The sequence below is a fragment of the Rhodamnia argentea genome, chromosome 7 (assembly GCF_020921035.1).
Source record: "Rhodamnia argentea isolate NSW1041297 chromosome 7, ASM2092103v1, whole genome shotgun sequence".
NCBI classification, from domain to species: Eukaryota; Viridiplantae; Streptophyta; class Magnoliopsida; order Myrtales; family Myrtaceae; genus Rhodamnia; species Rhodamnia argentea.
Window position 1 is genome coordinate 27,963,847 of NC_063156.1, and position 69,940 is coordinate 28,033,786.

Genomic DNA, 69,940 nt, shown 5'->3' on the forward strand with positions numbered 1-69,940 from the left:
CATTTTCTTATATTTCAATGACTTAATTGAATATGTTTTAAAAGTTCGGAGATTATATTAAACAAATTGAAAGTTCATGGACTACATTACACATTGGGCTAAAGTTCATGGACCATATTAATTAAATTAAAAATTTAGGGACCACATTGTATACTCGATAAAATTTTAGGAATCATTTGTGTACACGTTTCCTCGTATTATATCTGCCATTAGTTGTTCTTTTTTCTCTCTTTTAGCCATTTGACTGAAAGCCCATATGATGAAGGGTTTTAGATCCCTTTCAAAGTCACACTAGCAAAAGGGTGGTTGCCCAAAAAAAAAAAAATTTGCACTTCGATCTATGATAGATTTATACTAGCGTTTAACATATTAGAGAGCAACTTTATCAAGAAAGATCAAAAAGTAAAAGAAGAAAGTACTTGAGCACAAGTAAAGAATAAATCTCGTCTTCACAGTAGAGGTCGAATTTGGCAATCCCGCCGAATCGTCGAGTCATCGAAGATCGCACAACCCCGCAAATACTAGAGATGTTCAAGCAAGTCTACTCAAGGCTCCACATATCTAGGCCAAATCCGACCGCGCCACCCGAGTCATGTCTGCTGCTTGGGGGTGACTTGGGTGGCGCTAGGTAGCGCGAGCGTTTATTGTTTTATATCTTGTCCAAGTTAAGAGACCTTATTGACAAAGATTTTTTAGGAGGATGGTGATTCGATCATTGCCACAACTCCTTGAAAAATGGGCGGATTATCCGTATCTAGGCTCACCCATGGGCGGATTATCCGTATCTAGGCTCACCCAGGGTCACGGGACCGACATGGGGTCGCATGGCCCCGGCGAAGCAGGATGCTTGGGATGTTCAACTCGACCTCCGCCGGGGCAGGAGGCGTTGATGATCACCTCACCTCCACCACTTCTCTGGATGCACCCATAGAATGAAGGTGGGGTACAACAACAAGAAGGGCGTACCCTCTTCGGAAAATTCAAATCTTTCGCCATGGTTTGGGCCGTACGCCTCCAACCATGGCAACCCTTTCGCAAATCCGCAGATGGGTGGTAACTTTACAGGATGACAATGGGCATATTCTCTCTCTCTCAATTTTTAGTTGACCTTTCAAATTGAACTGGACATCACTCCTCCAAGCTCCAAGCTTCGAGCCCACGTCTCCGTCTTCGTCTTCCTCATTCTCTTCATCGGGATCCCACCCTCGAACCCCGAACCGATCATCAAGCAAGAGCCTTGTCACAATGTCCTTCGAGGTCGATGACGACGACGAAGCTCTCGAGCACACCCTCCTCGTCGTCCGCGAAGTCTCCGTCTTCAAGATTCCTCCCCGCCCCACCTCCGGCGGCTACAAGTGTGGCGAGTGGCTCCAGTCCGACAAGATCTGGTCCGGCCGCCTCCGCGTCGTCTCCTGCAAGGACCGCTGCGAGATCCGCCTCGAGGATCCGGGCTCCGGCGAGCTCTTCGCCGCCTGCTTCGTCCACCCGGGCCAGCGGGAGAGCGCCGTCGAGACCGTCCTCGACTCCTCCCGCTACTTCGTGCTCCGGATCGAGGACGGCCAGGGGAAGCACGCCTTCATCGGGCTGGGGTTCGCCGAGCGGAACGAGGCCTTCGATTTCAACGTCGCGCTGTCCGATCATGATAAGTACGTGAAGCGGAGGGAGAGCGACAAGGAGGAGGGTTCGAGCGAGGGGGCGACTGATGGCGATGGCCACATTGACATTCACCCTGCTGTCAATCACCGGTTGAAGGTAAATTCCGGACGATTTTCACCTTTCTTTCCGTTAGCTTTAGCAGATGTGAATCGTCGAACTGTGCTCGAATCGATGTATTATAGGCTTAGCGTTTGAGTACTTGTGTTTCTGGATCTGGTAAGATGGGATCTTTGCCTCTGATCTTATCAGGACTTTGTACTCGTGCATCTAATCATGAGGATGAGCTGATCAAGTGATTATTTTGTTCAGAAGGTAATGCCCATACGATCAGAGTTTGTGTGCTAGTCCTTCGCTTAAGGTGTGAGGACTTTTTTGTTGGTCTCTTCAGGGTATCAAGTAGCTTACTGCTTGATCACCCACTACTGGGTGTTTGTTAGGGGACTCGACATAACATATGTTCTGCTCTACTAACAAGCAACCTAATTTGAAGTATGAGTAAATACTTATTGAAGGTTGATATTCTGGATAAAGATCAGGATAGATGGTCTGCCAGGACTTTCAGATTCCTTTTAACTGTGGTTTCTTTTCAACCAAAGCTAAGATCATGTTGTATAGTCCATAAGGGAGAACAGAGGTAGCAATGCACCAATATGTGGCTTAAAAATCCTCTCTTTTATGAAATGGTGGGTGCCGCCACCTTGCATGGTTACTCTAAGAGTACTCCTTTTGAGGGCTTGGTCCTGTCGAACAGGCCCCCTTTATTTTAACCAAATTGGATGTTGACTTATAAATCACTCACCAAGGTTTCTCTCAACTGATGCGGGACTTAAGATGCCAGAAACTTCCTCACTGAAAGTACAAACATCCTCATCTATGTTGGCCTGTATCGCCCGGCGATACTTTCTGCATCTGTTGTGTAGTCCAGTATAATCCCATCCCCTTCGTCATCCGAGAAGCATGCGAGGGGCTGCACCTTGTCCAAGCTCTCTGGCTTGGGCGATCACCCCCTACTCTCATTGAATCAGGTACTAGCCTAGTCCTTCCATGAATCACAAATCTGTTGGAGGTTGTCCTACGCTGATACCATCTGTGACGACCTAGCCCGGCCCATGTGGGCCAAGCTCCCAAAAGGGAGTACCATACAATTGAAGATCATTTGGGGGTGGGAGTTGCCTTATAAATCACTCCATATGGCCCCTCCTATCTGACATGGAACTTGAGATGTCACAGTTAGTTTCAAAAGAGGAGAAATGAATAGACTGAAGTGGGGAAAAGATGGTTAGAGAAGGAATGAAGAGTATGTTTGATTGTTTTTTATTCCATAGATATTATCCAAACAATAGGGTTGGTTGTCGACTATCTAATGGGCTTGGGACAGGCATGAATGAAAAATCTTCATTGAGGATAGTTTTATTTACGAACTTTAGAAATTTCTACACTGCAAAAACCTCAATGAGAAAGGTTTTGTGGTAACTAAAATCAAAATTTTACAATAAATGGGCCTCATATCATCAATTTGGCTTTCTAGATCCATTGAGCTGTACTCAGCTGAAAGAAGTTTGTAGTGATATGATTCTTTATAGTGGACATGTTGGTACTTGTAATGTCTTGCCTAATGCGCGTATTTCTTCAAAATTCTCAGTATAGAAGATACTAGTTTTACATCATTTGGCAAGTTTGACTGTCACTTTGGATGCGGTGGTTTTCTCGTGCTATGGTATTAATTTCAATAAGTAGTGCTAACCTGCAGTATTTATTCAAGTTGCTGCAAATTGACTCTGAAGGAACTGACTACAAATTTATTGGATCTTAGGAAGGTGAAACTATTCGGATAAATGTGAAGCCCAAGCCTTCTAGTGGGACTGGTATGCTTTCAGCTGCTGGACTGTCAGGAGGGCCTTCTGGGAGTGGAAAACCAAAAGCTCTAGGCCTTGCCCCACCACCTAGCGGAGCAGGAAAAATCCGGTCTCCTCTCCCTCCCCCTCCAAACGATCCTGCTGCTGCCAGGATGACCTCTGCATCTCATGGTCTCAGCAGCAAGACCAAGGAAAATACTAGACGAGGCACTGATGCTTTGTCAGATCTGTCTCAACTAGAGGTATGAACACAGACTTGATCCATTGTCATATCTGCCTTGGCCATTTTGTTGACTTGCTAATTTAGGATGTGTATGGAATGATGTTACTACAGTTTCTTGCTGGAGCTTCTGTTTTTGGTGGTTGAGATGCGATTCTTTTTTGTCATTTTAATGTTTAACATTTCGGATCAGGAAAAAGTATACATCTAAATAAAAGTCATTTGAAGTCATCTTAAATATTGTCACATAAGTTGTTTTTGTTTCGGTGTGAAAGTTATGGAGCACTTTTTGGATCTTTTTATTCAAAGAAACATCTGTGTTATCGAGCTAACTTGTAGAAGAAAGAAGTTTTGGCATTTTTCCCTGTGTTAGTTCTTCAAATTTTCCGGTTCTTCAGCTTTGTGTCATGAATTATTCTACTTAAATTCATTTCTTCTAGAAAGTTAAACTCAAGGCACTTATTTTTCTAATCAGTGTGATCCCTTATCCCTGGCGCACACCCAAGGATGTCCTTTCCTTTGCAGAGTCGTTTTGATCAGCTGTCTCACAAATTTTTTTTTTTTTTTTTTGGGGTAAAACCAGAACTTCATTAAGCAACAAACAAGATGCCTACATGTTATACGACTAAGAAGGGAGGCTTACCTCTTTCAAGAGTCTAAAGTGCTCGCATCAGCAGAAATATTAGCATTAGTGACATTATCCTTAGCTAACAAGTTCAAAAGGCCAGTAGGGATATCATAAAAAACAACCTAATGTCTCAAATCATTCCCTAACCCAGCAAGTGAATAAGCCCAGCAGTTAGCTTCTCTAAACAAGTCGTTCAACCTCACCTACTGGAACGTCTCCATTAATATTCTGCATTCATTCAAAAGAGGTTTCTCATGAATGTATATGATTGTTTTTTCTAGTCCCTGGTTAGGACTGTTTGCTGGTGGGAGGAATCTCTTGCCTAATTAAAATGCACTGCCTCAACAAGCAATGTGCTAGCTGATGATTGACCTTCCCGGCAGCCACGTTTTTTGGTGCTGTTAAAATTCTTTCCGTAATAGCTGTGCAACATTACTCTACAGCAGCTATGGCTTCTGTAGCGGCTTTGGCTGGCCTCTTCTCCTGTTACTGAATGCTAAAGACTGTGTGAATTGAGGAGAGAAAATCCGAGTTTTGGGCTGAGCAAATCTGGTTTGTCGCATGAGAGGAAGGTGTAGATTAGGCAAGTTGATAGTTTTCAATGAGCTTCCTCAGTGATTGTGTTGCAAATAGGCATTGCCTTTATCGATGGAGATGCTCAGGCCTTTCGAAATAGAGGGAAAGGATGGAGAAGCTGAGGGCATCAGATTTTTCAGGCTAGGTTGTAGGAAAGGATGGCTGTAATTGCCACATTTTTCATTATTTGAGTAAGTTGCGGAAAAGAAATAGGATTGTCCATTCTGCTTGGGCAAGGGATATATTTACACTTACAAGTCATTACATGACAATCAAAGAGAGTACTTTGTACACTGTGATTAACTAAAGTGGAAGTAAAAGATAGTTTGGCATATTAAGGAAGTATTTTGTCATCAGAGAAAGTACTTTTACATAATAAAGATGATTGATCTATTGATTTTCTTAAGGAGACATTACAATTAACATAGTTATTGGAAAAGACCAAATAATTTGGATTATAATGATCGATTATACAAGAAATTAGTTAAAACACAATATCCTCTCTTTCACACTATATACTTGAATTTCTTTTTTTTTCTTTAAAAAAATTTACATCTGTGATGCATGCGACCCATTGCAGCATCCCACCTCAGCGACAACTGCATCGTCAACCTTTATCTGACCTTGTGACCATGATCTAATCCCTTGTACCAATTGCTATTCACGTAAAACTAGTCCAATAGATGATTTTTCCACCTCAAATTGATATCTTCTCTGCTGACATTGACAGTTCGTCCACTCAAAATACTTAGTTCTTCTTTGTTTACTAATTTCATGGAATAGTTTTCTCTACTTAAACGGATATTCTCTTTTGGTCATGAATGTGTGTATCACCATTTGTAATAATGCGCTATGCTTGTCAAGCTTCATCCAGTTGCATTCTACCACTACCTCCTTGTGGGGAAGTTTGTCATCATAATTCATGTTTGCAATCAGGCAGGAGCCCCTCATTTCTGTAACGATAACACCCGAGTGGTCATTATTTTCCTGCAGTGCTAGAAAAGTTGATTCTAATTTGTGGATAGAAATCGGGTATTTGTTCTAAAAGCTATACTGAAATTGTAGGAACTTATTCTCTCTTGGTGTTGGTAGTGCTGAAGTATGTTTCTGGTTTTAGCACATATGGACAAACTTCATTTGATAATTTGTAGACGACCTGTGTATCAAATGGTGTAAGCATTGTGGTTGAAGAACAAACTGTTTGTGCATTGTATGACATATACATCTGGTAATTTGCAGAGAAACCTCCCGTCCACAGCCACTTCAGGTTCGACCAAGACTGCTACAGCATCGGGATGGGCCGCATTCTAATTCTTGGAGTGAGGGATATGATTTACATATTGGTTGTTGTACTGGAAAGAAAAAAATAGTTACAAGAGACTAATCAAAAGTGATTTTTGAGGCAAGTGGAAAATTCTTGAGAAATAATGACAGCTTCATGTTATTATATGTTTTTCCGACCCATATTCTTCATTTTACACCTTTAACTTTTTACATGATATGAAAGTTTGTATTACCTGTTTTGAGTTGGGTTTTGTTGCTGTATCGATGTTTCTGCGTATATATATGTGGCTTTATGTGGAATGCTCTTGATTTTAAGTGGGTTTCGCTCGATAATTTGCTTGGTACTGTAATTATTGAAAAAGCAAATCTTTTCCTGCATTATCGAGATTCAGAGATTAAATCTTGAATGCTAGGTTTTTTTTTTTTGGGGTCAAAATGCGGGTATTAGTTCACAAGTGACTATATCTTTCTTTTGGAACTCAAGCCGATTAGCATGTCATTCTTACGGCTTTACTCCTCCAATCCAGAGGAAAAGGAGAACCTGGGTCCTTTTGTTTACTGTAAGTAAAGTACGAGAATTATCCAGTGAAGATCGATTTAATGACCGATGAGGGAACTGATTATGCCCGCCATCGAATGTAAAGATCCATGCATTCCGGCGAAGCTTCATTGTAGTTCTAGCATATTGCTGAATCTACTGATGCGTTCTATGCTGATGGACATATATTTGTAAATGTAACATCTTTACACAGGAAAGGGAGAAGTTACTAGGGGTGAGCGGTTTTATATTCTATCAGGTTTCACCTAGAACTTACACTTCTTCATTTTTTCGAACCTAAAACCTACCTTGCTTATTTTTAAACCTACCTACTGTGTCATAGGTTCAAAGTTGGTTTTAGGATCTATATAAGTTTCACTTACATTCTTAATTGAACTATTGCAGTGAATCATAAATAATCATCATTTCTTGCTATAACTCATCGCCCTCTATTTATATTTAAACACACGAATAAATATAAAACACTAACAAAGTAAAAATCTTAGTCATAAATATTGCTGAAAATGGAAGTTCAAATTAGTGATTCCAAATTACACGCTAATCACCGGACGCTTAAATTAATGGTTTCAAATTACACACTAATCACCGGATATCATGAAATATTGCAAGATTGCGAAGAGATATACCAAGAAAAACACAAAAGCTTATTACGGATTACATTACGGGTTTCATATTCAACCTATCTAGAATCTATATGTAGGAACATGTTCTCTAATTTTTGAAATCCGAAACCTACCCTCCATATCTTGCAATCTAAAACTGGACAGATTTCCCACCTGTCTAGTTCTAGATTTTACTTTATAACCATGTTCACCCCTAAAAGTTACTCCAATCCACCATGTTCATTTGGCCACTCTCTTTTAACTTCTTTTTTTATTATCGAAACTCTCTTTCAACTTATCAAACACCCATCCGTCAAAAGGGAATTCCCTTTTAAATTATCTAGTTCCGGAGATTTTTCTCCTTTTTGGGTGGAAAGCATCGAGAATCAGCATTATTTGCATTACAGAAGGATTTACGCCGAAATATCCGGTGAACCGTCACAAAGCAAAGAAATGCAATTCTAATGGCATGGTCTCTGATTTCAGAACACCATTACCGCACATTTTGCATAGAAATCTAACATTGAATAACCCTGCCGGTTAAGTTGATCACAACTCGAACAAAATATAATCTTGAGCATTTACGGGCAAAACCCTAATTTTATGAGAAAGAGTGGGGTGCCACACCGTTTGCTATATAAGAGTTTGATTTAGCACTTCCACTTCTCGCATTAGTGTTGGAGATTTACCCATGCGATTGTTGATAAAAAGGGTATGAAAAGGGAAAAAGGGAATCGGTGTCTACAAGACAAATGACATCATCAGTATCAGTAAATTGCAAAATTCGCCGCGACATCTGAAGCAATGGATTTGCCATCTTCCAGTCTCGGACACTCTAAACAACTTGAGAACCCTTGGCAGATCCATCTTAATTGATTTCCTCGGTTACAACCTGCCCCAGAAGTCCAGAATTATGTACACTCTACAACAAAAATCTGAACTTGTAATCAGATTCTAGAAAGCAAAAAAGGCACGACAGAGTTACCACCAACGATGCAGCCACATAAACTCAAAAAGCTCGGAAACCCCGAAAATAAGGCAAACTTCCACTCAACCCAAGAGGCAATGAGTGGCAAAAATGGAGGGGTAGACACCGTCATTGATACTCTGACTTGAGGACCCAAACCGACCCATTTGGGTCCTTTTCAAGAGTCGCAATCGCTTTCAATAGACTTTTAAACAGTGGTAAGTCATTTGAAGGTATCCTGTCCTTGAAATGCTGCACTATTGTAGCCGAGTCAGTGCTTCCACCTCTCTGCTGTAAAAATGTACAGATCTGACGTATCAATACTTCTGGCTGGACGTGAGAAGAGCTGTGTGATGATGTTGAAGTCCCCACATCCGGTCTTCTCAAGTCACTGGAACCAGAAACAGACCCAAGCTCAGCTGAAGACAATGCTCTCTGTTGATTTCCTTGAATTTTAGCCAGCAACTCTGCTGAAGATAATGCCTTCCCAGCTTGAACACCAGCCACAATGCCATTGCTAGGTGATTCATCGGATGACCTTTTAGAATAATTATTCAACAACTTGGAACTAACTGCAGCACCAAATTTCTTCTTTGCACTTGATGGTGCTCCCGCCATCCCTGATTTTCCGGTCCATGTTGGGATTGATACACTGTCACGACTTCGCATCATTCGCGATTGGCGCAACGCTTCTGCTGCTCGTTGTGCAATCTGGGATGCTTGCTCTTCAAGTCTTATTTTCTCTTCATCATGGGCATTCATGATAATATCGTGATTCACGGCACTCTAGAAAGATGAATGAAGAATGTAAAATAGAAGTGAGAACATGCACACAACTTTAAATTTAACTAAAAAGGTACACCCAAAAGATATCACTCAATTGTGAAGAGAACTTCTCTCACTGCTATCAAGAAACATGCTTCATATCAATTTCGAGGAGACATTTTTCAAGCACAGAGCAGACCTTTGACACACTTTCACATATCCATTAAAAACCAGTCAAGGGAAATCAACTTACGTGTATCCCATTGGCCTCTAAGAGATCCCTTAAGATATTAGCTTCTCCGTCCACTTCTCCACTATCATCATTCACTCTCTCTTTCCCTTTCTTTCTTGAGGATCTAGTATTTGACTTGCCTGCATGACTGCTTGCACAATCACCATCCTTGGAAGCGGCGACTCTTGGAACTTCACCCTTATCCTGCCTCTCACTTTGTTGTGCAATTACAATTACGTCCTCAGTCAACTGACTGAAGATATTTGATGTTTCAGTAGTCCCACTCTCTCCGTCATCATTAAGCGTGAAGAGATCTTTCATATCACGGGCTTTGAAAATCCTTCTTTGCTGTGGATTCTTTAATATCTTGTTAGTGAGAAAATGTTTGTAAATCTGTCGATGATAAACTTTCTCCTCTATGGTTCCTCGAGTAATCAATCTATACACAGTTACATCCCGTGTCTGACCAATACGCCAAGCACGCTCCCTCGCCTTTCACAGGAAGAGCAAAGAATTAAGTATTACATCAAATTTCAAATGCTTAACTCAACAATCCAGTCAGTGTTATTTTTAAACGATCTTCAAATTTTTTACGTATAAAACCAAACATTGTAGGAGGGAACCAAAGAAATAAGCAACTTGACATCCTTTTATTCCAAAGATGTCTTCCTCTTTCAAAATGTTAGAAACCAAATTTAATTCTCACTCTGTGACAAAAATAAATTACAATTCACATGCACATAAGATTTTATAAGAAATGCAAGACTGTTTATTCAAATTTTAAGTTATGCTCAAGAATCATGCATCGCACAGATTTTTAAATAGGCAATAAAAGCTGAGAAAGACATGCACACTTTGAATGAAACATTTCAAAAACTCAACCAAACCTTACCTATATTATTGCAAGCTGTGCATATCATTCTGCCCTAAGTTTTATGGTGCATGAATTTGAAAGAAAAAGCAAAGACAAGCTCTTTTGTCAGCATACAATAAATTAACTTTTTCAACCGATATGCTTAAACCATCAAAAAAGTATACAGTACAAAGAAAATCATCTTCAACATTTAAAGAAGCACCTGCATATCAGTTGAAGGGTTCCAGTCGGGGTCAAATATGATCACCCTGTTAGCCCCAGTTAGATTTGTCCCTAAACCACCAACTTTTGTTGTTAGGATAAATATAAACACGTCCTCCGAATTGTTGAACTCGTCTATCAAAGCCATTCTCTGTTTAACTGGAGTGAGACCATCCATTCTCCGGTACTTATATTCACCAGAAACCAAGAAACTCTCCAGAATATCAAGCATTTGTTGAGTTTGGGCAAAAAGGAGAACACGATGTCCCTGCTCCTTCCAGACCTTGAGCACTTCAGCAACAACCTTCATTTTTCCACTCCGCTCAGGATTTCCATAGTCAGGGTTGTGGTGCGCGTGTTCCCTCTCGAGCAGATCAGGGTGGTTGCATATCTTACGCATCACATCAATTCCATAAAGGGACTTTCTACTCCCATCAAGTATCTGCTCCACCTCAGAGCTAGCAAGAAAAGCTCGATATACAGATCGCTGTTCTGCAGTAAGGCTGCAGAAAAGGACATGCTCTGTTTTCTTTGGGAGCTGCACACTGACATCAGCTTTCATCCGGCGAAGAAGATAAGGCATGACTAGGTCTCGTAGAACTACTGCACACCTATACAAAGAAAATTGTACGACATTCAGATGTCAAGTATTCACAAAGCATATCAAGCTCTAGCTACGCAATCAGAAACTGATCAATGCAGATTAGCTGGGTGTATCAAGTTAGTTGAACTTTAAGAAGGAAACATAGGCATGTCCTCCATGACTCCCAGTAAAAGGTCTATTAAACTACAAACTAAGCTCTGTGATGCTACATGCAAAACATTAATGTATGTGAAAAAGGACTTAGAATATCGACCTGTAAGCAGTAGATACTTGTAGTGGCGAAGCATTGGCATAACCACCTACAGTGATGGGGACCGCAAATTCTGCCTCGAAAACTGGCAATACCCCCAGCTTCCCAGGGAAAACAAAATCAAACAAAGACCACAACTCGGTCAGCCTATTTTGAATGGGTGCTCCTGTCATAATTATCCGATGAACAGTTTGCAGCTGTTTGCAAACAAGGGTAATCTCAGCATTAGGATTCCGAATGCGGTGTCCCTCATCCAGAACTGCATAACCCCATTCTATGTCCACTAATTTTTCCCCTAACAAGCGCAACTGCTCATAGGTGGTGATGAGCAGACCAGATTCTGATCTCAAAACGCGTTTAATCAGTGGATCCCATTTTTTGGCATTCTTCGATCGCGAAGTTTCTTCGTAGTCACTATCAAGTGACCCTTCACTCTCATCATCGCTTTCATAAGAGTTTTTAGACTTCGTCGAGTAACTATCTTGTGAAGACTCGTGTAATATCTCCACATGAAATTTGGGATACCATTTCTTTGCTTCTCTTTTCCACTGTCGCAAAAGAGTAACAGGGCAGACGACGATGCTTGGCTTATACATGTCACTGACATGGAGTGCGCCGAGAAAAGATAAGACCTGAATAGTTTTACCCAGACCCATTTCATCTCCAATTATCCCACCAGCTCTTTGGCAATGCAATTCCCACAGCCACTGTACTCCTACCTTCTGATAGTCAAAAAGTTTGGTGAAGATGGATTCTGGGATTTTCAGGCCCCCTTCTAGCACTACACAAGGAGATAGACTGTTATCTACCTCCTCACGTTCCTCTTGTACGTCACCTTCATAACTAGAGGTTGCCAAGTTATCACTCGCATCATCTGAAAGAACAGGAAATTTGATGAGTGACAGAAAGTCCGTTAAGTAAAAATATACTAAAGGCAAAGAGTCATATTCACTAATTTCCCAATGTCTAAGATTGTACAGCATTACAAAACGCATAATTCTTGATTTATCATGCAGAGGCCGAAATATGAGAAGATGGAGCACTACCTCAACTTATAGTCTTACTGAAAGTAAAAACTTTGAGAAGTTCAAAGATCACATCAGATCATTGATACTGTCACGAATTGATTTCACAATTTTACCAACAGAAATGAGTACCTGTTGATCGAAAGAGTCACCCAGATTGTTGCCTACCACATGTTCTTTGATCAGATAGAGTCACTAAATGCAACCATAACTATTTCGTAATCGTAACAATAACAACAGAATAACAATACTCTACAGCTTATGCAAGGACCACCACTAATGAAGAATACATGCAGTCAGTTGGCAGTTGGCAGTTGGCAGTTAGCATCAAATTAAAAGTTGTAGCCTTAGAGATCCTGGTTTGAATTTTGGTTGGTTATGCTGGTTAACTTTGTACAGCAGGCATCTTTAGCATCCTCTTTTCTTTATGAATTTTCATATCCATCAAAGGAAAATGAAAGAACCTCAGGTGAACACTCTTTTCCAGAGAATAGGGTCACTGCATATAATACCAATAAGAGACGACCAAATTGTTTCACATAAAAATGTTAGCAACTAAAAGGACAAACATGTTGTCTCATCAACCGCAACAAATCAGGTCATCAGTCCCCATCGAGCAGAGCTACCAGAACAAAACAAATTAGTAAAGCTTACACCTAGAAACCATGACATTCTTGCAAAACAATTATTATAACCAGTAAATTAAGCAACGCTAAACCTAGATCGATACAATTCCATAAAGACATTAAAAATGCAAAGGAGCTGCACTGCTATTAACAAAGCATTTGAGGTACCATCGTCAGTGGACTGCTTTTCCTCACGAGAAACAATGTTTCTCCATTTCTTGCCTGGCAGAGGCCTCTTCCTCTTCCCAGATGCTTGAGATTTTTCTACCTCACTTTCATGGGAACTCGGAGCTTTTGGAGGTTTTCTTAATCTTTGGAATGGCGTTGTGGGCCCTTCAAGCTTTGGTAATGCTTGTGAATCTACCAGCCTAGTGGTTGGGCGAGCTTGAGCCGCTTCTGATATTAATCTAACAGCTCTATCAACGCTGGCAGTAGCAAGGTCATTGCCACTTGCTTCTTCTTCAGAGAGGCTAAACCTTTTTGACGTCTCTGGATCTTGTATACCACGTTCATATCCCTTAAGCTTATGAAATGGAGTCAAAACACCTTTGCGGACCAATGCATCCCTTTCCTGGTTACCTTTTTTAAATTCAGATCAGCATTCAAACTTCTATTTCATTGATATTAAAGACATGCAGTTCACTGAAAGAAGTCCAATAAAAAGTACATTTAACTCAACTGTATTAACATACCGTTTCAACAAAGCCATTAGATGTCGAATCCAGAACTGCATCAAAATCATCGTCGTCACGAAAAGAAACAATTTTCTGTCGCTTTTCTAGGTTTTTGCTTGGTTGCTGAGCTCCTTTAGTTTTTCGTTTCAGTCTGGGCTTTTCCTTCACGAGATTTCTCAAGATCCTGTCATCCCCATTGCTCTTATCAGGGTTGCCCTCCTGCAGTTCTACTAGGTCTTTCTCAAGCTGAGCCTTAGTTTCTTTGAGACTTCTCAATCTATCAGATGCCAAGGCGTAGTGAAGGGATGAATCGCCGAAAGAAGCCTGAAAAACATTTCTAGGATCTTCACTCACATCATTTCCTCCATAACTACCTTCATGAGCTCCGTCCTCAGAGTTCTTAACATTCTTCGCCTGCTCAACAGTAGATGCAACAGCATCTATCTCAAATTCTATTGCATTCAACTTACTGTACAGCTTCTCTTGAGCAGAAGATGATGGATCAATTCTATCCGACTTCTCCGGAACTTCCCCCTCGGGGACCCCCCTGTCTTTACCATCTCTGTCATGGCCTTCTGCCTGCATTTAAAATGCTACTGTCAATGTTTTCTCTTTAAACAAAACGTGTTGCTAACTACCATTCATCTTCTTGCCTACAGATATATCAGAGGTAGCAACGTAAAACCCACGATATAATTCAATATATTAGAAGCTATGAGATGAAGCAAAAGACAGATTCCCGACTCCAATTCATACTGTATCGGTGTTCAGGCGGACATAATTCACGAAACATGGTGAAGCAGACCGATTGCAAATACCAAAATCTCCAATAGTAAACATGACGAGTATTGAGCTTTCGCACTGGCTAACGTCAGTCAGCTCAGAGAATCGGCAACTTGAAACCCTAGCAACCAAGCTAAGTGGCAAATTGGGGAACGCGGAAGTGAAGACCGTGCATTCTGCTCACCACGAACCGAACCAACACTGCCGTCCCTTAGCGTCACGAGAACGAAAATGCAATCCAATCCAATCCAGGGCAAAAGAAGAATCGACGGAATTGAAGAAGGGGAAAGCAGCGTACCTGGAAGGCCTCGGCGAGAACGTTGCGCTCGATGTCCTCGGGATTGGCGGAGACGACGCCGAGGCTGTTCAAGAGGATCCCGTCCTGATCCTCCATGCGAGAAGAATTGCGCAGATTAATCAATTGGGACCCCATCTTCTGGGGTCGACGAACCGATCGGAAGGAAGAGCGGGAGAAAGCAACAATGGTCGCTCGAGGCTGTTCCTTGCTGTGGACGAGGAAAAGTGCTCTCTCTCTCTCTCTCTCTCAGCGATTGGACCTTGCCGCACAGTTCGATTGGGGGAACTTGGGGCTCAAGATTCTACGCGCGCTTCCTTTGACGCCCTCTTATTTCTAGTTTTTCCTTTTTTGTTTGTTCTTTGCCCTTTATGTGAGTCGACTCAAATCTTGCTTTGCACCGAAAAATTTCTAATAAGGACACGAAGTATCATTATTTTTTTTAATAAAGGCCTAAAGTATGTTTTATTTCAATTAAAGACTTAAAGTGCCCTCATCATTTCAAAGAAAGGTTTAACCAAGGACATTCTCATTTTTTACACTTTTAAAAAAAAAATTCATTTTTCTATTTTTTTCTTTTTTCCTCTTCCCTCTTTCCTCTCCTGCCCAAGCCATCGTCGAGCCTAGGCCGGGGTTGTCCTCGGTGGATCTGGCGAGGGTTGCCCTCGCTCGCCCAACCCAGGCAAGGGCAACCAGCAGAGGTCAAAGATGTATACACGGACATCGAATCTGGCACGACGCTCGAGCTCTAGCCGACGCTGCTCCCCCCTCACCGCCTCCACCTAGGGCTCTCGTCCTCATCCTTCATTGATTGCGCCAAGGAAGGCTTGGACGACGGTGTCTTCTTCTTCGAAGAGGACTGGTTGAAGAGGGAGTTCAAGAAGCTTGCGAGCGCCTAAGCATGGGATACCCTCACCCTCTCGTGGGCCGGCGAGCCCAACCCTCACTGGATCCGGCTAGAGTTACCCTTGCTCGAAGCCGGCGAGGGCGGGCCGACAGCTGAGGCCGACAATGTCCTGGTAGGGGGAAAAAACAGAAAAAGAAAAAGAAAAAGAAAAAGGAATAAGAAAGGAAAAAGAAGAAGAAAAAAAGGAAAAATTCAAGAGAGTAAATGACGAAAATACCCTTCAGCCAAACTCTTATTTGAAATAAAGTTCACTTCATGACTTTATTTTAAAAAATGATGGCATTTCATGCCCTTGTTTGAAAATTTTCCTTTGTTTTATTTTATCTCAACACATCGAAGGCCCTTATTTGAAAAAATGATGACATTTCGGGCTATTATTTGGAATTTTTCATTTATTTTATTTTATCTCAACATAATGAAACTTATATAACACATAATATCAATTGCACACAACATAGATCTCTTATGATATTGGTTGTATTTTTCAAAATTGGCAAGAACACGAGAAACGCAACATTTTGTATTTCCTATTTTATATTTATGTCAATTTAGTCAATCTGGCCAACTTTCGCCAGCCGACGCGAGCGTGGCATGACCGTAACTAACGTAGACAATTATATCTATATTACAATATTCTTCGAATTATTTATGTATGTTTTTCTTTTTTTTTTTCCTTTTCTTTTCTTGTTTACTCTTTCTTCAGTTGCCAAGGTCCAATAACTAGCCAAGGGCAAGGGGCAATGATCAATCAGAGGTGAGGGCAGGTGGGGGCAAACTTCTCCCACCTGTGGCGAGGTTCGACCTTGCGCAGCCTTGCCATTTTTGTTCATTGTGCATGATCGTCAAGCTAACCTCGATCACCAGCCACGAGATGTCTGGGCAAGGCCATGGTGAGGCAACCTCGCCCACGGTCACGATGGCCTTGCCCACATCTAGACGCGGCCCTCACCTGGTTCGACGATCATGGCCCTTGCCCCGTTGCTGGCGAGCTCCGGTGACCTCACCGGCCACAGTGGTAGTAGTAAAAGAAAAGAAGGAAAGATAAAAAAAAAATTAATATTAAAAATTGGCACATCAATGCCACGTTAGCAATAGCCGGTCAAAGCTAGCAGATGGACTGAATTGACATAAATACAAAATATTTAGGACTCAATTGACTCAAAAAAAAAAAAGTTTAGGACTAGATTAGCGCAATTCCAATAGTTTTAGGATTTTTTTTTGTAACTTTCCCCGATTTTTAGGATATAAAGTCACTTCTTAACTATGAGTTTTGGATGTCACGTATGAAATCTCAGGTGGGTCACTGATTTTGTGACGTATGGCAAGTTCGAAGGATGATTTTCCGCTCATAGTCGCTTGGAGTGCAATACACAAAGATTAGATTGATAAATGTTTATGTATACGTTGATTGTGCAGAGTAACAGTGAGTAGTATATTCCGCCAATCTTTTAGAAATTTCGTTTTTTCATGCAATTCCTATTGAAAAGTAATCTAGAATCGACAGAAATATCGCCCAAAAAAGTTGGCGAAGCTTTGAGATACGTATTCAAGAAGTTTTGCCCTCTCAAACTTCTTTCAAAAAAATCATAAATCTATTGCATTAGTGTTAATTCAGTCCTAAACCTATTGCATTGGTGCCAATTCAGTTCTAAACATTTTATTGATACAAATTTAGTCATAAACCTTTTGCGTTAGTGCCAATTTAGTTCTAAATTTTTTGTATATATGCCAATTGAGTCAATTCAGCCAATTTTGGTTGGAAATCACTAGAAGTGGACATCAATTGTCCTACGTGGCACAACCGATGCTAACGTGGACATTTTTTAATATATATATATTTTTTTATATTTTTAATAATTTTTAAGAATATTTTTTTAAAAAACCAAAAAATGCTTTAAAGAATTATTCAAAATATTAAAATAATACTTAAAAATGTCCAAGTCAATGCTAGCCGTGCCACGTTGAACAATCGACATCCACGTCGGCGATTTTCGGTCAAAATTAGCTTGATTAACTCAATGGACATAAATATAAAAGATTTAGGACTAAATTGGTACAAATGCAAAAGGTTTATGACTGAATTGGCACTAATAAAAAAATTAGGACTGAATTGGCACAAAAAATAAGTTTAGGACTAAATTAGCACTAATGAAATAGGTTTAGGACTTTTTTGACAATTTTCCCGAATAAATAAGAGGAGACACGCTATAGCTTGATTCCTTCTATTTTCTATAAATTTCGTGTTTTTCATGAGATTTCTCTTGAAAAGTTATGTGGAATCAAACAAAAAAATACCGCCCAAAAAAGTTGTTAGAGTAATAAGTTATGCACTCCGGAAGTTTTGCTTTATCAAACTTCGTGTAACAGGACAAATAACAGGAGACATACTCTAATAGCTTCACGGAGACTAACATGTTTTGAATAGTGTAATTGATAATTTCTAGGTTAGAAATTTACTCAGTCGAGATTTTCCTAGTGTCTGGTAACTTTAGCTGAACGTTTTAGTGGTTTAAAATATTTTTTCGTATTATCAATGTTTGAAACGGAGACCGATTTCCTTGTTTAAGTACTGGTATAAAAGTTATCCGAGTCTCTTATCAAAATGTCTACTTCGAAACCATCTTAGTATGCCAATTGCTAATGCTTAATTAGAATACTCTCTTTTAATTATCCACTTAGTACTTTTAACCCCGAGTCGTCATTGTTTTTAACCTTGATTAATTACTCTTATCCCTTTGTTAACTCTTGTGTAGTTTCCTAAATACATCCATTTTTTTTATCGACCAAACCCCTGCAAGTATCGAAGCTTTGAAATGAAATTCAGCTTGTTGTTACAAAGAAAAAGAGATCTCATTTCACATTCTTCTTCAATTTTCAATTTCTAACCTTTTTGAGTAAAGACGCATATGTAAATTATTTAAACTTGTCAAATTTTAATTCTCATATAATGTGATTATTTTGTTATGCTTTCGTGTGAAGAAATATAAATAATCTAATGAAAGCACTCCATGTCCAACCATCATTTTGCCACTAATCATACAATTACTTTACTATGTATAGAAGGAAAAATCGGTCATTTGGTCATTGTACTCCCGTCACTTTTCTAATCAAGTCGTGCACTTTCGATTCATCAAATCAAAACTTTCTATTTGCACGAACTGTCTAATCAAGTTTGCAAGGCCCAAAATCGAGCCAAATCGAATTAAAGTGGCGGTCAAAAGACACCGAAGTGTCAATGTGCATTCAATATTGCGAATTTGGATGCTCAACATGGGGGTGTGCATGTAAATAGATTAAAATTTTTTACTTGTTCTCTCATTCTCCTTACCATTCACTATCCGCTATAGGAGTCAATAGTAAGTAATATTTAATCCATGTCAAACTCTGCTAATCGCCTGGATTTGGCCTCATTTTGTGCTGGAGGGACTTGTTTAAACATTTTGCGTAGGTAGCACAGAATTAGAAAGATTGAAAGTATAAGGGCACGGCTAGAAAAGTATTGAAAATATAGGGATCACAAATGGATTTTTTTCTAACCTATATAGGATATGTGTTTCTTTAGATCTTCTTTATTTTTTCCAGAAATAGATAAATGTCGCCGGTCAATTTCTCACTTGACTGAACGAATGAGAATGAGATGTCGCGAGCATTCATATAAATTTAAAGTGTGGTTTTGGCTTATAGAGTGTTTTTAACTCTATCCTAAGACACAACATACTGTAACCCGTCAATTCAAGCAGAAACTCCCCCCTAAACACAGCCCCAAAATAATCAAACTTGACGGAGAGATCTTCCACTGATCATGACGAAATTAGAGGGAACTCAACTAGATCACCCGTCCTATTCGTGATTCCTTACGTGCGTGACAAAAAGTTTCATTGAAAATGAAACAAAGTTCAATTATATAACGTGTAGTTCCGTCTAGCGTTGGCTCAGCAGAGTATAGTTGCATCTTGTTTTCTATAATTCAGGGAGACAGACCGGTTATTATTCTGAGGCTAATAGAACGACTCGCGAGCTCTCTCGCATCAGTTATAGGTGGCCCCGACCCAGAGCAGTTTGTGATATTTGAATAGGTCGTGTGACATCCTGAATTTAACTCACTGAGGTATTGTCCGCTTTAACCCATCCCATCCTAAGTATTATTGATATTGTCTTTTGGCATACACGTGGGCACCTTCCTAAGAGGTCACCCATTCTGGGAGTGCTCCCACCTGGGCAATGCTTAACTTTAGAGGTGACCTGCTAAAAAGGTACCCGCATGTACGTCAAATGCCAAAATCGTGAGGCTCGGTATGAGATGGGCCAAAACAGACAATACCTCAGTGAGTTAATTCAGAGGGTCACAGATCGCCTTCGGTTCTTGAGTTGTGCAAGCACAGTGCGTGCTATGGAATCTATTTCGTTGATAGGTATCCAAACATAACTAGCATAATTACGTGGGCGAGATAAAAAAAAAAAAGGATGTTATAATTCTGAACTCAAAAAGAGAAAAACAAATTACACGGCATAAATATTATAAATTTATGTATAAGATACGATGCATGTCCTTGTCAAGGAAAACAGCAAACTTTCTTTACACGCATGAAATGCCTCATTCATTGGAGCTATTTAATTTCACCATGTAGCATGTCATTAATACTAACCCAATTAAATGAATCATATGGGGGGGTAGTTGTTCTTTCCACATCTTGCTAATTTCCACATATTCATTGTCAAAAGCTATTTAATTAAATTAAAATAAAAAATGCTTTCCTAACAAGATCTTGGACAGTACAATCTCAATTATAGATCTACACACCTTCATCGCGTGTTTTGCATAAAGCACTCGTTGATTGGGAGATCGTGTGGTCAGAAATAATCGACAGTAAGGTCAGACTGTCGGACTAACATCTCCTAATTAAAAATGTCTAACCCATGTCAAGAAATCTTCCCCCTGCTCGGAGGAAGGAAAATCAGAACTCCAAATTGAATAATAATGAGAACGTCACTACCAATCTGACTTGGTAGGGTTTGGAACTTAGCGGTTCGACCTCATCTATGTGTCCGGCTATGCCGGCCATGCTTGGGGAACTAAACAAGTCGCTTGAATTCAACTTGTTACGTCAATGACCATTTCTTTGGTCATTCCTTCAGGTCATCCCATGCCTACACTTCATCTTCGCCTTTTTATTATAAAGGGTGGGTAGCTTCTCTCCCACAAGGTCCTCTCTCGCTCTCTAAGTTCTTGCTGGTTTGCTGCTTTGCGAAGTTCGATCCCAGTATCGATGCTGAAAGGAGGATTTGAAGTGGTGAATAGGGCTCTCGACATGACGCCGCCCCATGAATTGTGGGACGCCAGCGGATTCTCTAACCCAGCCTCGGCCCGGTGCGCCGGCTCGGAGAGGAATGAGCTCTCCGAGTGGGTGGAGCAAGTCACCAAGCAGCTCATTGACGACCTGCCTGAGACGCCCCGCGCAGGTGCCGACAGGGCCTTCCACGCCAACTCGGAGATGGCGTCGGAGGATTGCGTCCAGTCGATCATAGGCGACTTGAGGCCGAGGAAGGCTGCTCTAAGGTGGAATGTTATCCATCACCACCTTGAGAGCAATAGCAACTCGATTCAGTCGGTCAATGAAGCAAGCCCTAGCGATAGCAATGGCCTTGGCCTCTTGACGCTCCTCCTTGAGTGTGCTGTGGCTATTTCTGTGGACAACTTGGGTGAGGCACATAGAATGTTGCTTGAGCTGACCCAAATGGCCTCTCCCTACGGGCCGTCGTGCGCCGAGAGGATCGTCGCCTACTTCGCCAAGGCGATGTCAAGCCGGGTCATCAACTCGTGGCTTGGCATTTGCTCGCCCCTCGTCGACTACAAGAGCGTCCACGCCGCGTTCCAGGTCTTCAACAACGTTTCGCCCTTCGTCAAGTTCGCGCACTTCACCTCCAACCAGGCCATCCTCGAAGCCTTCCACCGCCGCGATCAAGTCCACATTATCGACCTCGACATAATGCAAGGTCTGCAGTGGCCGGCCCTCTTCCACATCCTGGCCACGCGCATCGAGGGGCCGCCACACATGCGGATGACCGGGATGGGCGCCTCGATGGAGCTCCTCGTTGAGACGGGAAGGCAGCTCTCGAACTTCGCCAAGCGGCTCGGGATGTCCTTTGAGTTCCACCCTGTCGCTAGGAAGTTCGGGGAGATCGTAGACCTCCCGCACGCAGTGCAACTCCGGCGGGGCGAGACGCTGGCCGTGCACTGGCTCCAGCATTCCCTCTATGACGCGACAGGGCACGACTGGAAGTTGATGAGGCTGCTCGAGGAGCTGGCCCCGCGGGTGATCACGCTGGTGGAGCAGGACGTCTCGCACGGGGGGTCATTCCTGGACCGCTTTGTCGGGTCTCTCCACTACTACTCGACCCTCTTCGACTCTCTCGGTGCGTGCCTGCCATGCGACGACCCGAGCCGGCACTGGGTCGAGCATGGGCTCATGCACCGGGAGATCAACAACATACTCGCGATCGGCGGACCCGGGCGGAGCGGGGAGGACAAGTTCAGGAGCTGGAGGAGTGAGTTGCTGGGAAGAAGCGGGAGCTTCATGCAAATCCCCATGAGTGCCAACTCCTTGGCTCAGGCACAGCTAATCCTGAACATGTTCCCTCCTGCTCAGGGTTATAGCCTTGTGCAAGGGGATGGAACACTTAGGCTTGGTTGGAAGGACACAAGCTTGTACACTGCCTCTGCTTGGACTTCTATTGCTTGTCATCACACATAGATGCAACCTTTTGATTGAAATTATAACTCTTGATTATCAATACATTACTTGATCTCAAGCTCATTTAATTTTTGTTGGAGTTCTAGTTTGAAAGGTTGGTTTAGACTAATAGGTAGGGGAACAAATGGTAATCCCCTCACCCACTCCCTAATTACGTTATTACGTATGTGTTGATCATGATTTTATGTGCCTTAACCTTCAAGAGATGTAGTTATACATTTTCATGTAGAGATATTAGTTAATCCCTGCTGCGTGAACAAAAGCCGGGGAAAGTTAAGGGCGTGCTTGTTTCGCGGGAAATCAACCGAAAATGTTTTTTGTATCAACAACAGCCTATGCCTCGTTAATTTATTCTTGTAATTGATGCGAAGAACTATCGTATTTTATGAAAATATATATGTTTGTCAAATAATTGATTTTTTCACGAGATGAATGCACCGTAATATTGATTTTCCTTCTCGCTCTCTCGTCAGGAATAAATCTGTCTTATGTATATACTGGTTTTAACAAAAAGGAAGAATAACATGCTCAAGGTTTACAAGGATGTTGCATAAATGTAGTTTCCTTGAACACTTTTGGGTTGATCGTTCTCACTTTCTCAGTATGGTACAACAACCAAATTACACTTCCTAATGCCACAAATGAAAAAGGGTGTTAAAGCATCTCAAATCTATAACCGACCTAATCATTATTAGGACCATTCTGGGTGTAAATAAAGAGTACACATTCATCATTGGATGAGCAACATGTGTACGGTGAGTTGGTCTTGTAACTGGGTTCTTCCACATATCAATCATCGAACGATAGCTATGTAAATCATTCTTTACACCGATATCGGACCTAACAAAAATCCAAACCTCATAGTAATTTGACTTCAATTCAATATCATAATTTACAATTAGGCTCGGGAACACTTGCCAATTTCCCTAGAACATATTTCATTTGTGGCTTGATAGTACTATTAGGAAAGTATTTCCATATTAAATTCTACTGCTCTTTAGCATTTCTCTTCAATGTGACTAGATCCCACCAATCTCTTTTTCTTTCCATTTACAGCCTTCACTTATTGATTTTTCACTTTGCTTAATCTCTCTCATCAGAAAAGCTCACCTAAACTTCTCTGCTAATCAATGGAGACCGCCGGGTGCTTAAAATAATCATATCGTCTGCTGGTATTAACTCAAATCTGGCTAAGTCAAATTCAATATGAATCCAAATGAAAGGACGTATTAGTCATTCTCGAGAGTGCTTAGACAACGCCAAGCCAACTTGGACATGGTTGGCTGCAAGGACAGAGAGAACGCTGATCCGCCACGTGGCTCCTCCTCCACAAGCAACCCTTCTTTAGCTATCTGCATATTCCTTTTTTTTTTTTTTGGTCATGTCGTCATCTGGTTTGAGAATATACCCTCAAGTGCTAATTGTATTGATTCTTCTTTGTAAATTTGCTTAGAAACCCTAATCAGAAAAGTGTACAGCACTTATAATTTGTCTCTAATTGGTTGCGCATTTCATGTCCCTATCTTCAAAACGGGCCTGGTCGTTCCGGCGTAAGAATTAAGTCATATAATCATAATAATTATTTAGTAGTACCTATTCTCCAATCTCAATGATTAATGATGCATGTAAGTATAATGATATTGAGCTACGCAACTCTTTTATGTGGATCATTATTATCAGTAGCTCTATTAGCTATTACATTGCGAAAAGCCATAAAGATTTTCAGTAAGAAAATAATTTTTTCAATGAGCCATTTTCCTTTGTCGAGATCCAATACACGAATGAAAGAAGCAATGTTTTAATAAACACTTCTTCTTTTTTCTTTTCAAAATTACTAGAGAGCTCAACCGATTCAACAATTAGATCGGTGGGGTTATCGTATTATCGGTCTTGGGTTTATCTTTTTAATCATATGTATTCTCTAAGGTACTAATAAGGCATGGGGATCATATAATCATATTGGAATTGGGACCCAAAGGAAATTTGGGCATTTATTACTTGGACCCTATTTGCGATTTATCTACGTACTCGAACAAACAAAAATTGGGAAAATTTCAACTGTGCAATTTTGGCTTCCGTGGGCTTTCTTATAATTTGGATATGCTATATTGGTGTCAAATTATTAGCAATAGGATCACGAGGGCTATTCCTAGTAAGACCATCTTAAGCAAAACATGCAAAAACAAGGTCGCAATTTTCTCCGATATTTCACTTATAAATTTATACTCTCGAATCATGACATCATCATCAATAGAGAAAAGAAAGAGAGAGAGAGAGAGCGCGCGATAGAGATGTAATTATACGAGATTTGCATGTCACGATCTCGATAGAGATAATTGAGCAAGTATATTTTTTTATATTCAGGAATGAATTAAGGAGGGTTCCAATTCGATTTTACAAAAATAGGTCAGGCCAGCGAAAAGGTAGCAAATTCTAAAGAGCATTTCGAGCTGTTTCGTTTTTTCCTAGAATCGCGATCAGCTTCTAATTGAGGTGTCTGAACAAACCCTACTTTAGCATGCCAATGGTAATCAATGCTAAAAACCAAGTGCTCTTCCCTCAAATTAGCAAATTCCCATTGCCTGAGTTCTTCCCACCTTCTTCCCAACGCCCCTGTCAACCACATATTTTCTCCGGAAGAAGGGAGAAAAAAAAAATAGAAAACACAAGAATTTCAAGACTCTCTCTCTCTCTCTCTCTCTATCTTCTCTCTCATTCCCTTGCCTTTTCTAGTTACTGTGCCATAAGGCCGAGGGATTCATCGGGTTTCTGGAGAACCTGATCGAGAGAACTACACTCTCTCATGCGCTTGCATTGCATCGCTTTGAGCTCTTTTTCTTTTTTCCTTCTTTCTCTTCTCTTCAGAGCTTGGGGCGTCCGCGGATGGATTGCGTCGATGAGCTGATGCGATAATCATTCCCTTTCGAGCCTGAGATCAGTTTCTTTGTTGCTTGTTATCGATCTTGCTCGGCATCAGAGTCGCCGTCCCATGTCGACCAAAATGAAGGGCCTCTTGAAAGGCCTGAGGTACATCTCCCAAATATTCGGTACATCTCTCTCTCTCTCTCTCTCGCTCTTCATGAAAATTTTTATTTGGTAGACTCGTCGGCAGGGGGATACGACAGGAAGACGGACGTGTTTTTGGTTATCTTTTTTCGGGTTTTCGGGAGGTTCGAGTGTCGTGATATTCGTTGCAGATTGTGTTGGATCGAGAAAGCTAAATTTGTTGAGTGATCAATGTGCAGAGAATGAGAAGGAGCAGGAAATGGAGATAGGGTTTCCCACAGATGTAAAGCATGTGGCTCACATAGGATGGGACGGTCCATCTGTTACTTCCCCGAGCTGGGTATTCTTCTTCTTCTTCTTCTTCTTTGAACTTTTTGTTTCGCCCTCGAGTTGGGTTGCGACAAAAAAATTTCTCCATTGCCACCGTGGGGGTCCAGATTTAAGGTGACGGAATTCTTCCCTTGTGTCGCCGCTTTGGTCTAACGTTAGGCTAGGAAACTTTCGTCGCGCGCAGGTCGCCGGAAAGTAAAATCTTGTCGCCTTAGGGCAACTCTTTTCCCGTCGCGCATTCGCCCGAGATGTTGTAGTACGTGTTAAGCAGAATAAATGTGTAAATTCATAGGATAATCAATAGAAAAGGGGTAAAGGCCACAAAATTGAGGCTTTCGAGCATTTGGATGTGCAGATGAATGAGTTCAGAACAACGCCGGGGTTTTCTTCAGCTCCTTTAGGTGTCCCTGGAGACATGAATGGCGACGGTTCTGTCCGGTCGGTAGCTTCTGAAGGTACGGACAATTTAACATTCGATCATATTTGCTCGGACAAAACTTTATAATTGCGAGTCAATAATAGTAGAGACATTACCCTGCATAACTTTTGCGATGATTTCTCTTGATTTTTTTTTTTATGGACCTTGGCTACCAGGCTCGAGTCTACGAGGGAACCAAACCCCAACCTTTCCGAGCTCCCCGGCCCGGGACTTGCCCGAGCTGCCCAAATCCTCGAGACGGCACTCGACCGGCACTTCGACCGATTCCCCCACCAAATCCAAATCAGACAAATCCTCAAGAGGGTCCAGGCGGGCCTCGAAAGGCTCTCCGGCAAGGGACCCGTCCGACCCCGTGCGGAAGCTCCAAGACTCGAGCCTCGGAGCCGGGTCCGAGTCGTCTCCGAGGAAGAGCAAGTTGCCCGACATCCCGAAGAAGTCCAGGAGAAAGAAGTCCAAGGACTCCTCCGTGGGAGGGGGGTCCTCCAGGTCGTCGTCGAGGTCGAAAGCCCAAGGCCAAGCCGAGGCCCAACCTCCGGCCTACGACGCTCCGTTCTCGGATCCCGGATCCGAGAACGTATCCACGTTCAAAAACTTGGATCTTCATCGGGCCTCGGATTTGGGGTCTTCTAGAGAGGGGGGTGATAAGGAAATTTAGAGAGTTCCTAATTTTAATTGTTAGAGGCTAATTTTGTTCGATCTTCTTCTTCCTCTTTTTTCCATTTTATTTTTATTTTCTCGAGATTAATTGATGATTTGTGACGCCTCTATTTAATTTTGTCTTCGGAATTAAATAAATGATCAAACATTGATTTCTTATCGCACACGACGGAAGCACAATTGGATTAACTTCTATCAAATGTGTAATCGGGCTATTTTGAGGCCCGACCCATCTGGGCCCATGTTGAGGCCCATGTTTGACTTCTGTTGGAGTCAACGTTTCGACATTTGTATATCAAACATATGTTCCGATCCCACGCTCCCCGCACCCAGAAAAGCGTCACTCTCTCTCTCTCTCTCTCAGCTCGCTTTCTTCCCCTTGGTCTCCTTCTGCGCACTCCCTGAAACTAGGGTTTTGGAATGATGTGAAGTTCGGGGATTGCCCAGTAATACGTAAAGCGGGTTCGTACAAGAGGCGACTGGAGATGAGCCGGCCGTCGGTGCATCCGGTGGAGGCGCCGCCGGTGACGAACGGCGGAGCTCAGAACAACGGGCCGAGAGTCAGGATGAAGGACGTCCAAGGGATGCCGGGGACTCGCGGCGGGCTCGTGCTTCGGCTCTGCCAGTTCGCTTTCGCCGCGATCTCGCTCTGCGTCATGGCCACCACCAGCGACTTCCCTTCCGTCACGGCATTCCGGTAATAATTCGCCATCGTTTTCTTGAGACGATCTTCTGATTGGCTTTGAACATAAAAAAATTGGAGTGGTGAGGTTGATTGATGTGCGATTTATGGATTTGTGCCGTATGTCTTGATTCGTCGCTTTGATGGAGGTTTTGGCCAATCGTGGTTTATGGATGAGTGTCAAAAGTTTAGGCGTTAGGTCAACTTAGGAGTGAAATATAGTTTGAATTGTTTGACATATTATGACTGAGCGTAAGACTGTGAATAATGAGAGTGAAATTGCGATGTAGAAGATGCTTTGGATCAAGCAATTTGACATGCCTCTAGCAGTAGCTTATCTGTAATTTGTTTTCCTCTTTTGTTAGAACATTTCTGATTATTGGGTGGAGCTAATGTTGGTGGTTGAAAGATAGATGGTCAATAATTGCATCAGAGCTTTTTTTCAGCCAAATCGTAGCAGAAGTTGAGTGAGCAGAGCAAGAAGAAACTTATATGCGATTTGACATGCCTTGGGTGGGAGTTTATTTAGCTTCTGTGTCAGGATATCGTGTGTGTTCATTGGCTGGAGCCTGGAGCTAATTTTTCTAGTGAAAGATTTCTTAAATGGTCATTGCATCAGAATATTTACAAGTATAGTTCGGCATATGTGCAATGCAGAAAACTCCGTGCTCAGTTTGCTTTCTTGTGAGCTTATTCTTTTCTTTTGGGTTCTTACATGGTTGCAAAAGCTTGTCATTGTTATGGTTTTACATTGCACATGGTCCTCCACTTTTGTCTAAGTCCATGTGTTAGAATTTGTGGATCCTATTCAAAACCTATTTTTCACTATTCAGTGCTTTGGCTAAGTTCATTTTTATTTGAAGATTTACTTCTAAACAGCCTGTAGACTAGCAGTTTCAAACAAGGTTGGCAATGTCGGGTGAACAGTAATGTGGTTAGATTTGTCAGTAGAGTCACGAGCACAGCCATGATAGAACAAAATGGAGTCTGCCCTGGTGGAGGGCATGCTGAGGAGATAACATTGTCAAATTGTTTTGTAATAAGAACGAGCCGAGACATGTTTTATACCAGTAGCTATGTGAATGTGATAAAGTTCTACATCTTGAATCTTGAAGACATAGTTAGATAGCAAATGAAGTTAATGCAGATGCTTCCTGATCTTTGCTGTATCAGCTACCTGGTTGCTGCTGTTAGCTTGCAATGTTTGTGGAGCATGTCGATGGCACTTGTTGATATATATGCTCTCTTGGTGAAGCGAAGCTTGCGTAACTGCAGAGTTGTTAGCCTGTTCGCTATTGGCGATGGGGTAAGAGAGATGCATCCTTGGCCCATTACAAATACAACATCCAATAGGTTGTCTTGGTGTTGTTATTGAATTTGTGTTTTAAAAATAGACGCTCTAAAAGAAGTTGCACGAACCTACAAGAGAGAATATCTCAATGCCTTCGGGCACCCCACTTGTGAGTGCATTTTTAATGGACTGGCGGCATTGGTCTTTTTCATACCATTCCAGGATTATATGGCCCATTGGACCTTGTGCTTCAAGTTATTTCCATTTCGAAGAAGAGATTCATTTGCTGAACTAGTCCGTTTTTCTGTACAGATTGCATCAACCCTTACATTTGCTGCTGCCAGCGCATCAGCTGGCATCACAGTCCTTATCGGCAATGATCTTAACAAATGTGCGGTGAATCACTGCGCCAGATTTGAGAGCGCTACGGCGATGGCATTTATCAGTTGGTTCGTGGCGTCACCATCATTTCTCTTCAACTTCTGGTCATTGGCTTCCCAGTAAATGTTTGCCAACAGAATACGTTCCTGTGCCATTATTGGCTCTCTGATTGCTTCTGATCTGTATATAAAAGGAATTTTGCTTCGAGTTTAATGCAGCATTTGCCTTTGTGATTGCAATATCAATTTCGTTCGCAGAAATCGGTCGATTTATTCTGCGGGATTTCCTTTCTCCATTCTTTTGGTTTGCGATACTGCTCGTTGATTTATTCTGCGGGATTTCCTTTCTCCATTCTTTTGGTTTGCGATACTGCTCGTTGATTTATTCTGCGGGATTTCCTTTCTCCATTCTTTTGGTTTGCGATACTGCTCGTTGTTTTCGTACATGTCAGATGTACAATCGTTTCGGCAGTTAATATTTGGCAAATTAGTTGTGACCTCATGTGAGATGTGACATATTTTGAAGTCAATTTGCTGCATCATTTTGCTATGAAAACCTTCCTTCCATTTCCTGTTAGTCGTGTTCATTGGCTTTCTATTAGCTTCATCAGAAAGAAAGCTGAAGGCTGAAGCACGTGATGGCTATTTGAATACTAAAGCATGCTCATGGTACGAGATTGTAGCTTCTATCCGAAGGCAATTTTGCCCCAAAAAAGATGCAAAACGCAAGGAGACAAAGTGGTTTACTAAACTAATGCAACTTCTAGTGCATAATACCTTCCATAATCACCACTAATCGGCAACTCGTCGGTACATCTTTTGGGGCCAGTACGAATGATTGCTGAACATACTAGATTACTTGCAGAAACAAATTGAATGAGGATGCCTTGCATTCCTTATACAAATGCCCAGTGTTCCATACCCAACGCAGAGGTCGAGCTCCATCAGAAGAATGCATTTGCTAACTGATGTGACGAATCCTTCAAAAGTCATACATTGTCCCGAACATTGTCTCTCGGGGTCATCCCAAAAAAGGACGAAATTTCATCATGTGAGATGGGTGAAATACATGGATGATCAATACGACAAACCAAATTTACACGGAGAGCATGAGACTCCAAATGGTTCCGATTAGGCAATGGTATAATCTCGGGATGACAGCAGCAACCAGTAAGCTTCTCTCGAAAACCACCAACGTGTGAGAAACTATATCTCTTCCGTGAGTTCATTCAGCTACCAAGGTCAGCCCGCTCATAAACCGATTGATATCTCTCGGCTACAGATGCATCAACCATCAAAATTCTCACTTAGATGTCTGTTCAACATTAACCTAGTATGGCACCTTTCATCAATGGTTTATGTCTCTCGATCTGCACTTCAACTTCTCAACCTCGAGCTCGCGTTTTAGTGCTTCCACTTGGTTGAGTAATGCCAACTTTTCCTGTAAAAGAACGACTTTGCCAAGTGAAAACTTTATCCCGAGGGCAAAGCCATATAACATGGATTTGTGGCATGGAATCTTCCTTATCCTCCATTAGCTTGCCTCAGTACATGACTTTTTCCACATTCAATGAACAATAACTTTCTAGAGCAAAAAGGCATAAAACCATTATGGCTGCCCACAGATCTGAAATCTAGTTGTAGCAGAAACAGAATAACTCAGGAACTGAATTATCTGCTGATGGGATAACAGGGGAATAATAATGCCAATTAACATGATGGGCAGAGCGTCACCTTTTGCAAGATGACCAATTTGGAGTTACTGAGACCAGAATCTCCCCCCTTCTTGGAAAAAGACTCTTTAAGCTGAATTCATTGAACACATGTAGGCTTAAGTATACTTCGAATAAACTTGTATTTGGGAAACAGATGGAGAGTCAGAAACACTGCTCAAGCTTGAGGACGTAATCGTACACTTCGAAAATTGAGAGTGGATTTTCTTTTTCTCTTTTTCTTTTTTTATGCAATGCATATCGACCTACCAATAACATAAACAAGTAGCATATAACTATACTGGGCGAACTCCTTTTCCACGGTGCAGGTTTGGGCAGAATAAAATGTTATTTGCTACTTATTGTGCTTGTGCTATGTATGTAGGTTGATTTAGAGAAAGCATAAATTATCCAAGTGACAGAATATGTTTCCTTCAATTAGGTAGACAGTTCCAAGGCACTGCAGGTCCTAACAGAACAGAAGTCCAAAAATTGCATTTTGGTCTAAAGAAGAACATGGACTAGGAATGAATTAGTGGTGAAGAGCATCCAAAAATTTCACCAGGGAGCTAATTATGTGCACAATCTCAGTCAAGTGCACAGAGCTAATAAGATCTTATCTTCCGGCATACATCTTAATCTATAGTACAGGAATGGTTCATCCCTACTAGAAAATGTCTGCAAACTACAAACACTTCGAGAATTGATTGCAGGAGTCATTGCAAACCTCTATATGAGGAAAAAAAAAATCATCAGAGGTTGGATGAGGACAGAGAAGAGATATGAAGAAAGTACGCGTTGTTCAGCACATTCTTGACGCTAAATTGAAGGGTGATCAAGAAGGAGCATACCTCTCTAAGTTCTGCTTCACACTTGTTCGCCCTCTCCAATTCTTCATCATACTTCCGCCTCCATTCGGCGGACTCGTCCATCGCTTCCCGGTGAGCGAGATCAAACTCTTTTCTAGAGAGAGTCGATTAAAGAAGAAATGTTATCAACGTCGCCAGTTAATCTCAGTTCTCCCCAAACGAGAGAAGCTTGACGGCATTCAACAAAGAAACAGAAGGCTAGAACCAATCCAAGAAAGAATTGTAGTAACAATTCTAATCGATAGACTCCCCCAACTTCATCCAACTCAACTGCAAGATGGTATCACGTGGATCGCAAAAAGATGGCTAATTTTTCCGATGTGTTGCTAGACCGATTCACACCAGAAACTCTGAAGACCACATGTTAAGCAAGGAACGAAAGACAATTAACAATATCATCTGAGAACAGAGCTAAAATGGGGTTTTTCCTCTGGTGAGTCTCAACAGGAAGACCAACAATATACCAACGCAGCAATTCGGATGCATCATTCCGATTGAATTCAAATTTGACAGCTTCTTGCAATTATCACAACGACATCTGAAGGAATCGAACTGAAGTAACAAATGCCAATGCCATCCCTTTTTATCAACTGCAAGTTCCATCGGAATTAACGGATCTGTTCGATCGACGAGGAGCTTGAAAGGAATGAACCAGAAGTTCGAGAGAGAGAGAGAGAGAGAGAAGAACCTGAGCAATTCCGTGTCGCCAGCAGAGACGGAGTAGTCGATGGTCCAAAGCCTAAGGTACACGGCCACTCCGAGCGCCATGGCCACTACCAATCCCAGCACCACCGGCCTCCTTCCCATCTCTCCGTCTCCCGTCTATCGTATCGTGGTCAAAGCTCAAAGTCTCGATGAGCCGCCACAGACCGGCGTGGGCTTGAAGCAAACGGAGGCATCGGATGAGCTCCGCTCCACTTTGCGGTTGCAGGGTCAGGAGTGGCTGCGGACCCAAGACTTGAAAAAGGCCCAAATGAGTTGAAATCATCTTTTTTCTATTTGTACCTCTAATTCTTTCTTTTATCTTCAATCGAGTACCTCAATTTTTCAATTTTATTCAAAAGTGGCCCAAGATGATTTTTGCCGAGGTATCATTAACTTAAAAATTGAATACGAATGGACCTAAACGAGTTCTTAAAAAGTTTCATCTTGGGTCTCGTCCAAACCTCGAGAAAGATAAAGATTCATTTCGGAGAAATTAGGAATGAATGTCGTGCGAGCACCGACGCGCTAAAACAAAGAAAGCGTATGTGGAGTTTGCTGTTCTTATATATCAAACACAGATAGGCCGCACAAGTCCTTTGGGAGAGAAATCTCTAATCTTTGAAGGTGTGATTTCCAATCTTCCAACAACATCGATGCTCAACTCCCACTTTCATCGGAGGATGCAAAGTCGGTTTGAGGTTCTAAAAATCGAGAAATCGATTTCAAGGACGGGTTTCAAGATCTGAAAATTGGAAACATGTTTTTGTGTTTTTCATATTTTATATCTTTACGCGATCCTATGATATTCTATAACATATGATGATTAGTATATAATATGAAATCATCGGTCCAACAATATGAGTTATGATCTATTAATTGTAGCAATCATTCATTATAATGGTTCAATTAAAAATACATATAGAATTTCGATAGACCTTCGAACCTATCTTGAAACCTACGATATGCACCACCCGTTCTCACGGATAGATTTCAGATTTCAAACAAAACCTAGATCGACGGTCGAAAAAATAGAAATAATAAGTGACAACGCACTTTAAAAAGGTGAGCAGGTTGTGACCCAAAAAAAAGAAAGAAAAAAGTTGAGCGGTCATACATTTCGAGAAAGTCACATACACAGAATTAGACCATCGCACCAATCGCATCCAAAGTTAAGAAAGATGTCAGTCGGCATCAGTTTCTGAATCATGTTCGTCCGACTGAACCAAAGACAAGCAGACAAATAATTTCTCTTCTACTCCAACAGAACTGGGTCGACGAAAGATATCAGTTGGCAGCTTTCCGCCACCTTCCACTCCTCCTCCTCCTCTTCACTTGTCCGTTCTTTCTCTTCCTGACGCTTTGATTTCCTTATCCTCTCTGGGTTGCTTCCATTTTCCATTTCAGAGGGAAACAAATTAGAAGAAGAAGAGGAGGAGGAGGAGGAGGAGGAGCTTAGTCTGCAAATCCAACGGACTTCCAAATGGCGTCCCTCATCCTGCTCAGATCCCTGCCTTTCAGCGTCCTTCCGATCCCTTCGTGCACCGACAGCGAAGCCCCTCTCCTCCTCGCCAAGTACTCGTGAGGAGGAACCCTACTCTCTCGGTCCTCCTCTTCGTCGCTCTCAACTCTTCCTCCACCCTCGGCCGTGGAGTCCCGTTTTGGATTACTCTTCGGCCAATCCAGTATGTTGACAGGCAATGACGAGGCCGCCGCCGCCGGCTTAAGGTCGGACGAGATGTCAGCCCTTCTGGGCGGTCTCCTCGACGTCCGCGAACTGGGCATCGTGGATCCGTTGTCGTGGATTGTTTCGAAGGAGGGGACTCGAGCAACAACGTCGTTGCTCCAGACATCGGCCTCGTCGAACTCGAATTGTGTATCCTCGGCGTCGTCGTTGTAAGCGCCCGAATAGGCGGCAGCGTGATCCGACGGCGGGTAGGCGCTAGTGGGTCTTGCACGGGAAGTCCTTCTCGAGGCAGCAGCCATTGTGGGTGACCGGTAGCTTCCAGCTTTCTTCTATGGTATTGTAGTAGCGCTGCTCTACGTGCTTGTGTTGCCATTTTTATAATGGACTAGTGGATAAGCTCTCGATCGATCGAAAAAGATTTACACGTTAAAGCAGCATCGGACTGAGCAGTGAGGCCAGCGAGCCGATCCTTCCCGACAATACAAAAAAAAAACATTATCTGTTGATCCGAGAGTGGAGTGTGTTGGCAAAGAACAGATGGCGTCAATCCGTTCCAGCTCCAAGGCGTTGACGTGGAAGTCATATCCACAAAAACTCTACCGACACGCGGCCAATTCGGGAGATCTTTAGGACATTTTCATGAATATCTGCGATTGATTTGTGAAAATCAAACGTAAAAAGATGAAAGTTGATACTTATGACAATCTTGCAAATGACGGATACGTATATCCTAGAAAGATTCTATCTAAATAGGTCGTTATGAGTGATAACTCTCAACTGGACATGTTAATATGGCGCGAATGCACTAAGGTTGTATTTGGTCGTCTGAATTTCTAGTCAAGATAAGACTAGATACGATAGGATAAGAAATCTAAAGATTTTTTCGTATACTTTTCGATGAACTACGGATTTAAAATTAGCTAAGCAGACGCGATCAACCGTATATAGTTTTCACTATCATTTCGATGTATTACTATAGCACCATTGAGATGAACTCTTGTTTTGCTAAAACATCGTAATGCTTTAGAAAAATTATTCAGCCGTGAGTTCTAATGAGTAATTTAATGTTGAGTAGAGGTTTGTGTCATTTGAATTCGGGCACAACATTGACTGAGCAGACCTCGTAGAACCAAGGGCCTTGTCAAGTAAGTAAGCAAGTTCTGAACAATCGAATTATTCATTTTGTTTTCGTAAGTTGAAAATGCACTCATGCAGGTTGTCCAAAAGAGTCATCTTGAAAATTAATAATCAACCTTGACTTTTTCATAGCATATTGACACCCCTTTTGAACATTGAAAATGTTCAAACAATTAAAGAATGATAGACGTGATCTCATACCACGCCAAACAATTAGTTAAAGAATGAGCCTGTAGAGGTACTTGTCTTTCCAGCTAGAGACCCCACCCTTCTGTTGCCGGAGAAGCGGCCACACTTGACGGTTGCCACCGCCGAAGAGGTGGTCCCTATCGTAGAGGCAGCCTAGCGCGGCGAAGAGGCGGCCTAGACCGGTGAAGAAGCAACTCGGCGCGGAGGAAAGGCGATGATTGTAGGAAAATTTTTTAATTTTCCTCATATTTGCTCTCTTAAGAAATCCGGCCATATCCCCTTGATCTTATTCTAGATAGTTACTAAATATATAATATGATAAAACATATCTTATTCTGACTTTTATCATGAGGACCAAATGAGAAAAATCTGAATTTGACACAATACGATGTAATTCAAAATTAACACGTTTGCTGTCAATATTAATTGAAAATCCATATTGTGATTACACTGAAATCATTTTGCACTAACACTAAGGGCGCAAGACAACCATTTTGTTTGTGAAATCAATTTCTAGCAAGAAATAGATTTTTACATATCTATTTCTCGATGAGTTTCTGAGTAGAAAAACGCGATTGATAATGACATAAAATTTATGTTCCTGGAATAGAAATTCGTTTGATAACAACATAGAATTCTACTTTTCGGAACAAAAATTTATTTGAAAATAGTACAAAATTTCTATTTCCAAAATTTTATCAAAGACCTTTCTTTGAAAAATTCACGATCTCATAATTTGAAATGCACAAGAAATTGAGTCAATTAGACCTCAAGATTACCGATCCATCCGATCACGACTTGATACTAAACCGTATTCAAAGATCGATCCTCGCTACCATCGAGAGACAGCTCCTTGAGACCATAAGCAACCCAAAAAGCCTCTTGTTTTGACAATTCTCTCATTAGTCATGTGATCGAGATCTTATAAATTGGTCGATACATTTTTTTTTTTTGCCATGATGTATAATAGGCTTACAAGACTCGTCTACAACGTTACACGGAAAATGAATAAATGAAGCACCTAATAAGGATTCTTGAACATCATTTTTGTAAATAAAGAGTTGATCGTAGTGAATCGCACGTGGTTCAGATTCCGCAACAACTCATCTTGTCCATTAACATCTCCTCCTCCTCTCTGCTGAATCTTGTAGTTATGGTAAAACAATCAAAACTGCAACTCTCTCTCTCTCTCTCTCTCTCTCTCAAGGAATATAATGAAGCAAGCATTGTCATAGATTCTTGAGTGAAAGATAGTCATCAACAGTTTATCCTCTAGAAATCAGCTCATTGGATCATGATCCCATACATAAAAATATAGTTTATCCTCCAGAAACCTTGACAAATTCTTCCTAGATCATGAATAGCACGAAGCTGAAAAAAAAAAAACTTTGTACTATCTTTGTGCTCATACCTTTATAAAACCCCAGCACTCCTTAATAATGGATCATTTTGATCACATCAAATGTACCTGTATTTGAGATGAGCTTTTCGTAAACCGGATACTTGTAGAAACTAGGATAAAGATGAATACACACACCAAATAAAAAGAAGGCAGCTCGAACAATTGCAGTGGTCATATGCATATATCAAATAAACGTTAAAATGATGACGGTCATAAGAGATTGATCGGTGCAAGAACAACACGCAAAATGTGCTGAAATTAGAGGAAGGAACAAAACTTTTGGCACATTTTTCCTCGCTTAGTTTTGATTCATCATTATTGACATGATGAATAGGGGAATTACTTTAACATTCACAAAGAAAAAAAGTTTAGACTGCAATTCAAAAACACAACAGCATTTACTTCACAATTCTTTCTCCCTATTCAAACTTTCTCATCCGCCACCAATTTTCTCGCTTTGAAAATTCTAGCCCCATGACCTCTACCATCTAAAATAGAAAGGCCATCAATTATCCACATCATGATCAAAATGACTTGCAACAAATGATTGACTAGTTGACCACCTAACAGCAAACTTGCTAAGGGTACAAGAAATTAAAAGATTATGAGTCTAATAATAGTAAAATGCACACGAAGAGGACTTTTCAGTATATTTCTGCAAGAAAACAAGTAGATAAAGAATCCAATCTCTTGGAATCTCATCACACAGATTCAGCCCAAAACAAATCCAGAGTTTGAAAACTCCAAGAAATTAAAGCATTTGCCTTGCCACCAAATTATGTGCGAGTACATGTGCTGCAACCTTAACATTCTCTCTCAATCTTTTGACAAACATTGATTTTTTACTGTTTTGGCCATAATTTCTCAAATACAAATGAAAATCCTCAAAAATAACATGACATTACAAGAGCTAAGATAGGAAGTTCCCAAATACAAATAATGAAAATGCGTTACAAAAGTTAAGAACACAATTTCAAGAAATCTCCCCCATAATATGATCCATTTAAGTGGCAATACATATCTTAAGCATGTTCATCTTGGTTCCCTCCCCAGTTGATGCATCTAATGTAACCTCATCTTATATAGGTCCAAACAAGTATTTCGAATTTTCACATAGTGAAAAGTTCTTATCCTTCCTGTCTTGATCACGGATGTAATTATAGATAGCACAACATGCAATTACAACGCATGCTTGCTTTCGAATTGCAAATGAAGGTATGTCTCAAAATGAAAAAGAGATTTTTCAATGCCGCAAATGATCTCTCGATGACATTCCTTAGTAAAGAGTGCCTATAGTTAAACAATTCTCTTGCTATTCTTGGCCTTCTCGATGTACCCCTATAATCATTTAAATGATATCGATTACTTTTAAAAGGAGTTAAAAATCCCGGAGTTGTCACATAGCCGGAAATATAGAAGCATGCACTTGAGTGCCATCAATATCGCCTACACAACCCTATCATTTTATCAAAGACTAGTGTTATACAAGATTATCAATAAATTAAAACCGATGGTGTAAAGGAATGTATGAAAATCGCACCTTGAAGTAAGGCTCATGTTGAGGATTTATAAGAATCTCCTCTGGGACAACATCAAAGAAATGTGGTACAATAACCTCTTTTGTCAATTTGAAAACTGCATTTAATACTTTAGTGAAGTACTTGGCGATAGTTTGTCACGAACATTGGAATCTCTCACATAAATCTCTATTGGACTTCTTGTGACAAATCATAGGTAAGAAGATCGCAACTTTTTCATCTATCTTAATATATCAACTATCTTCCAACCAATCTCTTTCTATCATCAAACTACAAAGGTTGAGAAAAACATGTCTCTCCATTCTAAAAGATTCATATACTCTATCCGAATGTCCACAAAGAATCTCTCTTACCCATTCAAGTCCGGACAATACGTTGTCCCTAATTGATTTTCTTGTGTGCATAGACATATCCACCATAACAATGCACAACCATGCTATCACTATATCAATATCAAAATCATCAAACTCCTCTTGAAGTGATTGAACCAATGTTACCTTATCATTATTCAAGCTACTCTATCCCCCTCCATATTACCTATGCCATCACACCAAAGAAGAACACAAATGCAATAGTTAAGTAAGGAATTCAATAACATTCAACAATAGCCACAACGTTATCATAATTGCATCATAAGAAAAACCGCAGTATTTCAAGTACACAAGTCATAGAGTGAAATTAAGCCAAATACAAACCCATAACATATTTCGCAACATCTACTTAAAGATATTCAAGAAGTCCACATCTCCTTTCAAGTAGAGCTATCATGAAAGCCTCTCTCCAAGTGGCATTAAGGCATGCTTGGTTTACTGATTTGTTGTAAAAATTTTGGTCCAAGTCGGACATTCCATTTAGGACGCCAACCACTACTCCAATGGGTAGGGGGCTATAGGTGATGAGGCATGTGAGGTGACTGAGCCATTTGTTAATTGATCTATCCTTACTTTGATCATTTCTTGAAGGGCTTTTTGCAAATGCCAGAAACATCAAATGTGTTGTTCTTTCTCCTCCTATTGGAATTTGAAGTTCTAGCTAACTTGTGCTTCTCACGAACCGGGGTAGAAGACACGCCAAGTGTAAAGACTTCCTCATGAATACGTTGTTCATTAAATTTTTTTAGACCACTTGCTATATCACTACCATGATTGTCACCACCACCACCATTGTCTAGGGGAGTCAATGGGCCGGGCCAATCCGATACCCTAATCGTATACTTCTAAGATATTCGGGTCGAGTGTGTATGCGCGCGCGTGTTTTTTTTTTGTAAATCAAACTCAACCATGGAAACAAACATTCAAACCGAAAAGCTTTTATTTCCTGAGGACATGCTTCTTAATGAGCTCCAACAACATAAAATACAATTCCTATAAAGTCTTTCTAACGCACAAACAAAGCCAAAGTACAAAAAGAACAAAAACAAAACGACATTTGATTTTCTAGAGAAGAGTAAAGGCCATTTCCTTATAGCCTTCTCTGTCTATGTCTGCAGTCTGAAGAAACCATAACTTGAACTCCAATTTACAAACCCACAAAATGGTCTTGAGAGAGAGAGAGAGACAAAATGAACCTTGAAAGGTAACTCCATGAATGCGATAATGTTGCATGCTTTTGTGAAGCCTAGACAAACCGAATCAGAACGAACTGTATGGATTTTAAGAGAGAGAGAGAGGGGGGGGGGTGATTACCAAAAGTAATGGTGTTGCCTCTACAAGTTCCAACCCATGTGTGCTAAGTGAGGATTGTCCATTTGAGAAGTGAGAGCATGAATCTTGGAAATTGTAGAACATGTACTCCTCTGTGCGTGCTAAGCGAAGATCTTGAAAATTGCAGAGCTTTTATCTCATCCGTAGCATCCCGATTATCTTCACCTTTCTTTTGTTGAACGAAAATAAGAGGCATTTAAAGTCGACAAATTTTTAAAAATCCAAGATCAAGGCTTTTACTTTTCGAGCTCCAATGGTACCAGCCTTATCCAAAAAAAGCCAAGAGTTTTATTTTTCGAGCCCCAATGGTACCGGCCCTTATTGAAACAAAACTAAGGCCTAGCTCGAAAATTTCCTAAATTTTCTGGCCAAGTCGAGTTGGGCCGACGTGGGCCTTTTTAACACCCCTACCATTGTCGGCTCCCTCCAACAGCACCAAGCCTTCCACATTTCCTTATGCATAATCTCCAGTAGCATAGATATCACCAAACACAATAAGCAAATCTAGATACCGAGGAAACCCATCATTCCCGAATCTAGCCCAATCTTTATTTTCTTGCAATTTTCACAATAATGACATACGTCAACAACATAATCAGAGCTTACATCCACAATAAGAACAAAATGACCCAAGTAAAGAGATACCTTGATGTGAGAATATCATATGCTTGGATCTTCCGCGATGACAATTTGTTTACATTATCCCATTCAAATCTAGATTGTGAAAGAAGCTTCTTAAAACTACAATATTGTGTCCTCGGTTTATTTGTCATGTTCTTCAACCGAACTAAAGCCAAGTCGACTCTTGTCTATTTACTAAATTCGACATGCATGTTATTTCACCCTGCTTTGTTGTAAGTACAGGTGGTGCGATTTCCCTTTTTCATCTCTTCTACCAACAAACTTATAAAAATATTGGTCAAAGGCCCAGTCCATTATTTCATAATAGTCTCTTTTTGGGATTCCATTTAACCTTAACTGGTTGAGCATCAAAAGTAGACATTATCAAAATCGGTCGAGCATTGCTTCGTCGAAAGTATGGGAAAAGGTCGCAATTGAACTTGAAAGAAAACTAATAGGATCATTAGTTCTTAAGCAAGAAAAGGAAACTAACGGGATCTCATATTATCTTTCTACAATTGAATGTCCTCTATGCATTGTCACTCCACGTCTTATTTACTTGGTAGAGTAGCAAAATGCAATCTCCCAAACATACAATGACTAGCCTTAACCCACTTCGAAGCAAAAAGTAGTGAAATCTTGTTACATAGCAATGCTAAACACGGACTCTAGTCGCAAGGGACATTAGTTTGGGGACATACCGCCCAATGGGCTGGTTCCTTTCTTGTTAGGCAATCGAATAGCAGTTACTTTACCCTCTAGAGTTACAATGCAATTAAGGGCTTTGGCCCTCCTTTGTTACAAGACAAAAAGTTCCATTTCTTTATAAGCAAAAAATGCATTAATTAGCAAAGTTAGAAACATAGTGAAGGACCTAGGTTGAAAACAGCATGAGAATAAGTTTAACTTGTTTGTTGTGGTCGTACAGAATCTACATATCAAAGTCATTACAAGAACAACAAATGCACAAACATTCCAGATAAATAAATGTAAACAACAAGTAGTGGAGACTAAAAACCCCAAATCCAAATAAGAAGATGTTAAACGAAATACATAACCAACCACAAAACCATTAGATCCAAGATCGAATCACGGATCTTGACACCAATAATGAAGCAAATTGACCGACATTCGCACAACAAAAAATGACAAAAGAGCATAAGCCACTTGCTCTACCAACCGGACCAAACAAGCCCGAGCACGCAAGAACCCACACATAGAACTATTCCACACTCTGCTTTAGCTAATCGAATCAATGGATTTCTTCCTCAAGTCGATGGATCTAAACGCCACCTAGAAACCCGACAAGCCCTAATCGAGTCAACGGATCAAGAGAGAGGGGGAGGGAGGTTGAGAACTCGGATCTACCATGGGAAGAGGAGGAAGAAAGACACGAAAAGGACCCTTTTTGATGAACGAGAAGAAACCCATTTCTTCCGAGAGAGAGAGAGAGAGAGAGAGAGAGAGAGAGAGAGAGAGGAGGACTTGAGATATGACGAGGACTTGAAAAAAAGTGAGGGTTAATCCCGATTCCTCTTTCTCCGAGAAGTTATAATTTTTAGGTTCTCATTTATCTTCCAAATATATTTCTGAAATAAAAATTTGTTCCAAAAATGGAAAAATAGAATTACATTACCAAACGAGTTTCTGTTTCAAACATGGTTCGAAAATAAGTTTGAAACAAAAATGGAGAAATAGAATGGTTGTCATGCGCATCCCAAGTGACGTGAATGATGGCAAGAATGTTTATGAAAACAAGAAACGTCAGCTCCATAAAAGCCCAAAAATTCGGGCCGTCAAACGTAATTGTCCAGAGAAGTCATGAGGCCGACAGTTTACCGGCTGAAGATGGGAAGGCCCATTTTCATCTTTGTCGGCCCACATAAGCCCATGATCCCAGCTAGGCCCAAAATCACCTAAACCGAGGACAGGTATGTCATTTCCGACTCCACAGTAAAACCCTAGCGAATATAAATAACACTCCTAGGAGCGACCCACTACCTTCCGTTCCGCTGAGCGCCTCCTCTCAGACTATCGATAACCTATCTCTGCAGAAACCCTAATCCCAAACCTCGCCGCCGAATCCAACAACCATGCCGCCGAAGTTCGATCCCTCCCAGGTCGTCGACGTTTACGTCCGTGTCACCGGAGGCGAGGTCGGAGCCGCCAGTTCCCTGGCCCCGAAGATCGGCCCCCTGGGTCTCTCCCCGAAGAAGATCGGTGAGGACATCGCCAAGGAGACCGCCAAGGACTGGAAGGGCCTCCGCGTGACGGTGAAGCTCACGGTGCAGAACCGGCAGGCCAAGGTATCCGTCGTGCCCTCCGCGGCGGCGCTCGTCATCAAGGCGCTCAAGGAGCCGGAGCGCGATAGGAAGAAGACGAAGAACATCAAGCACAGCGGGAACATCTCCCTCGATGACGTGATCGAGATCGCGAGGGTCATGAGGCCGAGGTCCATGGCCAAGGAGCTGAGCGGGACAGTGAAGGAGATCCTCGGCACGTGCGTCTCCGTCGGGTGCACAGTCGACGGTAAGGACCCGAAGGACTTGCAGGAGGAGATCTCGGATGGCGACGTCGAGATTCCCGAGAACTAGTTGCCAGAGAGAGGTAGAGGGACAATTTGAGAAGGTTCATTTTTGGCTTTGTGATGTTCAATGATGGTTTCAGTCGTGCCTTCTGTGGTCATCTTTAGTTTCTATAATCAATCTATTGGGGTTTTTGCTTATCATCTTGGTGACATTCAATATGGTAAGGGATCTTGGGACATGGTGTTTGATGATTTATTTCTCAATGCAATAGAATGTTTCATGTTTAACGTGGTCGGTTCGGCCTGAAAGATGTTGGTGATTAAACCCTTGTGAGTGTCAGATTTATAGTGCGGATGTTTCAATTGGTGGTCATCCCAGTGAGATTGGAGATAATGCCATGGATGGTTGATTGGCAGCTCTCATAGGTCAGACATTGCTTGTACACTTCAGGATTCAGATGTGAACTTTTAGAACCTCAAGAAGCCAATGTCTTGTTAGAATCGGAAGGAATGCCCTGTTGGGGAGGGCAATTCAGTTGATTCGGCGATTGACATGGTTCTGTACTTTTGTTAGTGGAGGAAGTTGCAGTAGTTCTTTCTTGTGGGTTTAATCGCCTGGATTTGAGAGTGTGCTGTAATTGTTTCATGTGCCAATTTATGTTCGTTTGTTGACAAGTCTGATTCCGTGTTCATGGGGAAAGACATGACATTAGTACTTACACATGAATGGCATATGGTTATCCAGGAAGTCAAATTAGTAAGAAATGAGGTAGACGGGAACTCAATGCTTTGAGCATGTCTACTTTGAATCTCAGTGATTGTCAGAAGTTTGATGTTCAGGATTAGCTTATCTAATTCATGACTATGAACCCTAGAAAGTAATGCCATGAGGGATTAATTCTTGATTTTTGCACGTGTGCCTGGGTCTCTGTTATCTTTAGCTTTGTCCGGAATATGTCTCCCGAGTCTGTATGCGAGTTGATGAAACTTATGACATAGTCTATGTCTTGAGAGTTCCCCGTTTCTGATCGGTTAACGTTTCGAGAATACTTGATATCCTTTTGACGAGTGGTTAGTTCTGCAAACTCACTCTCTCTCTTTCTTCCTCGCATGCCTTTTTGATGGATTGTGTATGCATCTAGATTTATTTGTCTCAGCTATTTGTTTGATAAATGCGTTATTTCGGTCCATTACACTAGTTTGTAACTATTACAAACTTCATCAAGCGAGAATGACCTGTGTGGTTCACGGGAAACCAGGTGATTGTTGCACCCCAGGCGGCAGGCGGCGCTGTAGGCTGTCCGGCGTCTAGAGTTCCGCTGGCAAATAGTTTGAGAGTTTTATTTTATTTTTTTTTAAATTACAGAAGTCGTTGGCAAAATTTAGTTTTTACCAAATGATATTTAAGTTGAAATTGCTTCCTAACATGTTCTTGACAATACATGCCCTCCAATGTATACTTTATCCAATACTATTTGTATTTCGAAAAATTCCTTTAGCCGGAAGGTTTTCCAAAAGCGAAACAGACGTACCTTACCTAATATAGGAAGGAAGGAGAGAGAAGAATGGTGCTACATTCCACATGGACAAAAGAAATTGCACCCAACCATAAAAGGTACTTCTTGCGGACAAAGAACGGTGCTGCATTGCATCACGTGCTTTTCACTTGTTGAATTTTGCGGAATTGCGTTGCCATTTGGACATATGTTTCAACTGCCAATATATCAAAAGCACGCATGTTATTTGTAAAAAGAAAAAGAGTTTCGTGATGGTTACTACTTCCAATAGTTTAACATCTCGAATATCAATGTTGTTTAGAACCCTCTTAGGTTCATACTTTTCATCCTTCTTTGGACTGGGAGACCAATGGGTTTGCCTGAACTTCTCTTATACCCCATTTTATGCGTGAAATCATCCGTCACAATAACTAGTTTCATGTAATTAACGAAAGGCAACCGTATCATTTCATCCCGCCCAATCGCATACTTAAAACTCTCTCTCTACTCTTCAGCCGTTTCCGTAACTTGTGTGGAAACTTCCGCTTCCCTTTTCTCAAATGAAACCGAAATCCCAACGCTCATTTTAGTCAAAGGTTCAATCCCTTTCTTTCTTCAATTATTGTCCGTTCCTTTTCTCCCAATATCTCCGGTCGTGTTCTTACGTGTCTTGCATTCCAAAAAGCGTGGTCCCTAAATGCTCTCTCGGTTGTCCACCTGGCCCTTTTGGCATCCATTCAATTTGCATTGCTCCCTTTGACTCCCTTGATATTATTGGCGTGACCCTTTGCTTTGCTTTGCTTTGCCTATATAACCCATCCCCACTTCAAATCTCCCACAATTCAAAAATACCCTTTGATCTTTCCTCCAAGCCAACTAGAGAAAAAACAAGAAGAAGAGCTCCCCTAACTCAAATTTTTCTTAGGTCTCTCTTCTTCCCTTGGAGTTTGGAGGAGGAGAGCAACTTTAGTTTTCGTATCACTTTGCTTCTTCCTACTTTTCATCAAGGTACATCATTGCAAGTCATCAGATCAGCCAAGAAAAGGATGGCTACGGAGATGCGGAATCTCAACTGTTGGATGGAGGTGGCCCCCAAGTCCGTCATCTACCCGCGCAAGCCTTCCAACTCGCCGGGGCTCGAGACGATCCCGGAGGAGCGCGCCGAGGAGTTGGACGACGACTAGCGACTCTCGAGGCCACTTTTCGCTCTCTCTATCTCTCTCTCTTCCTACTTGGACGAGGTTGCGGAGATGGAAATTGAGTGCCATAGAGATATAGCTGTGTATGTTGGACATGTATGCTTGTGAAAGAAATGCATCTTTCCATGAGAGTAGCCTGTAAATTTCTGTACATTACAAATGTAAAGCTCCAATGCGAGAAAAAAACAATTAATTAATAAAAACAATTAGTGAAATTTTGGGTACGAGGTTCAAGCATTGTTGTTCTGATTTGATTCATGAACGTCATCTCCTAGTGATATTGATTTTTGACTTGTCTCGTGTTTTCTATACTTATGAAAGCGGGATCCTATCAATTTAAGTGGACCTTTTTTTTTTGGTAAAATTTGGATTGCGCAGCCCAAACTTTGGTTTTCTTCTTCCCAATTCAGTCCATCTCCTCCCCGATTGTAATACTTGTCCGCCGCTTTCCTTTGGCCTTGCCGCGGTCATCCAAAGCAATCGCACGCCGCCGCCAATAAGTTTTACGGTGAGTTTTCTCTGAAGTTTAGAAGAATTTGGATCGATTCGGTCAGCCGATGAGCAATTGTGCTGAATAGGCGAATAAAGGATACACGAACAAAAAATTATTAGCGAGCATATATCCTTGACAAGATTGCGAGTTTAAAGCATTGTGACCATTTCATATTCATTACCAAAAGGGTTGGCAATGAGTCCTTTTAAAATACCCGAACGAGAATTACCATGACAATCAGCCTCTTTCTAAAATTATTGTACTTTTATCAATTCAGTCAATCCGATTAACTTTAATCAGCCATGCTGACATGAAATTTTTTAAAATAATATTTTGATATTTTTTTAAAATAAAAATTTTAGACTTTTTTTTTTCTCTTTTCTTTTTTCTTTTCCTTTCTTCTTCCTCCGGCCGGTTGATGTTGGCGACGGGACAGAGGCTAAGGTCGACCTTCCCCAGCTTAGACAAAGCTCCCCCCCTCCGGTGGCCGATGGGGGTGAGCTTCGCCTAAGGCTAGTGAGGTCGATCTCGCCACCCGACGAAAGTGGCCGAATGGACCGAATTGACACAAATATAAAAGGTTTAGGACTGAATTGGTAAAATTAAAATGTTTAGATTAAATTGATAAAAGTGCAATAGATTTAAGATTTTTTTGATAACTTTCTCGAAAAGAAAAAATAATTCCTTTCTCATGTCCAGATTTAAAATTTTTAAAAAAATTAAAGAAAAAAGAAAGGAGACAAACATTCGCATTTTACATATTCACCACGTGTTCTTTTTATCTTTTGGTTTGAACTTTGAACTTATTTATCACACGTTCATAACGTTGTTAACAAGCAAAACTTATGGTAATAAAAGTAGGGATTATTTTTTATAGGGAGTGACAATTCCCTGGCAAATTCCACGTGTTTAAATTCTTTATAAATTGTCCCCGAGCCGACCACCATCAACAAACGGGAGGTCGTCGTCGTCAGAATTTCCAGAATCTTTCTCATCTTCCTCTTCATCACCGGGTCAATCTTTGAAGCAATTCCGGCGAAATTAGCAAATGGGGAAGCAGAGTGGGGACGTGACTTTGTGGATGGAGGTCGCACCCGCTCTTCTCCTCGCGCCGTTCCCTCCTCCTCCTCCTCCTCCTCCTCCTCGCCGGAGGATGAGCTTCGGCCGTCCGGGATTGGAGACGATCGCAGAAGAGGAGGACGAGGAGGAAGAAGGCGATCCCAAAGCTGAAGAGCTCGAAGACGAGACGGCGGCGGGCCGCTTTCGGGACTTGTAATCATAAGTTGCTTCGGGGAGATGTAGTCGGGATAAGTGTATCTGCCTGTGCTAATTGTGATCTCCCCTCGTGTAACGATCTGTGTAAATTACTCCTTTTGGCCGTGGCAAATGCTGGATTTGCTTAATTAAACGTTTGTGATGCGGGTGGGTTAATTCCCCTATATTTTAATTGGTTTTCAATCAGTTGAGCAAAGTTCGAATTAGATTATATATTACACTAAGCGACCAGTTCCTTTTTAATGGACGCGCCCTGATCGAAATCTCACTTATTTTGAGGGTTACCCTGTCTTATTGTGCAACAATTACGTACCGTTCAATGTCATGTCAATATTTCGCTTAAATATCCGTGTCCGTTACATCCACAAATAAATTAGGTGCATCGAGCCATGAACTTATATGTATTCCGCTACATAAATCAAAGTGAAATGTAATAGCTTAAATAAACGGACCTAATATGTATTCCGCTACAGAAACCAAAATAAATATAATTATATCGGGCCATGAATTTATATGTATTCCGCTACAGAATCCGAAATGAAATGTAAGGAATTGAAATAGACGAACCTAATATGAGAGTTGAAATTGGGGCAAGAGATGACCTAAGGTTTGATCCCAAGAAGACAAATCATGGATTTTATTTTTCTTGAAAAATGAAAACTGAGAATAATTCAATTTAGTCTAGAATTTTGCAAGATCTTAGAAATATGCTTGACGGCACGTCCACGGTGAAAGCATGTTTCGAAATTCTCCAAAATTAGAAGAAAGGCATTTCTTCTAGGGGATTGATTTGTGGACGATTAAAAAGTTTTGAAAAGGCATCTTTTTTGCGGATTAACGTTGTTGAGTGGACAGTTGCATAAACACTTGACTAGTTGTCTACATACCATCTCTCTCGCTCCGCCGACCGCCGTAGCCACACCGCCCATGGATGCCGCCTGGCCTCTACCCACTTCCTATTGAAGGAGACATTCACCGTGCCGTCGCCGCCACATCCCCTAGTGTCATTGCGGAGCTATAAAAGCCTAATTCATTGTCGAGATCGTCGTTCGTGACATGACGGAACTCAATGCTACACGACGCCCGACGGTACTACTTAGTCTAGCCTCCATGGCCGTCCGTATGGCGACGGCCATGTCGAGATCTCTGAGATTTTAGCACTTTCAATGAGAAATTGAACTTGATTTTTTTAGAAAGAAAGGCTTTCTTTTAGAGAGAGGTTTGAGACCCTGATAATTGTGTTCCTGACTTTTCTAACTTACACGTGGGGGATGGAAGTATTGGTACGTGGTACACTTGGACGACTCCCTCTCTCTCTATCTCGACATCGCGATCTACATTATCACCGTCGGCAACCGACCTAACACCGCCACCACCGTCCTTCTCTTCTATCAAATCACTCTCTTCGTTTTTCCCGTCTCCGTCGCCGTCGCCATCGATGGGATTTAGAACGGCGACGGCAAGAAACTCCCCCTTGGTAGAGGCAACAAGCGCTTGCGATGTTGCGCGTGCTCCGCACCCGATGATATTGAGGTCACTGGCTAACGAAAGCGCATAAAAGCTCGAGACGTGAAATTTTTTGGTGCCAAACTTGAATGATGGCTCTCGCGTAAAAACTTGATAATTCGTAATTGCGTTGCATGTATGCGTAAATCTTGACTTCAACATGAAATTGGGGCTCAATGGAGAGCTCCTCTCGATCGATTGTCGACTTTGACATGTCTCGAGCTTTGAGCGTGAGCTCGTGCACCGTGAAGTTGTGATGTAATTTAGTTGGTAATGGACCGACAATCGATTTGTGGAATGTTTTCTTTTTGCCTAGGACGAGAATCATGTCTTGTCTATCCAAGCCAGATTTTCGCGTTGAGCAATGGCCTTTTTTTTTTTTTTCCCAAAAGCAATATCTTTCCTCTCCCTTCAAAATCTAAAATGAAATTCAAACTTCGTGAGTTTGAAATTAAGCAAAAACTATAAGGAGTAATATGGATTTTTACATGAATTTTTAATGTGATGATAATATTGAACATTTTCATATAGTTCAATCGCTAAGTTGAATATATACGAAAATTTTAGAGACTATATTGAATAAATTAAAAGTTCACGAACTACATTACACATTTAATCAAAATTTATGAGCCATTTATGTCATCATCCCTTCATATTTTGCTTATTCTTCTCTCCCGACTTATGGTAATAGTAATATGGATTGTTATGGGGAGGGACGATGTCTAGGGAAATGCTATGTGTTCAATTGAAAGTTCCAGAATCCTCTCATCGTCCTTTCCATCGCCAACGATCAAAACACACACATCAGCACCGCGTCAATTCCCGATATTACACTTCTCGAAGCGACCCTTTGCGATGCTAGCAATGGCGGAGCGGAGCCGAGACATGAGATCGACAAGAGGAGGAAGAAGGCGACTCCAAAGCCGAAGAGCTCGAAGACGAGATGGCCCGCTCTCGGGGTTTTGTTAATTCTCTCGATGCTTCGATTGTGGACTTGTGCAGCGACCAACTATGTTATTGAAATCAAAGTGAAATGTAGGAGTTTAACCAAACGTGCGTATTTGCCGATCCGTGAGCTCACAACGTGCAATATGAATTCCTAAAGACATGAAGATCGAAAATGAGGCCAGAGACGATCTAAGATCTATTGGAAATAATTTTGCTTTTATTTTTTTTAAATGAAAAGACCAATAATGTTCGGTGCTTAATTGTTTGCTTTGCATAATCTTGAAAATGTCCTGGTTAAGTGACAATGACAGCAAATCTCGTGAAACCGACCAGAATCGGACGGTGCAGATCAGATGTGTATGTTCCTGTGAGATGCACGCGATGACTGGGATCGATCGAGGCTCGAGTGCATGAGAATATCCTGCGCGCCAACGAGAAGGAAACGAAGCGTCGAGAGCGCGCCACGTCATGGTCCCACGTCGTCCTCAATTAGTTGCCCAATATAATTAACACGCGTTCACACGTCTCGTGTTGCCCACGCTCTATGGCCTTCGAAGCAGTTGAAGCGAAGGGAGGACGAAGCTTCCCCTAGCAATAATGGCGAGAGACGCCACGTTTTCTTCGAGTCAAAACAAACCAAATCGAGTCTCGGTCGTCGTCCTCCTCGCCCTCCTTATAAAGCAACCGCCTCTCTCTTTCACCCACCCAACAATCTCTCTCAGAGCAGTCGTAGACTCTTCTTCTTCCAGCGATTTCGACCGGAGCTAACCCAGTCGAGCCTTCCTCTTCGACCGAATCGGAAATCGCGATCGCGCTAATGGCGAAGGGAATCGGAGGATTGAGTCCGTGGACGGAGGTCGCGCCGGCTCTCCTCGTCCCGCCTCGCAACAGAAGTCTCAGACATCCTGGATTGGAGACGATTGCAGAGGATCAGGAAGCTGAGCAATTGGATGATGAATAGCAGAATTTTCTTCTTCTTCTTCTTCATATTTTTCCCCCTTTGCTTTGAGCGTGAAGTAAGCTCGTGCCCTGTGAAGTTGCGATGCTGCAAATTTGAAAAATCGCGGCAGAGTTGTGTCTAGATTAGCGTGCGAAATCTATATGTAAAAGTTCGAGCGATTGCATACTCGAAGAAAATGTACTTCGCCAATTTCGGATTAAGTAAAGAATAAAAAGTAAAAATTAATTAAGACACGTGTCGTTATCATTGGCGTAGCCAATCCCTCCGTCTCTCTCCCTCTACCAAATGATATCATTTCCATCACGCTCGCCACTAGGTCGCGGTCTCCGTCGCCGGACCGCCGCCGCCGCCAGTCCTTCTCTTCTATCAGATCTCTCGATTTCTTTCTTCAATCACGGTTGATGGGATTTATTACGAAAATAGCAACTCTCTTAGTAGAGGCAACAGACTCCGTTTGTATCGTATGACCTTCGCACCGTATGCTTTGACACATCGATAATATCGAAGTCATTCGGTAACAACCATAAATAAAGCTCGAGATGCCCCCAGGTCAACCAATAGTGTGTTCACTCACAATCGATGTGATCCTTCGAGAAGGGACTGTCTCACAGTTCCCGTCATCCTTCAATCAATTGCATTGTTCAATTAAGAAAAATTTCATAAATAATCTCAGGGTTTTTTTTTTTCTTGGTCACCAATACCTCATATTTTCTTTTTTGTCTCGCTAGTATCCTAATTTGCACCGACGGTCCCAAAATACATTCAGTCAAACTTTCGTCCAAAATGGCCATTGAATAATCCAATGAGATGTCGTCCACGCATGCCGCCACGTCAAATATTACAGAACAGTTACTGACAAAATTGTGACGAAAATTATATTCGAATTGCCGATGTACATTCGGGGTATTGATTTTATAGAAAGGGTGGTACGAGGTTGTGCACGGGAGAACATTTAAATACTTTTGTGAGATTTTCTCTTTTAATTAATTGGGGCGGATCAGTGTCTCAAATGCGCGTTCACACGTCTCTTTTTTCCACACGTGCATTTTGGTCTTGCAAGCAGGTGGAAGTGAGGAAGGGAAGGGAAGGCGGAAGCTTCCGCGACAGCGACGAACGCCACGTTTTCTTCAAGCAAAAGGGACCAAATCAAAATCGAACTTGTCCTCGCCCTCGATATAAAAAAAAAACCGCCTCTCGCTTCTCCAGCCGCCCAACAATCTCTCAGAGCAGCCGCGGATTTCTCTTCTCCCAGCGACTTCAAACAGAGCTAACCCAGTCGAGGTTTCTCTTCGACTAGAGCTTAAGCTCGCAAAATCGGGATCGGGGAACCGCGATCGCGACATGGCGAAGGGAATCCGAGGATTGAGTCCGTGGATGGAGGTGGCACCGGCTCTTCTCATGCCGTCTCGCAACAGAAGTTTCAGACATCCAGCATTGGAGACGATTGCTGAGGATCGAGAAGCTGAGGAACTTGACAGCGAATAATAAATCTTTTTTGGAATCCTCGCTGGGCAAAAAGATATCATAAATATCTTAACTTTCGTACATCACTTACTGTAACTTTTCTTTTCGATCACTTGGAATGCCATAAATTTTATACGGCGCACACTTGACTGTTATAATTTTTTTTTTCACTTGAGTGCCATGTAACTCTAAATTATTTCATTTCATATGCAATGTACTTGTTTCATTTCGTTTTTTTTTTTTTTTTGGTCGAAAATTTTGTTACTTTTGAGTGTCGAATGGTTATGGTGGAATTTGTCCTTTCTTCTGTACTCTTGCTCCATTTCTAGACATCATCGGTGTCCAAAAAATTCTAAACCTACTCCACTGCTGCCAATTGAATCATAAACTTTAAGTTTATCAATTAAGTGATAAACCTTTTCATTTTTTGTCAATTGGATCATATCGGCCGAAAATCGCTAACGCCGAAGTCGACCTTACATGACATGATCAATACTGATGTAGACAATTTTTAATAATATTATAACATATTTCTTGAATTTTTTTTTCATTTTTTTCCTCTAATTTTCTTCTTTAGCTACCGGGGAGGGCCACGATGCCCTCGCCTAGCATCTCCCATATCCAAGTGAGAGCCACAACCCTCACCTGCATTAGCATGGTGTCCCAATCCTCTAGTGGCTGGCAAGGGCATCGCGGTTCTAACTCGCAACCGGCAAGCGCCAAGCGACCCTCGCCAACTACGAAAGAAGAAAATCAAAGCACAAAATGAAAAATGAAAAATAAAAAATTATTAAAAAAATATCTTTAAAATTTATCTACTTTAATACCGACCATGTCACGTATGACGTCCGACATCCATGTCGGCGATTTCTAGTTAATAGAACTTAATTGGCAAAAATCGAAATGTTTAGGATTTAATTGGCAAACTTAAAAGATTTAGGATTGAATTGATAAAAGTACAATAGATTTAGGGAAATTTGTCAAAAAAGTCATAAACCCATTGCACTTTTGTCAATTCAATCTTAAAGATTTTACTTTTGCCAATTCGATCATAAATCTTTTTTTGTGCCAATTCAGTCATAAACATTTTGTATTTGCGCCAATTCAGTCATTTCGACAGCCGCCGACATGGATAATTTTTAATGATATCTTAATATTTTATTTTTTATTTTTTTTCTTTTATTTCCCTTTCTTCTTCATTGAGCTGGTCACTGGCGGAGACTAGCACCGGCGACTTGCCTGCCTCAGGTGAGCTCGCCCAGCGCTGTGAAGGCACACCCAACGACGACGAGGGAGCTTTGCCGATTTCCCAGATCGAACAACATCTTGTTTTCCGCATCTGATTTCTGCGAAGCCATTCTGTAGAATCGCATGAAGCGCATCTACTAAAGGTCTCCCCTTTAAAACTTTCCAGCTCAAAAATTCTTCCGCCGGTTTAATGACGAAACTCAGAAATTCTAAGGTGCATTGAACTCAGGAATTGCGTGTATCCACACTCAATTTCGATCGAAGCTTGCACAGAATCAATTTGTGACACTCTTTCGCCACTCATCTGTTTGAGATTCAAGACCCATCCACAACACAAAAAATGGAAAAAAAAGAAAAGGAAAGGGCGATCCGCAATCCTTGAATGACATCTCTTAGGGCGGATCTAGCTTGAGCGAGGACGGCCTTGCGCAGCTCCTGCGAGCATCACCCTCACCAGTGGACGGCGAAGCGAGCTCGCCTAAGGCCGACCCTAGTCTCCATCGGAAACTGGCTCAATGAAGAAGAAAGGAAAAGAAAAATGAGAAAGAAAATAAAAATAAAAATAAAATTAATTTATAAAATATTAAAATATCATTAAACATTGTTCACATTAGTACTAGCTGGCATCCACTCTTGCCGAAAGGACTAAATCGGCATAAATGTAAAATGTTTATAACTAAATTGGTAAAAATGAAAAATTTATAACTGAAATGGCAAAAGTACAATAGATTTATGACTTTTTTGATAATTTTTTAAATAATTTTAAGATTTTTTTGACAATTTTTCTGAGCATCATCCTTCCCCACTTATCTTAGTTATCTATCTAGTAACTAAGTGATTAATCGAAAAATGGATGAGCTCCATTGTGGTTGAAGTTAATTTGGAGTCATTTTTAATTTTAATTTTGAAATGCCCTTTTTTTTTCTAAATCCTAACATTTTTAACTTCAATCAGAAAAATACAACCATAGACACGTAATTCACATAGAATTTTTCGTTTTCAAAATATGGACAATATTTCAATTCTCTAGAAGAAAAATAAAAAGTTCCCCTCTTTCTTTTGTTTACGAAAACAAACTTGTTCTCGGTGTTTTCAAGTTTCTGTAATTCGCAATAAGCCAAGTAGACTAATAGCATGACGCTTAAATTTTATGTGATGTATATTAAAGAAAGGCCGATTTAAATTAAAAAATCATAATTTCTCGACTCAATTTGGCCAAAATAATAGTTTGGAAATTGGATTAATCATTCGAATAAAGTACAAGAAATAGCAATATTTTTGTCCTTGATGATACTAAAAAGCTGCATGGAGGAAAAAAGTCATGGCAATCTTGCTGATACTCCAGAAGGTTTGGACAACACAAGCAGATTGATTATTTTTTATAATAAAAAAACAAAGCATATGGGAAAATAAATTGATTATTTACTGATAATTGTCCCTTTTTTGTCTCACCTTTTGTTGGAAGCGAAAGTAAGTGGAACGAGTGTTACAATGCAATATCTAATTTTGGCTAGTCGAATTGTCTTATGAGTTTTGTCTTTCAAGCAATGGTGAAAATGTCGAATATGAACGGAAAATATTATCTTCAGGAAATCGTTTCGATATAAATTGTTGTTAATGATGAAAGTATTTTCCTTCATATTAATTATTTGAAAAGACGCAAGCGAATGAATTTAGAAAATTATTTTGTAAATTATTTTCTTTTTAATGAAACAAAACGATTCTGATCCAAAAAAGTGATTTTAATTAGAACTATATTTTCTGATTTTGTTCCCTGGATGATTTTTAGAGAATCAAAATGCGTTTGGTAATTATAAAAAATTTCTGTTCCCGAGCGTAAACGAATTTGGCAACCGCATAAGATTTATGTTCTTAAGAATAACCATGTGGCGAGAATTCTTTTTAAATTTTTAAACTTTTTAAAAGTTTTTTTACATTTTTTATTGCCCCATTTCTACTTTTAAATTTTTTTTTGCATTTTTTGAATTTTATTATATTTTTTATTTCCCCTTTTAAAAAATGTTAAAACTTATTTTTAAATTTAATTTAAAAAAATGTATTTAAAAAATTAGTTATTAGTAAATTTTCAAATCTAGATTTAAATTTTTTTAAAGTTCAGAAGTCCACATAAGAGCCTTAAGTTTAAATTTTTTAAAGTTCAGAAGTCCATGTGAAACTTAATATTTTTAAAAGAATTGAGATGTTCTTTTTTGTTAATATAAAAAATAACTTTTTTTTTTACTTCAAAATTATTTTAGAAAATATAATCAGAAAAAAAATTATTCACATTATTAATATGTTTATTATTTTTTTTATTATGAAAAATAGGCTGAGAGAATTAAAATCGTTGTCACTCTAAAATTTTAATTTGAAATGTCTAATTACGGATGATGACGATTGGATTTCCACGTGTCGAAGCGCGACAAATTCCAACGATGAGGACAACACGGAAGGGCCAACGACCAACCCATCAGGCGCTCGTTTTCTCCCCCCTCCCCGACACGTGGCAGCCCAAGAGCCAAGCTCTTCTTGTTCTCCGTTTCTCGATCTGTATCTTGAGGTTCTTCCGTCCCGCCGTTCCTTTCCTAGCACGTGTCGCATTTGGAGGGAACGATCATTGGCAGTGCAGCGGGCCCCACACCCCAAGGACTTACAACGTGGACGGATAAGACTGGCGAGACGACCTCGAAGGGAGTGGGATCGGACGGTGGTGGTGAAGAGATCTCGAGCAAGGATTTTTTCTTTTTTCTCAACGAGAAAAATTGCTAACTAGTCTCATAATAAGAGAGTAATTGGAGAATTCATACATGTAACTTTCCTGAAGGCATGGAATATTATCTAAGCTTTGTGATCGCAGCTTTATTTAAAGGGTAATGATAGATAATGTAATTACACCTGTCATTTCAAGAAATAATTATATGCATAACATATTTTGATTGTATGACCGCATGAAAAATATTTCACTGACAATTGACTATCGTAAGAAATGTTAATAACTTGCGAATTCACATAACTTTTTAGCCCTTTTCACGTCTTACTAACTCGTGAAGAGATGACATGGAAATTTCGTAATCGGAAGAGGGTATGAAATTATCTGAATTTCAATAATTGCATGAGAAAATACAAACAATTCCAATCCTTTTTACGATATTCACATGAGATTGGTAAATTTTGTTATAGCCTATAACATCCCGCAATAAAAAATTCTTTTCCCCCTCTCCGTTTTTGAAGTTTGTTTTGCCTTCTCTCTTTTGTTTGTTTTTTTTTGCCTTTTGGTGGTAGGATTGAGCCATTCGGGAATGACCAGATTCGAGACATAGCAACCTCCGGAACACTCCGGAACATCCGCAACCTCTGTGATACTAACTGCATCTTCTTTTGACATTTTCGTAGTTTCTACAGAAAAAATTTGCGAATGACAAACGAAATGCTGTCGTGGTGTAGTTGGTTATCACGTCCGTTTAACACACTGAAGGTCTCCGGTTCGAGTCCGGGCGACGCCAACCAGCCTTTATTTATTTTTATTTTTTTTAACGTTCTTTGTTTGGCCAGGGGGGCACATAAACCCGGCGGTGACGGCGGCGGGGCCAACACGCTCAAGGACGGCTACAGCAAGGGCACTGGGCTGGGCGCCGAGATCTCGTAAAAAAATAAATGAAAGGTTATATGCTCACCAATCCCACTCGATAATAATTTTTTGTTCGTATTCTTTATTCACCTATTCAACACAATAGCTCATCGAGTGACTGACTTGATTCAAATCTTTCTAAACTTTGGAGAAATTTTATCGTAAAACTTATTGGCGGCGGCCTTCAACCAACTCGGAACGGGAGCGAGACTGAAGGAGGGTGGCGGACAAGTATTATAATTGGAGAGGAGATGGACTGGATTGGGAAGAAGGAAAGCAAAGTTTAGGCTGCGCAATCCAAATTTTACCAAAAAAACAAAAAAAGTCCCCTTAAATTGATAGGAACCCACTTTCATAAGTACAAAAAACACAAGACAAATCAAAAATCAATATCATTAGGAGATGACGTTCATGAATCAAATCATAACAACAATGCTTGAACCTCGTACCCAAAATTTTACTAATTTTTTTATTAATTAATTATTTTTCTCGCATTGGAGCTTTACATTTGTAATGTACAGAAATTTACAGGCTACTCTCATGGAAAGATGCATTTTTTTTTCGCAAGCATACACATCCACCACACATAGCTATATTTATGGCACTCAATTTCCATCTCCGCAACCTTGTCCAAGTAGGAAAAGAGAAAGGGAGAGAGAAAAGCGGCCTCGAGAGTCGCTAGTCGTTGTCCAACTCCTCGGCGCGCTCCTCCGGGATGGTCTCGAGCCTTGGCGAGTTGGAAGGCTTGCGCGGGTAGATGACGGGCTTGGGGGTCACCTCCATCCAAGAGTTGAGATTCCTCATCTTCATAGCCATCCTTTTCTTGGATGATCTGATGACTTGCAATGATATCTCTTTGATGAAAAGTAGGAAGAAGCAAAGTGATACGAAAACTAAAGTTGCTCTCCTCCTCCAAACTCCAAGGGAAGAAGAGAGACTTGACAAAAATTTGAGTTGGGGGAGCTCTTGTTCTTGTTTTTTCTCTGCTTGGCTTGGAGGAAAGATCAAAGGGTATTTTTGAATTGTGGGAGATTTGAAGTGGGGATGGGTTATATAGGCAAACCAAAGCAAAGGGTCCGCCAATAATATCAAAGAAGTCAAAGGTAGCTATGCAAATTGAATGGATGCCAAAAGGGCCAGGTGGATGCCTGAGAGAGCATTTAGCGACCGTGCCTTTTGGAATGCGAGACACGTAAGAACATGCCCGGAGATATTGGGAGGAAAGGAACGGACAATAATTGAAGAAAGAAAGGGATTGAACCTTTGACTAAAATGAGCGTTGGGATTTCGGTTTCATTTGAGAAAAGGGAAGCGGAAGTTTCCACACAAGTTACGGAAACGGCTGAAGAGTCGAGAGAGAGTTTTAAGTATGCGATTGGGCGGGATGAAATGACACGGTTGCCTTTCGTTAATTACATGAAACTAGTTATTGCGACGGATGATTTTACGCATAAAATGGAGGTATAAGAAGAGTTCAGGCAAGCCCATTGGTCTCACAATCCAAAGTAGATAGTTAGTCGAGGATGAAAAGTATGAACCTAAGAGGGTCCTAAAGTTAACAACATTGATATTCGAGATGTCAAACTATTAGAAGCAGTAACCATCATGAAACTCTTTTTACAAATAACATGCGTGCTTTTGATATATTGGCAGTTGAAACAAATGTCCAAATAGCAACGCAATTCCGCAAAATTCAACAAGTGAAAAGCATGCGATGCAATGCAGCACCGTTCTTTGTCCGCAGGAAGTACCTTTTATTGTTGGGTACAATTTCTTTTGTCCATGTGGAATGCAGCACCATTCTTCTCTCTCTCTCTCTCTCTCCCCCTTCCTATATTAGGTAAGGTACGTCTGTTTCGGTTTTGAAAAGCCTTTGGGCTAGAGGAATTTTTCGAAATGCAAATAGCATTGAGTACAGTATATTTTGAAGTTAACCTTAGGACCCTCTTAGGTTCATACTTTTCATCTCAAGTTTGATTGAATGTATTTTCGGATCGTTGGTGCAAATTAGGATACTAGCGAGACAAAAAAGAAAATCTGAGGTATTGGTGATAAAATAAAATAAAAAAAAGCCTGAGATTTTTTATGAAATTTTTCTTAATTGAACAATGCAATTTGATTGGAGGATGACGAGAACCGTGAGACAATCCCTTCTTGAAGGATTGCATCGACTGTGAGGGGACACACTCACAACATTATCACTCGACAGAGAGCTCCTCGCTGTTGGTGGACCCGGGCGCATCTCGAGCTCTATTTACGGTTGTTATCGAATGACCACACAACTCGGCCTTGCCGCCGTCATCCGAGTTGGTCAAAGGCTGCCGCCAATAAGTTTTACGATAAAGTTTCTCTAAAGTTTAGAAGCATTTGGATCAATTCGATCACTCGATGAGCTATTGTGTTTGAATAGGTGAATAAATGATACACGAACAAAAAATTGACAAAAGTGCAATAGGTTTAAGATTTTTTTGATAACTTTCTTGAAAAGAAAAGTTGCATGCAAAAAATAATTTCTTTCGCATGTCCAGATTTAAAATTTAAAAAAAATTAAAGAAAAAAAGAAAGGAGACCAACGTTCGCATTTTACATATTCACCACGTGTTCTTTTTATTTTTTGGTTTGAACTTTGAACTTATTTATCACACGTTCATGACGTTGTCAACAAGTAAAACGTATGGTAATAAAAGTAGGGATTATTTTTTTTTATAGGGAGTGACAACTCCCTGGCAAATTCCACGTGCTTAAATTCTTTATAAATTGTCCCGGACCGACCACCATCAACAAACGGGAGGTCGTCGTCGTCATCGGAATTTCCAAAATCTTCTCATCTTCCTCTTCATCACCGGGTCAATCTTTGAAGCAATTCCGGCGATATTAATTAGCAAATGGCGAAGCAGAGTGGGGGCGTGACTTTGTGGATGGAGGTCGCACCCGCTCTTCTCCTCGCGCCATTCCCTCCTCGGAGGAGGAGGATGAGCTCCGGCCGTCCCGGATTGGAGACGATCGCAGAAGAGGAGGACGAGGAGGAAGAAGGCGATCCCGAATCTGAAGAGCTCGAAGACGAGACGGTGGCGGGCCGCTTTCGGGACTTGTAATCATAAGTTGCTTCGGGGAGATGTAGTCGGGATAAGTGTATCCGCCTGTGCTAATTGTGATCTCCCCTCGTGTAACGATTTGTGTGAATTACTCCTTTTGGCCGTGGCAAATGCTGGATTTGCTCAATCAAACGTTTGTGATGCGGGTGGGTTAATTCCCCTATATTTTAATTGGTTTTCAATCAGTTGAGCAAAGTTCGAATTAGATTATATATCACACTAAGCGGCCAGTTCTTTTTTAATGGACACCTCTTGATCGAGATCTCACTTATTTTGAGGGTTACTCGGTCTTATTGCGCGACAATTAGTACCGTTCAATATCATGTCAATATTTCGCTTAAATATCTATGTCCGTTACATCCACAAATAAATTAGGTGCATCGACCTATGAATTTATATGTATTCCGATACGAAACCGAAATGAAATGTAAGGAATTGAAATAGACGGACCTAATATGAGAGTCGAAATTGAGGCAAGAGATGACCTAAGGTTCGATTCCGAGAAGGCAAATCACAGATTTTATTTTTCTTGAAAAATGAAAACCGAGAATAATTCAATTTAGTCTAAAATTTTGCAAGATCTTAGAAATATGCTTGTTAAGTGGAAACGGCACGTCCACAGTGAAAGCATGTTTTCGAAATTCTCGAAAATTAGAAGGAAGACATTTCTTCTTGGGGATTGATTTGTGGACGATTAAAAAGTTTTGAAAAGGCATCTTTTTGCGGATTAACGTTGTTAAGTGGACAGTTGTATAAACACTTGACTAGTTGTCTACATACCATCTCTCTCGCTCCGCTGACCGCCGTAGCTCCCACCGCCCATGGATGCCGCCTGGCCTCTACCCACTTCCTATTGAAGGCGACATCCACCGTGCCGTCGCCGCCACATCCCCTAGTGTCATTGCGGGGCTATAAAAGCCTAATTCATTGTCGAGATCATCGTGCGTGACATGACGGAGCTCGGTGCTACACGACGCCCGACGGTACTACTCGGTCTAGCCTCCATGGCCGGCCATATGGTGACGACCATGTCGAAATCTCTGAGATTCTAACAGTTTCAATGAGAAATTGAACTTGATTTTTTAGAAAGAAAGGCTTTCTATTAGAGAGAGGTTTGAGACCCCGATAATTGTGTTCCTGACTTTTTTAATTTACACATGTGGGGAATGGAAGTATTGGCACACGGTACACTTGGACGACTCTCTCTCTCTCTCTCTCTCTCTCTCTCTACATCACGATCTACATTATCACCGTCGGCGAGCGACCTAACACCGCCACCGCCACCACCACCGTCCTCTTCTATCAAATCACTCTCTTCCTTTTTCCCGTCGCCGTCTCCATTGATGGGATTTAGAACGGCGACGGCAACAAACTCCCACTTGGTAGAGGCAACAAGCGCTTGCGATGTTGGACATGCTCCGCACCCGATGATATTGTGGTCACTGGCTAACGAAAGCGCATAAAAGCTCGAGACATGAAATTTTTCGGTGTCATATTTCGATGATGGCTCTCACGTAAAACTTGATAATTCATAATTGAGTCGCATGTATGTGTAAATCTCAACTTCAACATGAAATTGGGGCTCAATAGAGAGCTCCTCTCGATTGATTGTCGACTTTGACATGTCTCAAGCTTTGAGCGTAAGCTCGTGCACTGTGAAGTTGTGATGTAGTTTAGTTGGTAATGGGCGGACAATCGATTTGTGAAATGTTTTCTTTTTGCCTAGGACGAGGATCATGTCTTGTCTATCCAAGCCAGGTTTTCGCATTGAGCAATGGCCTTTTTTTTTTTTCAAAAGAAATATCTTTCCTCTCCCTTCAAAATATAAAATGAAATTCAAACTTCACGAGTTTGAAATTAAGCGAAAACTAAAAAGAGTAATATGGATTTTTACATGAATTTTTAATGTAAGGATAATATTGAACATTTTCACATAGTTTAATTACTAAGTTGAACACATACGAAAATTTTAGAGATTATATTGAACAAATTAAAAGTTCATGAACCACATTACACATTCAATTAAAATTTATGGACCATTTATGTCATCATCCCTTCATATTTTGCTTATTCTTCCCTCCCGACTTATGGTAACAGTAATATGGATTGTTATGGGGAGGGACAATGTCCAGAGAAATGTCATGTGTTCAATCGAGAGTTCCAGAATCTTCTCATCGTCATTTCTATCGCTAGCGATCAGAACACACACGTCATCACCACATCAACTCCCGATATTACATTTTTGGAAGTGACCCTTTGCGATGTTAGCAATGGCGAAGCGGAGCCGATACATGAGTTTGACAAGAGGAGGAAGAAGGCGATTCCAAAGCCGAAGAGCTCGAAGACGAGATGGCCTGCTCTCGGGGTTTTGTTAATTCTCTCGGTGCTTCGATTGTGGACTCTCGAAATCGGGATCGGGAACCGCGATCGCGACATGGCAAAGGGAATCGGAGGATTGAGTCCGTGGATGGAGGTGGCGCTGACTCTTCTCGTCCCGTCTCGCAACAGAAGTTTCAAACATCCAGCATTGGAGACAATTGCTGAGGATCGAGAAGCTGTGGAACTTGACGATGAATACAAATCTTTTTTGGAGTCCTCGCTAGGCAAAAAAATATCATAGATATCATAACTTTCGTATGTCACTTACTTGAGTATCGTAACTTTTCTTTTCGATCATTTGAGTGTCATAAATTTTGAACAACGCTCGCTTGACTACTATAATTTTTTTTTTCACTTGAGTGCCATATAACTCTAAATTGTTTAATTTCATATGTAATGTAATTGTTTCATTTCGTTGCTTTTTTTTTTTTTGGTCGAACATTTTGTTACTTTTGAGTGTCGATGGTTATGGTGGAATTTGTCCTTTCTTCTGTACTCTTGCTACATTTCTAGACATCATTGGTGTCCAAAAAATTCTAAACCTACTCTACTTTTGCCAATTAAGTTATAAACTTTATAAGTTTGTCAATTAAGTTTTAAACCTTTTTACTTTTTGTTAGTTGGATCATATTAGTCGAAAATCGCTAACGCTGAAGTCAGTCATACATGACACGGCTGACATTGATGTGGACAATTTTTAATAATATTACAACATAGTTCTTGAATTTTTTTCATTTTGTCCTCTGATTTTCTTCTTCAGCTGCCGGCAAGGCGGGCCACGACACCCTCGCCTAGCAACTCCCATATCCAAGTGAGAGCCACAACCCTCGCATGTGATTAGCAAGGTGCCGCAGTCCTCTAGTGGCTGGTAAGGGCGTCGCGGCTCTCACCCGCAGCCGGCAAGGGCCAAGCGACCCTTGCCAATTGCGAAAGAAGAAAATTAAAGCAAAAAATGAAAATGAAAAATTATTAAAAAATTCAAAAAATATTTTAAAAATATCTTTAAATTTTATCTACTTCGACACCGACCGTGCCACGTATGACGTTTGACATCCATATCAATGATTTCTAGTTAATAGAACTTAATTAGCAAAAAATCGAAAAGGTTTAGGATTTAATTGGGAAACTTAAAAGATTTAGGGATGAATCGATAAAAGTACAATAGATTTAGGGAAAATTGTCAAAAAAGTCATAAAACTACTACACTTTTGTCAATTCAAACTTAAACATTTTACTTTTGTCAATTCGATCCTAAATTTTTTTGTGCCAATTCAGTCCTAAACCTTTTACATTTGTGCCAATTCAGTTATTTCGACTAGCGCTAACGTGGATAATTTTTAATGATTTATTTATTTATTTATTTATTTTCCTTTCTTCTTCATTGAGCTGGTCACTGGCGGAGACTAGAGCCGGCGACTTGCCCGCCTCAGGCGAGCTCGCCCAGTGCCGTCAAAGCACACTCAACGATAACGGGGGAGCTTTGCCGATTTTCCCAGATCGAACAACATCTTGTTTTCCGCATCTGATGTCTGCGAAACCATTCTGCAGAATCGCATGAAGCGCATCTATTAAAGGTCTCCCCTTTAAACTTTTGCAGCTCGAAAATTCTTCCACCGGTTTCACGACGAAACTCAGAAATTCCAAGGCACACTGAACTAAGGAATTGCATGTATCCACATTCAATTTCGATCGAAGCTTTGCACAGAATCAATCTGTGACACTCTCTCGCCACTCATCTGTTTGAGATTCAGGACCCATCCACAATGCAAAAAATGGAAAAGAAAAGGAAAGGAAAGGACGACCCACAATCCTTGCACGGCATCTCTTAGAGCGGATCTAGCCTGAGCGAGGACGGCCTCGCCCCGCTCCTGTGAGCATCACCCTCACCAGTGGATGGCAGAGCGAGCTCGCCTAAGGCCGACCCTAGTCTCCATCGGAAACCGGCTCAATGAAGAAGAAAGGAAAAGAAAAATGAGAAAGAAAATAAAAATAAAAATAAAAATTATTTTATAAAATATTAAAATACCATTAAAAATTATTCACATCGGTGCCGGTCGGCATTCACGCCAATCGGAATGACTGAATTGGCACAAATGTAAAAAGTCTAGGATTGAATTGACGCAAAAAAAGACTAAATTAGCATAAATACAAAAAGTTTATGACTGAATTGGTAAAAGTAAAAAGTTTATAACTGAAAAAATATAATAAGTTTATGACTTTTTTGATAATTTTTTTAATAGTTTTAAAATTTTTTGGACAATTTTCCCGAGCATCATCCATCCTTACTTATCTTAGTTATCTATCTAGCAACTAAGTGATTAATCGAAAAATGGATGAGCTCCATTGTGGTTGAAGTTAATTTGGAGTCATTTTTTATTTTAATTTTGAAATGCCCTTTTTTTCTAAATCCTAACATTTTTAACTTCAATCAGAAAAATACAAGCATAGACACGTAATTCACATAGAATTTTTCGTTTTCAAAATATGGACAATATTTCAATTCTCTGGAAGAAAAATAAAAAGTTCCCCTCTTTCTGTTGTTTATGAAAACAAACTTGTTCTTAGTGTTTTCAAGTTTCTATAATTTGTAATAAGCCAAGTAGACTAATAGCATGATGCTTAAATTTTATGTGATGTATATTAAAGAAAGGCCGATTTAAATTAAAAAATAATAGTTTCTCGACTCAATTTGGCCAAAAAAATAGTTTGGAAATTGGATTAATCATTCGAATAAAGTACAAGAAATAGCAATATTTTTATCCTTGATGATACTAAAAAGCTGCGTAGAGGAAAAAAGTCATGGCAATCTTGCTGATACTCCAGAAGGTTTGGACAACACAAGCAGATTGATTATTTTTTATAATTAAAAAACAAAGCATATGGGAAAATAAATTGATTCTTTACTGATAATTATCCCTTTTTTTTGTCTCACCTTTCGTTGGAAGCAAAAATAAGTGGAATGAGTGTTACAATGCAATATCTGATTTTGGCTAGTCGAATTGTCTTATGAGTTTTGTCTTTCAAGCAATGGTGAAAACGTCGAATATGAACGAAAAATATTATTTTCACGAAATTGTTTCAATATAAATTATTGTTAACGATGAAAGTATTTTCCTTCATATTAATTATTTGAAAAGACGCAAGCAATTGACTTTAGAAAATTATTTTGTAACTTATTTTATTTTTAGTGAAACAAAATGATTCTTATCCAAAAAAATGATTATGATTAAAACTGTATTTTTTTATTTTGTTCTCTGTATGATTTTAGAGAATTAGAATGCATTTGATGATTGTAAAAAATTTCTGTTTCCGAGCAAAAACGCATTTGGTAACTGCATAAAATTTATGTTCCTAGGAATAACCATGTGGCGAGAATTCTTTTTAAAATTTTTAACTTTTTAAAAGTTTTTTTACATTTTTTTTGCCCCATTTCTATTTTAATTTTTTTTTCATTTTATTATATTTTTAATTTCCCCTTTTAAAAAATGTTAAAACTTATTTTTAAATTTAATTTAAAAAATTAGTTATTAGTAAATTTTCAAATGTAGTTTTATTTTTTTTTAAAGTTCAGAAGTCCATGTGGGAGCCTTAAGTTTAAATTTTTTAAAGGTTCAGAAGTCCACGTGAAACTTAATATTTTTAAAAGAATTGAGATGTTCTTTTTTGTTAATATCAAAAATAATTCTTTTTTTTACTTCAAAATTATTTTAGAAAATATAATCAGAAAAAAAAATTATTCACATTATTAAATATGTTTATGATTTTTTTTATTATGAAAAATAGGCTGAGAGAATTAAAATCGTTGTCACTCTAAAATTTTAATTTGACATGTCTAATTACGGATGATGACGATTGGATTTCCACGTGTCGAAGCGCGACAAATTCCAACGATGAGGACAACACGGAAGGGCCAACGACCAACCCATCAGACGCTCGTTTTCTCCCCCACTTCCCGACACGTGGCAGCACAAGAGCCAAGCTCTTCTTGTTCTCCGTTTCTCGATCTGTATTTAGAGGTTCTTCCGTCCCGCCGTTCCTTTCCTAGCACGTGTCGCATTTGAAGGGGACGATCATCGGCAGTGCAGCGGGCCCCACACCCCAAGGACTTGCAACGTGGACGGATAAGACCGGCGAGACGACCTCGAAGGGAGTGGGATCGGACGGTGGTGGTGAAGAGATCTCGCGCGAGGATTTTTTGGTTTTTTTCCTCAACGAGAAAAATTGCTAACTAGTCTCATAATAAGAGAGTAATTGGAGAATTCATACATGTAACTTTCCTGAAGGCATGGAATATTATCTAAGCTTTGTGATCGCAGCTTTGTTTAAAGGGTAATGATAGATAATGTAATTACACATGTCATTTCAAGAAATAATTATATGCATAACATATTTTGATTGTGTGATCGCATGAAAAATATTTCACTGAGAATTGAATATCGCAAGAAATGTTAATAACTTGCGAATCCACATGCTTTTTAACCATTTTCACATCTTTCTAACTCGTGAAGAGATGACATGGAAATTTCATAATCGGGAGAGGATATGAAATTATCTGAATTTCAATAATTGCATGAGAAAATACAAACAATTCCAATCCTTTTTACGATATTCACATGAGATTGGTAAATTTTGTTATAGCCTATAACATCCCGCAATAAAAAATTCTTTTCCCCCTCTCCGTTTTTGAAGTTTGTTTTGCCTTCTCTCTTTTGTTTGTTTTTTTTTGCCTTTTGGTGGTAGGATTGAGCCATTCGGGAATGACCAGATTCGAGACATAGCAACCTCCGGAACACTCCGGAACATCCGCAACCTCTGTGATACTAACTGCATCTTCTTTTGACATTTTCGTAGTTTCTACAGAAAAAATTTGCGAATGACAAACGAAATGCTGTCGTGGTGTAGTTGTTTATCACGTCCGTTTAACACACTGAAGGTCTCCGGTTCGAGTCCGGGCGACGCCAACCAGCCTTTATTTATTTTTATTTTTTTTAACGTTCTTTGTTTGGCCAGGGGGGCACATAAACCCGGCGGTGACGGCGGCGGGGCCAACACGCTCAAGGACGGCTACAGCAAGGGCACTGGGCTGGGCGCCGAGATCTCGTAAAAAAATAAATGAAAGGTTATATGCTCACCAATCCCACTCGACAATAATTTTTTGTTCGTATTCTTTATTCACCTATTCAACACAATAGCTCATCGAGTGACTGACTTGATTCAAATCTTTCTAAACTTTGGAGAAATTTTATCGTAAAACTTATTGGCGGCGGCCTTCAACCAACTCGGAACGGGAGCGAGACTGAAGGAGGGTGGCGGACAAGTATTATAATTGGAGAGGAGATGGACTGGATTGGGAAGAAGGAAAGCAAAGTTTAGGCTGCGCAATCCAAATTTTACCAAAAAAACAAAAAAAGTCCCCTTAAATTGATAGGAACCCACTTTCATAAGTACAAAAAACACAAGACAAATCAAAAATCAATATCATTAGGAGATGACGTTCATGAATCAAATCATAACAACAATGCTTGAACCTCGTACCCAAAATTTTACTAATTTTTTTATTAATTAATTATTTTTCTCGCATTGGAGCTTTACATTTGTAATGTACAGAAATTTACAGGCTACTCTCATGGAAAGATGCATTTTTTTTTCGCAAGCATACACATCCACCACACATAGCTATATTTATGGCACTCAATTTCCATCTCCGCAACCTTGTCCAAGTAGGAAAAGAGAAAGGGAGAGAGAAAAGCGGCCTCGAGAGTCGCTAGTCGTTGTCCAACTCCTCGGCGCGCTCCTCCGGGATGGTCTCGAGCCTTGGCGAGTTGGAAGGCTTGCGCGGGTAGATGACGGGCTTGGGGGTCACCTCCATCCAAGAGTTGAGATTCCTCATCTTCATAGCCATCCTTTTCTTGGATGATCTGATGACTTGCAATGATATCTCTTTGATGAAAAGTAGGAAGAAGCAAAGTGATACGAAAACTAAAGTTGCTCTCCTCCTCCAAACTCCAAGGGAAGAAGAGAGACTTGACAAAAATTTGAGTTGGGGGAGCTCTTGTTCTTGTTTTTTCTCTGCTTGGCTTGGAGGAAAGATCAAAGGGTATTTTTGAATTGTGGGAGATTTGAAGTGGGGATGGGTTATATAGGCAAACCAAAGCAAAGGGTCCGCCAATAATATCAAAGAAGTCAAAGGTAGCTATGCAAATTGAATGGATGCCAAAAGGGCCAGGTGGATGCCTGAGAGAGCATTTAGCGACCGTGCCTTTTGGAATGCGAGACACGTAAGAACATGCCCGGAGATATTGGGAGGAAAGGAACGGACAATAATTGAAGAAAGAAAGGGATTGAACCTTTGACTAAAATGAGCGTTGGGATTTCGGTTTCATTTGAGAAAAGGGAAGCGGAAGTTTCCACACAAGTTACGGAAACGGCTGAAGAGTCGAGAGAGAGTTTTAAGTATGCGATTGGGCGGGATGAAATGACACGGTTGCCTTTCGTTAATTACATGAAACTAGTTATTGCGACGGATGATTTTACGCATAAAATGGAGGTATAAGAAGAGTTCAGGCAAGCCCATTGGTCTCACAATCCAAAGTAGATAGTTAGTCGAGGATGAAAAGTATGAACCTAAGAGGGTCCTAAAGTTAACAACATTGATATTCGAGATGTCAAACTATTAGAAGCAGTAACCATCATGAAACTCTTTTTACAAATAACATGCGTGCTTTTGATATATTGGCAGTTGAAACAAATGTCCAAATAGCAACGCAATTCCGCAAAATTCAACAAGTGAAAAGCATGCGATGCAATGCAGCACCGTTCTTTGTCCGCAGGAAGTACCTTTTATTGTTGGGTACAATTTCTTTTGTCCATGTGGAATGCAGCACCATTCTTCTCTCTCTCTCTCTCTCTCCCCCTTCCTATATTAGGTAAGGTACGTCTGTTTCGGTTTTGAAAAGCCTTTGGGCTAGAGGAATTTTTCGAAATGCAAATAGCATTGAGTACAGTATATTTTGAAGTTAACCTTAGGACCCTCTTAGGTT

At 40.6% G+C, this 69,940-nt stretch overlaps 8 protein-coding genes across 10 annotated transcripts; 5 read left to right on the forward strand and 3 right to left on the reverse strand.

Annotated features, from left to right (window-relative positions):
• The first annotated feature begins 1,028 nt into the window (after window positions 1-1,028).
• LOC115749791 (uncharacterized protein At1g03900) lies at window positions 1,029-6,462 on the forward strand. Its single transcript, XM_030686761.2, has 3 exons — window positions 1,029-1,752; window positions 3,470-3,754; window positions 6,176-6,462. The coding sequence occupies exons 1-3, from the start codon at window positions 1,246-1,248 to the stop codon at window positions 6,245-6,247; spliced, it is 864 nt and encodes a 287-aa protein (XP_030542621.1). The 5' UTR covers window positions 1,029-1,245; the 3' UTR covers window positions 6,248-6,462.
• A 1,659-nt stretch (window positions 6,463-8,121) lies between these two features.
• LOC115749789 (protein CHROMATIN REMODELING 8) lies at window positions 8,122-33,858 on the reverse strand. The gene is made up of 9 exons (XM_048282966.1): window positions 33,831-33,858; window positions 23,632-23,641; window positions 14,681-14,831; window positions 13,618-14,178; window positions 13,094-13,496; window positions 11,278-12,148; window positions 10,422-11,031; window positions 9,367-9,837; window positions 8,122-9,134 (listed from the first exon to the last, which is right to left on the reverse strand). The coding sequence occupies exons 3-9, from the start codon at window positions 14,813-14,815 to the stop codon at window positions 8,478-8,480; spliced, it is 3,708 nt and encodes a 1,235-aa protein (XP_048138923.1). The 5' UTR covers window positions 14,816-14,831; window positions 23,632-23,641; window positions 33,831-33,858; the 3' UTR covers window positions 8,122-8,477.
• Window positions 16,294-32,656, reverse strand: LOC115749794. Of its 3 annotated transcripts, XR_007199356.1 has the most exons (5): window positions 32,391-32,656; window positions 31,685-31,796; window positions 30,856-30,927; window positions 30,238-30,562; window positions 16,294-16,304 (listed from the first exon to the last, which is right to left on the reverse strand). XR_007199356.1 is itself a non-coding variant. In XM_030686763.2 (4 exons), exons 1-4 carry the CDS (start codon window positions 32,507-32,509, stop codon window positions 30,470-30,472), a joined length of 396 nt encoding a protein of 131 aa, XP_030542623.1. In that variant the 5' UTR covers window positions 32,510-32,656; the 3' UTR covers window positions 29,986-30,469. The 3 variants fall into 3 exon arrangements, 2 of the variants coding, with proteins under 2 accessions (XP_030542623.1, XP_048138927.1); XM_030686763.2 differs by lacking the exon at window positions 16,294-16,304 and having other exon boundaries at window positions 29,986-30,562; XM_048282970.1 differs by lacking the exons at window positions 16,294-16,304; window positions 30,856-30,927 and having other exon boundaries at window positions 29,986-30,562.
• LOC115749790 (protein SCARECROW-like) lies at window positions 20,744-22,579 on the forward strand. Its single transcript, XM_048282967.1, has one exon. The coding sequence runs from the start codon at window positions 20,852-20,854 to the stop codon at window positions 22,334-22,336; it is 1,485 nt and encodes a 494-aa protein (XP_048138924.1). The 5' UTR covers window positions 20,744-20,851; the 3' UTR covers window positions 22,337-22,579.
• Window positions 24,991-26,889, forward strand: LOC115749690 (CRIB domain-containing protein RIC6-like). Its single transcript, XM_030686624.2, has 4 exons — window positions 24,991-25,383; window positions 25,582-25,682; window positions 26,028-26,127; window positions 26,267-26,889. The coding sequence occupies exons 1-4, from the start codon at window positions 25,326-25,328 to the stop codon at window positions 26,764-26,766; spliced, it is 759 nt and encodes a 252-aa protein (XP_030542484.1). The 5' UTR covers window positions 24,991-25,325; the 3' UTR covers window positions 26,767-26,889.
• On the forward strand, window positions 27,079-29,394 carry LOC115749691 (CASP-like protein 5A2). Its single transcript, XM_030686625.2, has 3 exons — window positions 27,079-27,465; window positions 28,624-28,756; window positions 29,054-29,394. Exons 1-3 carry the CDS (start codon window positions 27,254-27,256, stop codon window positions 29,243-29,245), a joined length of 537 nt encoding a protein of 178 aa, XP_030542485.2. The 5' UTR covers window positions 27,079-27,253; the 3' UTR covers window positions 29,246-29,394.
• On the reverse strand, window positions 33,508-34,421 carry LOC115749793. The gene is made up of 2 exons (XM_048282968.1): window positions 33,859-34,421; window positions 33,508-33,811 (listed from the first exon to the last, which is right to left on the reverse strand). Exon 1 carries the CDS (start codon window positions 34,388-34,390, stop codon window positions 33,860-33,862), a length of 531 nt encoding a protein of 176 aa, XP_048138925.1. The 5' UTR covers window positions 34,391-34,421; the 3' UTR covers window positions 33,508-33,811; window position 33,859.
• Window positions 34,422-42,667: 8,246 nt separating this feature from the next.
• Window positions 42,668-43,496, forward strand: LOC115749755 (60S ribosomal protein L12). The gene has a single exon (XM_030686720.2). The coding sequence runs from the start codon at window positions 42,775-42,777 to the stop codon at window positions 43,273-43,275; it is 501 nt and encodes a 166-aa protein (XP_030542580.1). The 5' UTR covers window positions 42,668-42,774; the 3' UTR covers window positions 43,276-43,496.
• Window positions 43,497-69,940: the final 26,444 nt, after the last annotated feature.

Coding starts and splice junctions, on each gene's coding strand:
- LOC115749791 (XM_030686761.2), top strand. CDS start 1,246: ATGTCCTTCGAGGTCGATGACGACGACGAAGCTCTCGAGCACACCCTC. Junction 1,753..3,469: donor CTGTCAATCACCGGTTGAAG/GTAAATTCCGGA, acceptor ATTGGATCTTAG/GAAGGTGAAACTATTCGGAT. Junction 3,755..6,175: donor CAGATCTGTCTCAACTAGAG/GTATGAACACAG, acceptor GGTAATTTGCAG/AGAAACCTCCCGTCCACAGC.
- LOC115749790 (XM_048282967.1), top strand. CDS start 20,852: ATGCTGAAAGGAGGATTTGAAGTGGTGAATAGGGCTCTCGACATGACG.
- LOC115749691 (XM_030686625.2), top strand. CDS start 27,254: ATGAGCCGGCCGTCGGTGCATCCGGTGGAGGCGCCGCCGGTGACGAAC. Junction 27,466..28,623: donor CCTTCCGTCACGGCATTCCG/GTAATAATTCGC, acceptor TTGCTGTATCAG/CTACCTGGTTGCTGCTGTTA. Junction 28,757..29,053: donor TGTTCGCTATTGGCGATGGG/GTAAGAGAGATG, acceptor TTTTCTGTACAG/ATTGCATCAACCCTTACATT.
- LOC115749755 (XM_030686720.2), top strand. CDS start 42,775: ATGCCGCCGAAGTTCGATCCCTCCCAGGTCGTCGACGTTTACGTCCGT.
- LOC115749794 (XM_030686763.2), bottom strand. CDS start 32,509: ATGGGAAGGAGGCCGGTGGTGCTGGGATTGGTAGTGGCCATGGCGCTC. Junction 31,797..32,390: donor GGCGACACGGAATTGCTCAG/GTTCTTCTCTCT, acceptor GACTCTCTCTAG/AAAAGAGTTTGATCTCGCTC. Junction 30,928..31,684: donor GTGAAGCAGAACTTAGAGAG/GTATGCTCCTTC, acceptor CAATGAATTCAG/CTTAAAGAGTCTTTTTCCAA.
- LOC115749789 (XM_048282966.1), bottom strand. CDS start 14,815: ATGGGGTCCCAATTGATTAATCTGCGCAATTCTTCTCGCATGGAGGAT. Junction 13,497..13,617: donor CTAATGGCTTTGTTGAAACG/GTATGTTAATAC, acceptor AAAGGTAACCAG/GAAAGGGATGCATTGGTCCG. Junction 12,149..13,093: donor AAAGCAGTCCACTGACGATG/GTACCTCAAATG, acceptor CTGTTCTTTCAG/ATGATGCGAGTGATAACTTG.
- LOC115749690 (XM_030686624.2), top strand. CDS start 25,326: ATGTCGACCAAAATGAAGGGCCTCTTGAAAGGCCTGAGGTACATCTCC. Junction 25,384..25,581: donor GTACATCTCCCAAATATTCG/GTACATCTCTCT, acceptor ATCAATGTGCAG/AGAATGAGAAGGAGCAGGAA. Junction 25,683..26,027: donor CTGTTACTTCCCCGAGCTGG/GTATTCTTCTTC, acceptor TTGGATGTGCAG/ATGAATGAGTTCAGAACAAC.
- LOC115749793 (XM_048282968.1), bottom strand. CDS start 34,390: ATGGCTGCTGCCTCGAGAAGGACTTCCCGTGCAAGACCCACTAGCGCC.